This window comes from Aythya fuligula, chromosome Z (genome assembly GCF_009819795.1).
Source record: "Aythya fuligula isolate bAytFul2 chromosome Z, bAytFul2.pri, whole genome shotgun sequence".
NCBI lineage: Eukaryota > Metazoa > Chordata > Aves > Anseriformes > Anatidae > Aythya > Aythya fuligula.
In genome coordinates this window covers 9,820,647-9,888,741 of record NC_045593.1, presented here as the reverse complement: position 1 = coordinate 9,888,741, position 68,095 = coordinate 9,820,647, and the positions used below count along the sequence as shown (strand labels likewise).

General features: G+C 58.0%; 3 protein-coding genes across 3 annotated transcripts; 2 read left to right on the top strand and 1 right to left on the bottom strand.

Annotated features, from left to right (window-relative positions):
* Positions 1 to 19,878: 19,878 nt before the first annotated feature.
* On the top strand, positions 19,879 to 21,219 carry LOC116500889 (C-C motif chemokine 26-like). The gene is made up of 4 exons (XM_032206219.1): positions 19,879 to 19,945; positions 20,559 to 20,679; positions 20,798 to 20,960; positions 21,160 to 21,219. The coding sequence occupies exons 1-3, from the start codon at positions 19,879 to 19,881 to the stop codon at positions 20,943 to 20,945; spliced, it is 336 nt and encodes a 111-aa protein (XP_032062110.1). The 3' UTR covers positions 20,946 to 20,960; positions 21,160 to 21,219.
* Positions 21,220 to 26,623: 5,404 nt separating this feature from the next.
* LOC116500890 (C-C motif chemokine 19-like) lies at positions 26,624 to 28,332 on the top strand. The gene is made up of 4 exons (XM_032206220.1): positions 26,624 to 26,681; positions 27,494 to 27,617; positions 27,935 to 28,031; positions 28,312 to 28,332. The coding sequence occupies exons 1-4, from the start codon at positions 26,624 to 26,626 to the stop codon at positions 28,330 to 28,332; spliced, it is 300 nt and encodes a 99-aa protein (XP_032062111.1).
* A 16,956-nt stretch (positions 28,333 to 45,288) lies between these two features.
* IL11RA (interleukin 11 receptor subunit alpha) lies at positions 45,289 to 67,219 on the bottom strand. The gene is made up of 13 exons (XM_032206053.1): positions 67,141 to 67,219; positions 49,730 to 49,829; positions 49,381 to 49,441; positions 49,032 to 49,198; positions 48,799 to 48,913; positions 47,816 to 47,848; positions 47,314 to 47,477; positions 47,061 to 47,224; positions 46,817 to 46,958; positions 46,314 to 46,409; positions 46,097 to 46,196; positions 45,831 to 45,913; positions 45,289 to 45,749 (listed from the first exon to the last, which is right to left on the bottom strand). Exons 2-13 carry the CDS (start codon positions 49,827 to 49,829, stop codon positions 45,730 to 45,732), a joined length of 1,245 nt encoding a protein of 414 aa, XP_032061944.1. The 5' UTR covers positions 67,141 to 67,219; the 3' UTR covers positions 45,289 to 45,729.
* Between the last annotated feature and the right edge of the window lie 876 nt (positions 67,220 to 68,095).

Below are 68,095 nucleotides of genomic sequence, written 5' to 3'. Positions count from 1 at the left end.
CTGCAGCAAGCAAGCGTTTCCTCGCTCTCTGTCTCCAGTATTGGAATCATAAAAACCACATCTTACAGGTCTACTGTGTCCATCTCCCCGTTAATCCCAGCCCAGCTGCCTGGGGGGATCCCTGGTTCCGGGTGATGCTCGATATCTTTGTAGGTGTGCAGGACATGATGGGCAGGGTGATGGTCCCTGGAGCTGCACACAGACCTCTTGCTGTGAAAGTGCAGCTCCAGGGGCTAGCGAGGCACAGATGCCGTGATCACCCTGCCTCAGCACTGCAGCTTGTCCTGCTGCCAGCCCCGCAGCCACTTGGGCCATTCCAGGCACACCCCGGCCACCAGCAGCAGGAGGCAGAAGGAAAGCTGCCGCTGCCAATGCCAGCACTGCTCCCGCCTGTGAGGCAGCCCCCTGTCTGTGTGCGTGACGCTGTCATGGGCAGTGCAGCCTGCCCCAATTGACTGGTACTGCTGCTTGCTGCCTGCCAAGCCGGGAGGGTGACCCATGTTGGCTGGGCTGTGAAGTGCTGTGGACCAGCTGTGAGTGCACTGGAAGAGCTCCTCCAGCACTGTCGTCCCTCATCTGGGCAAAGGAGAATCTTGTGCACAATCATCCCCATTTTTGGTGGCTGGATGGAGGAGCAGACCTCAGCCGGTGGCTCTTGAGCTCCACTGCCTGGCTTGGAGACGTGCTTCCGAGGCACCTGTCAGCACTGGCTCCCCCAGGCTCCTCGCTCGGGGCCATGGTCAGAGCCCACGGCCCAGCTCCAGCTGTGTCCGACAGCAGCTCCCGTCCCCCACCCCAAGCTGCTTAGTCTGCCACATTACACGGATACGCTATTAAAGCAGATCCAAACTGAAAGACGAATGCAGCCAGGGAATGGACTGCAGGCCATGAAGAAGCCCCAGAGCTGTTCAAGGAAAGCAGAGTTCTGTGTGAAGCACCTGGAGCCATCCACCCAGCCCTGGCCCTCTCTCTTCATACCAAGGCACGAGAGAAGGACTGCTGGTGGGGGCTGTGCAAAGAGGCCGCAGGAACTCCCCCTTCCTCTCAGGCAGCAATTTCTCTGGGCAGAGAATGCCCTCACGCACAATGCTGCCCATTGCTTGTGCCTGGCCGGAGGAGCTCACCTCAGAGCGCAGCTCTTCAGTCCTGTTTCCTGCCCTATGATACTGAATCTCGGTTATTGAAAGTTAGAGGTCTGTCAGGCCTTGTGGCTGCTCATTCTTTCTGGAGAGCCCACGTGGTTTTTCCACACTTTCGCTGGTGTTGGTAGAAGAGAGCAATTTGCCACAATCATCCTTCCTTGGCTTTGCAACTCGTCCTGCTGCTTGTCCTGCAGCCACTTTAGACGTATCAGGAACAGCTGATCGGGCCATGGGAAAACTGAAAGGGCGACTGAGCTGCACCTCTCCGTGAGGCAGCCCCCCATGTGGGTGAAGGATGGAGTCCTGTACAATGTGGTCCAGACTACTTGACCAGTAAGACCTCTTGCCGCCTGCCCAACACAGAGGGACTCTGAGCTGCAGTGGGAGAGAGGCACCAGGGCCACCTCGGGCCCATCAGCATGGGCTGCTCAGTGCTGAGGCTGACCCACGGGGCCTCACCTGGCTTCACCCCCACCCCAGGATTGTGTGTGGCTGACAGCAAGGACAGGAGCCAGCCCCACGTTGCAGCCTGTCAGCAGGCAGCTGAGGCAAGAGCAGCACAGCAAGCTCTGCATGCACACAGCAAGAAAGTGCCTAGAAGGTAAGCTGCAACAGTTCCCTGGGCCAGTGCAGCTTTCTGTGAAACAGCTGCATCAAGTGATGTCTGAAAATCCCTGTGCTGTGTCTGCTCCCCTACCACCACAAAGTCCCTGTGTCCGCTTCCTCGAGCCCAAACCCCTCATCCATATGGACCAAGTGAAGCAGAAGAAGCGTGGGGCATCCATTGCGTGCCCTGAGGCCTCCAGGACAGCACACTCCCAGCCTGTGCCTGTCTATTTTCACAGCCCTGAGGCCACGTTTATGCCTGAGGAGCAGCGTGAGGCCCTGGAGCAGCACATTCGTGCCAAGAAGCTTCAGATCCTTGAGAGACGTCTGCGCATGAAGCGTCCATCTGAATCAGCTGTGCCCCAGGAGGAGGGTGGCAGGGCAGCCCTAAGGAGCAGCGCCCTGCCCAGCACACCCTGCAAAGCTACAAAGAAATTGAGCACCTCCCGGAACCACGGATCCCAGCAGCCAGACTCCGCTGAGGCAGTGCCTAAGAGCAAGTGGCAGAACCTGTGGGAACTCTACTCTGCCCTGCAGGACAAGGCCCACGGTCACAAGTGTCAAGCGAGGAAAGGAGTGACAGAGGATGAGGGGCCAGGCAGCTCACTCCTCCAGTCCAAATAAATCCTCATCCTAGCCCCGGGGTGGGAGTCATGCCCTGTTTGTGAAGCACCATCAGACTTCTGTTGGGCTGTGCCTGCAGGCTGGAGGGGGGTGGCAGGGAAGGGGTGTCCCTGGGCAGGGGGCTTGCCCAATAATCCAGCGTGAATTCACCCATTCCTCTCTTAATTCAGGGGTATTCTGACACTGGCCGATGGAATGGCTGCTAGCGATCTTGGGAGCAGATTGAGCAAATCCAAGGTTACCGCTGCGTCCCAGTATTGGAAGTCAGAACGGACGTGCTGATGAGTGTATAAGAAGCAGGAGAAGGGTAAGAGGGCCTCTCAGAATTTTGACAAGGTTCCCTGGGTAACATCTGCAGCTGCTGGAGGGATATTAATGGGAGTGTTAAGAATTGTATGTCTTATTTGTAGATGGCTGGGTATCTCATGTTGAAAGCATTTGTGTAAGTGTATGTGTTTGAGACAAAGTCTTGTTGTGAAGTGAGTTAATCCACGAGGAACACGAATCCACGAGAGATGATACAGACAAGTTTGGTTATTGTTTTAAGTGATATATTCTTGTGGTATGATTGAGAAGTGTAAGGGGCCTCTCTGTGTGATTGCATGATTGTGCAATTGTCTTGGGCACATCTGAAAAGAGACAGGCTCCATCCTCTCGGCATCCTCCCCTTAGAAATTTAAACACATTGATAAGGTTTCTCCTCAGTCTTCTATTTTCCAGTATAATGAGGCCCAGCTCTACCAGCCTATCCTTGTACAACAGGTGCTGCTGTCATTTAATCATCTTTGTAGCTCTCCTCTGGACTCACTCCAGTAGTTCTATGTCCCTGTTGTACTGGGGGCACCGGAATAGGGTCCTCATTGATGGTGGTTGCAGCACTGAACTTTTCAGAGTTCATGCAGTGTTTAGACAATGCTCTCAGACATTCGGTTTGGTTGTTTGGTCCTCTCTGGAGCCAGGAATCAGACTCAATGTTCCAGGTGGGTCCCCTCCAACTTGGGATATTCTGTGAATCTATGGAAGTGTGAAGTTCTGTATGGAGAGTGTTACTGGTTTCCCCATGCTTCTGGTGGTGCTACTGGAAGACTGTAATTTGTGGTCTCTCACAGACATGCCACGATCAGCCTTTGTCTGGACTGTTGTTTGTTCTGCTGCTGTTCCTGCAGCCACTTTGGCCTTGCCAGGAACAGCTGAAGAGGCCATGGACAATGCATAAGGCCATAGTAATTCCTTTTCTCTGCTTGCCTGCCCCTCACCCTTCCAAAAGAAGCTGTGGCTGTTGTCTTCTCAGGGCTGAAAAGGGCTGTTTCTGTATTTTGAAGTACAGGAGGTTTCTGTAACAACCCACTCCTGTCAGGCAGCCCTCTATCTGCTAGGAGAATGCGCTCATGCACAATTCAGTCTGTTTGTGGAGGCCGGCTGGAGGAGCTGACCCCAGAGTGTGGCCCCCTTGATTCCTCTTTCCTTTCTTGTAATCCTGAATCTCCATCTTGAATGTTTTGGGTGCCTCAGGCCCTGCGGTTCTGTGTGGAGAGTCCTATTGGTTTCATCAAGCCCAAGCTCTCCTCCTCCCTGTGCTATGATTATGTGCATAAAATGGCAGCAGGCCATCACTCAGCAGAGGTAAAGCTGATGAAAATGGCCAAGAGAGAAAGACTAGAATGAAAGAGAACTTTCAAAAGGAGAAGAGCCACTCTTTAGTGTACAAAGGCAGCCTGCAGAGTGAGGAAAAGCTGCAGTCTTGCCTGAAGTGCAGGCTTTGGAAAGGAAGCAGCAAGAAGGGGCTGCCTGAGTGTGTGGGTCGGTCCCGCCAGGCCTGCAGAGATGGCATTACTGGCCCATGACACCAGCCCTTAATGAAGCCCTTCGTTAAGTGCTCATTTTAGCAGAAGTCGAGCAGTTGTGCTGAGGATTGTGCCATCAAGTGGGACCAAAAGTAATAAAGAGCTCCTTCCCAGCTTAGGGGGGGCTGAGAGGAGGCCTCATGGCGGCCTGCAGCTCCCTCACGAGGGGAGCGGAGGGGCAGGCGCTGAACTCTGCTCTCTGGGGACAGCAACAGGACCCGAGGGAACAGCTTGGAGTTGTGACAGGGTTGTATAGGACAACAGGTTGTACAGGGTTGTGACAGTTGTGTGGTCAGGCTGTCTGTTTGGAAATTGGGGTTGGGAAGCAGGCTCCGTGGTTAGCAGTGGAATCCCTTCCTTATCACTGCAAGATGTGCACATCTTATTCTACTTCTTTCCAAAGGCAGAGTCCAAATGTCTGATTCTTGTGTGATTCACTGGGGCCTCATAATTGCCAGCTGTATAGGGACTACACTGTAATGGTTTCTGGTTTATGAGGGTTTCTCAAAAACAGCAGTTCAGCCTGAGACACCAGGACAAGCAGTGGGCTCAGGTGGTCTCACCAGAACGAGTGTCACTGTGCAAGGGACAGCTCCATCACTGAAAACAGGGTCTGGTGATAAGCAAAGTGGTTGGGGACAAAAAAAGTGCCTGAAAGCATGTGCTTTAGAAAGGTGTTAGAGGATGAATCCCAAACTGGTCCACGGAGAATTGGACACCACTGGTGGTTCAGCAGAGTATCCAGATGCAAGTGAGAAGGTGGGATGTATATAAAATTTTGGACTCTTGTGGGATATATGCATGGCTGACCACAGAAACGATGAGGAAGAAGACATACTTTATTACCAAAACAGATCCTTTTAAGTCTTTTTTTTTTTTTTTCCAGAAATGAATGAAAATCCTGTTGTGCAAAATACAGAAAGGGAGGCAATATCTGTATCCACTGCTTGGGAAGATGCAAGGAAGGCTGTAAAATGTTTTCCAGTTTATCAGGCATGAGAGAGGATGACATACGCTCAGGGCAAATATTTTAAAAGTAGCAGCCCAGATAAATTGTACCCAAGAGCCCTGAAAGAATGGGTTGAGGGATCTTAGCAGCAGTGGTATTTATTTCTTATACAACTGGAATTTCCCTGGATGGAGATGCTGTGGCAGACAAGCATCTGCTGGGTATCTCCCTGCTCAGGCATCCGTGTCCCCCTGAGCACGGAACATCCTTCATGAGAGTCAGGCACAGAGGGATAGCATGGCTCTCACTACAAGTGTCTTACAAGAAGAGTGCAAAAGCACTGCTTGTGCTTTCTAGGAAAAGCCAAAGCAAAGCAAAGCCTGTGCAACTCCCACATGAGGTTTTTAAGGAGGATTGGGAGCACAATCCATGCAAAGGGGCCCCTCTCTGCTGTGCTCCCCACCTCTGCCTCCTCCTCCAACCCCAGGTTGGCAAATAAATGTGAGCTGCTGTGGAGAGAGATCACTTCTCCCCAGACAAAGGGTAGCCCTGGAGCTTGCTGCTGGAAGAGAGCATCTCCTTGTGGTGTGTATATGGACCTGACATTACACGGGTACAGTTCTCCTCTTGTTTGAGGCCATTCAGAGGGCACGTGCCAATCACCAGCCATCTAAACTGCCCTCCACAAAGAGGACATTCTAATATTACTTACCTTCATTCTAATATTGATTAGCTGCTGTTTCTTGACAATCTATCTCACAAAACCACGTGCTTTGTACAGCATAGCTTCCAAGTTGCTTCTCCCAGCCAGCAGCTTTTTGCATGTTCTTTGACATTTGCATAATCTAAACTCTGAGATCTCTCGTAATCTTGTTTGCAAACTGTGCTTCTATTACTTGTTCTTCCCTTTGCTATGGGGAGGGTATTATGGATGCCCTAGGAAGTGTACCAGTGGCAGGGATCCCTGTGGCAGTTTGGGGATTCCAAGTTGTCCTGGCTTGAATCATGGCAGGGGGTGATTTGAGGAGGGCATGTGTACCCTGGGCATCATCATCAACACCCATCAGCCTGTTCCTCTGGAACCAGTTCTGGGCATGATAACATTCAACATAATGGAAAATGAGTATTAAAGGGGTGAAGATGAAATCTGTAGGCACAAAGAGGCAAGGAAGGAGTTATACCGTTTAAAGGACGGGGCTGTCACACAGCTGCCAGCAAAGCTCCAGTCTGCGGTTATGCAGGAGGTGTGAAAAGCTGATCTGATGGCTCCCTCTGGCTGTAGGCTACGGGAATCTGTGGAAAATGCATCCTGGAGCTGCTCCATTCCTACAGACATCAAAGGAGCTGGGGAATCTCTTTGTTTTCTGGAGCTGTGGTCTGCAAAAGGCCTCCTCCACCTCTTCGTCCTAGCAGTTTTGGGGCAAAGCGCAATCAAGGGGGTGGTGCTGATCTGGGCATCATCCAGAAACTGAGGGCGCACAGGAGCTGTTGGATCCTCATTTCACACTGGTCTGAGCAATAGCCTCGGCAATGTGTTTGGCTTGCTAAAAGGCAGAAAGTCTCAGCTCTTTCCTTTCAACCCTAGGGGGTAATCATCCTCCTTTTCCCAGCTCTCATTATACCACAGCTTGGTGCTGCACCAAAGTTTGGGCTCCCACAGGAGAGACATTGAATAAGCAGGAGAGAGTTCAGTGGAGCCCACTGAGATGGTGGGTTCTGGAGCTAATGCCTTGTATGTGAGGAGCTGGGCTTGTCCTGCCTTGAGAAGGGATGGCTTTGAGGGGACCTGGGAGCAGACCCCAACACTTATGGGGAGATTATTGAGAAGGTGGAGCCAGGCTGTAAACGGAGGTGCACAAGAGGGGGAGGAGAAAGTGGTCTAGCTTAAAACCTGGGGAGGTTTTTCACCACAAAAACAGTCAGCCGCCAGGAGAGGGACTCAGAGAGTTTATGTGATCTCTGACCTTGGAGGTTTTCAAGACCTAGATACACAAAGTCCTGAGCAGCCTGGTTTGATGCCACTGCTGCTTTGGGTAGGAGACAGGGCTAGAGACCTCTGTGCTGGATAGATATGTAATACTGTGAAAGGAGTGTGAGGAAGCCGGGGAAACCAGTAGCTGAAAATGGTTTTGGCCAAATGGAGCCTGAAAGAGGGATGGGGGAAGGCTGGAGAAAATGACTGCTGGTGCCTGGTGTGAGCCTGGAGGCAAGCTGGTCGTGGCAAGGGCCTGCCTGAGGCACAGGGCTGGTGAAGGAGAGCAGGACCAAATAGCCTGGGGAGACAAACACAGTCATACAAGACATAAAGTTAGATCTGAGCATTTCCATCTAGATTCAAACTCATCCCAACCTGCGCTTCTGCTAGCTCCAAAGGAAAGGGGAAATTAACGGAGCTGTTTGGAAAGCATTTGTAAATGATTTGGGCTGGTGTGGCCACGAGCCCACGGGGAGGGCAGTGAGGAGGGGGTAGCTGCTGAGTTTGGATGAACTGACAAACATGCACAGGAAGGCCACCGAGTGCCTTGGCCCTCTGGCAGAGAGGAGCACTCTCACCCTTAGCCAGCACCACGATATCCTCTGGCCCTCAGGGACAGTCCCTGCCTCTCACCCCACCCCTGTGCATCTAGTTTGCCTCAGGCTGGTCTATCTCAAAAGCACACGAGGGAGTGTCTGTGTTATTTATCAGCCCATGCGGTGATGTTCCAGCAATGTCACTGCAGCCCAAGTGGTGCTCCAGGAGGATGCAGCCACTCCAGTGTCTCTGGTAATAAATCAGGAGATGCCAATGGGAGAGACCTTTCTGAAGCAATACACAGCCCCTGGTTTTGTGGTGGAGGTGGCAGGAGACCCGTGGCTGCAGCTTGGGAGAAACCAGAAGGAAAGGAACAAGCTGGAACTTGACTGCAGTTTCCCTCTGCTCAGCAGCGGCTGCTGCTGTCTCACAAAATTGAGAAATTGGCTGTGTGTGCTTTCCCCTTGCTCCTTTTATCTTCCCTTCCCGCTCATCCATCGACAGTCACCCAAAAAGTTTCTCTATCTGGTTATGTCCCTGTGATTTTCTGGGATGCTTTTCTCCTCATGACTAATGAGAAATACTCCCCCTCTCGTCAAGGTTGATGGCAAGGACATTGTCGGTGCTGCAGGTTCCTGGGGTCCCCTGCTCTGTGCTGGGCTCCCAGTGCTCCCCTGGCAGCTCCTCTGGCTGGAAAGCCCCTGCTTATCTCCCACCTGCTTTTCAGTAACATGCTCATTCCCCACTTCCCCCCTCAATCATCCATTCCTCCCCCCCCCCAAAAAAAAAAAAAGGAAAATTGAAAATACTTTTCCTATTTCTTCCTCCACTTGTGCTCCTCCGTAAAATTAATTGCGCTGTTTATTTGTTTCAAAATCTCCTCTCTGTAAGTCTGAGCAATCGTTCTGCTTTAACTGTCCTCGGATTTTGAGGACAAGCTGTCCTGTTTGTGTTATCGGCAAAAGCTCGAGGCTGTCGTGCCTGGAAGGCTTCGCCCTGGGAATGGCCCGCCGTGCCGAGAAAGGGATGGATGGGATCTTCTCTAGCGGGATGCCACAGACGGGACAGACAGCAGGCCCCCGCATCCAGGTCGTTCAGATCCCTGCTCCCACAGCTATCGCTGGCCCTCCTCACCCTGCGCCCTGCCAAAATCCAGGCGTGTTTAGCCTGAGCTTTTTGCTTTGCAGCAGTGCAAGCGTTGCCTGTTGCCTTCAAAATTGTGTGCTGGCAGGGGATGAGGTTCTGGTGTGGCTGCCGGTGTTGCCAAATGCCTGCAGCCATTTGAGCCTGCTGGTAAATCTCCCCAGCTTGTGTTGTGCTGGCTGTGGGGAGAATGAGGGAGCTGCTGGCAGGGAAGGGAAGGAGAGGGGGACAGACCACCCCATACAATTCACCTGGGGTGAATTCACCTGCCCAGGCTTGGTGGGTCTGTGCATGGCCAGGGAAATGGGCTGTGTGCTCTGCTCTGCTCCTGTCCCCATGCTGGTACATCTGGTGGGAGCCACCCTGTTTCCTCAGATCACACGAGCATCACAGCAGTGTGTTTTAGCCCCCTGCCATGCTCTTGCAGGTATAGTGTCTGAGAAAATCTCTTCCCTGCCTCAAAAGCAGTAATACTGGGGGACCTTCCCCACCACCAAACAGCACATTTCGGCCACGAGCCCCTTTTAGGGGAGCATTTGGCTTCTCTCTCAGCTCCCATCCCCTGGGACTCGGTGCTGAACTGCTGGGAAGGGTCATGTTTGTCAACTGCCCATCACTCACTGCAGTCAGCCAGGGCCTCCTTCTTTCCTAGTGCAGCCAGCTGCAAGCTGCTTGCTTTGTACGGGGCTGCAAATGGGCTGGGGGTTCAAAGCGATCCCTCAAGCTTGTTCGCCGAGGGAGGACGACCTGTTTACTTTGACAGGGACAGCGGCTTGCTCAGTGGGTGGCTGCAGAAACCTCAGCACACAGCTGGACAGACACAGGGTGGCTTATCTGGCTTATTTGTCATGTTGGCCTGGAGTCTCCCGGCCATGAGAGATCGAAGGATACAAAATCTGGAGTCAATCTGCTCGTGTACAGCTCCAGCCAGCATCTACTGCCTGCGGCTGTAGGGTTGGGAGGGACAACACGAGGACACAGGGCTCTGATGGGGCTCCTCTCTGCCCAGGCTGGCCTCTCAGCCTGGCTCTGCAGGCTTCTTGTGGACACAGGAGACAATGAAATCCAGGCTCTGTGCTGGGAAGCATCACAGATGTCAGTCTCCTCTCCAGCAGCTCCAGGTTTCTTTTTCCCACCCTCACTGCCCCCCTTAGTTTCCCCCTTGAGGGACCTGTACCCAGTGGCCCTGGGGCTTGCAGCATCCCTAAGCTGGTGGCTAGAAACATCTGGGTTAGCACTGAGCCCTTCCTGGGAATTCCCTGCATGGATGCCACAGGTTTGCTAGCTCGTGTGTTTTTGTGCCGGAGTGCTGACAAGAGCTGCTTGCAGAAACAGGCTGGAACTGTTTGCAAACCTTCCAGGCTGGGTCTTTGCCTTAATCTCTGTGATTAGCTCAAATGGAAAGGAACAGCTGGGCAGCTGGGGAGCCTGGGAAGTGGGACAAACACATGTGAAATCCAAAGCTTCCCAGAAATTGCTCTATATTGAATTTAGTGCTGAGAGACTGGAAGGTCAGCTTTTTAGGGGGATATCCTCGGAGTGGGAGAGAGGTGCAGACCTGGGTAGCAGCTCACGGGGTGCATATCCTGGCTATGCCATGAGGATGGAAGAAGGCATGGGTGCTGCATCTTCCCTCGTTTCTTCTTCCTCTGGGCCTCTGCTTACGCTGTTTGGAGTTCAGGGCTGGAGAAACCACTGGGCAGTTCAGTCTTAGCCCTGTGCAGACTACAGAGATTGTGAGATGGCTCTGGTGGCAGGGAGGCATTGGTGCCTGTGTGGAGACCCACGAGGGATGCTGCTGATCCACCCAGTCCTCCCAGGCTCACTGTGGCCCAGGCTGCAGGTCCCCAGAGGTAGCTTTCTGCACCCAGCTCTTCCCGGGCAGCTTGGGGCCAGCTTGCTGGGACCTCTCATGGACAAGGAACCGTGTGTGTCCAGGGCTTGCACCTCTTCAGGGTTCTTCAAGATGCATCTCCCGTTGTACCTGTGAGGGCACCAGGGAGCTCCTGATGGGTTTGGGAATAGCGACAACCATGCAGAGGAAGACAAGCTGGAAACCTTTGCTGCAGGGTGGCCAGTGGCCACAGATCCTCCTGAGCACACAGATGAAGCCAGTGGGCAGCAGAGAGTGGGTGGATGCTGCATGTTGTTACAGGGAAGTCCTCGGAGGGAGCTCTGGGTCTACAATCTCCTAATCTGCACCCACCCCAGGAGAGCTCTTCTGATGTCCTGCTTGGTTCGCTTTAGTATATTTTAAATGCCTATTCCAGCAAAATGTGCTGAACCCAGGCGGCAGCCAAGTCTCAGGACAGCGGGAATTTCCAAAAGATTTAGAAGAAAATGTTATGCCAATATTTGACAGGGGTATAGGGGCGGACCAGAAAGATGGTGCACGTGTCTGGGGGAACACTTAGTCACTAGCACATCCTCAAGCTGGAGGACATCTCTAGTAATAGAAAGTTTTTAAACGGGATAGTATTTTTTCCCGAAATCTTTATTAGACTAAGGAGCTCCCAAGGCAGATAACATCAAGTGGGAATGAAGGGCAGCTTGACCTCCAAGAGCTGCTTGGATGTTTGGAGAGTTATCCTTATCTCTGCAGCGTTGTAGCCAAAGTGGCTGTGTGTGATACTGGCTGGACGCAGAGCTCGGGCTCAGCAGCCCCGAGTTAATCTCTTCATTCCCAGTGACACACGAGCGACTGCAAACTTCAGCAGGTTCCAGAAGATCTATTAAATCACCCTGCATAACACGGCCAAAGCTTATGATGGGGCGGGGGGTGTTCCCCGAGCTGAGATGACTTGCATGAGAAGCTGCAGCCACGCAGACACCAGGTCGGCCGTCCACCCCGGCCGTTCCGGCCTCCCCTTTCAGAGAGGAGAACATTTTGTGTGCGCTTTCAGTTGTAAACACATTTCCCAGCCTTTGTGTTGATCTCCAGACTCTCATCCCAAGCCTGCTCAGCCTGCTCTGCGTGCCTGCTCGTGCTGCCACGGCACAGGGTGTGCCAGCCGGTTGGGGGGACACAACCTCGGGGTCACCGCGGAGGGAGCAGGGGCAGGCGGGGGGCACTGACACCCCCCTGGCAGGGGCAGCGGTGGGGCTGGCAGGGTCCTATTGCTTGGAAGAGAAAATAGAGACGGTGCTTGCAGCCCCCCGTGGCCCTGCTCCCCTCAGGGGTGGGAGCAGACGGCAAAGACGAAGAGAGCAGGAGCATCTGCAGAGGTTTTGGCACTGGAATGGCACACAGTCCTCCGCTGCTGGCTCGAACGTCTTCCCCCTCTCCCTCCAGCAAGGCTGTTGTTTTGCAATACTGGCAACTCTCACAGAGACCTTCGGGACTGGAGCAGAGCCCTGGACAGATGGGAATTAGGGCCATGGCCCTTGTGGTCTTCCTGGGGGTGCAAAATCCCCTTCCTGATTGCAACCACAGTTGATTACTGCTGGGCTACAGGGGGCACAATCTGGTCTGAATCTCTTCTTGGCAGCCCCGAGCTCCTCCAGACGTCTGTGACATGCGGGGTCTGCTCTGCTGCAGGGTGCTGGGACAGGACCAAAGAGGGAGGCAGGGATGGGACCCCTGGACCCTACAGCACAGAGCTGTACAGAGTGCACACACTGCAAGGCTTCCTGGTGTGTGCAGAGACATCCAGCAGCACAAACACCAGAGGCAGATCTGCTTTGAGTGCTCATGGATGCTGCTCTATCTGGTGTCTACATGCTGCAACAACCCTGGCTGTCCTAGGACCATCTTGCTGTCTCCTTCGCTCCCTTCAAAGGAGAAAGGGCCTCCTGAGCTACCATGAACTGGTCTCTAAGGGAAGAGAAGTGGGAAGGGACAGCCACCAGAGCACAGGGAACATAATATTTGGAAGTGGGGCTCTGCTTGAGATGCTCCAGCCGGCCGGCAAGCGTCGGAGCGCCTTGGTTCAGCGGGTGGCTGCAGGCGGTGTCCGGTGGGCTGGGAGCAGCGAGGGGTTGGAAATTCCCTTTGGGGCTGGGGATCAGGCGAGGCGGCTGCTTGCAGCGTGGGAGCAGCGGGGAAAAGCAGCAGGGGCAGAGCCGGGAGATCTCCCGGCAGCATCTGCCTGCCAAAGCTTTGGAGATTCATCACAAGGATGGAGATGAGGCACACCAGCCCGTCGGGACAGAGCAACTCTGGGCTGTGGGAAGTGCCAGGTGTGCCAAGGCAAATTGCTCGTTCACCTCCCCAGGTCAGGGAGGAAGGATTCAGCCCTTCTCCAGAAGAGATGTCAGCTTCAACGCTGCTTTCTGGCTGACATCCTTCTTCCAGGACAACTCAGTTTCGTGATGAACCTCACACAGTTTGGAAGCACAGAGGGAGCATGGGTATTTGGGTCCATGGCATCACCAGAGCAGCCTGGGGTTTGCTACAGACTTTGGAAATGCTCCACAGTCTCCCCAGCACCTCCAGCTCTGTGTAGCTGGAAAGACTGGGGGTTCCTTCTGCCCACTGTGGGATTGCCCTGTGGTGTATTGGGTGGAATTGTTGTTTCATGAGGTGTTCTTCATGGAAACTGGATGCTCTTTAGACACAGGAGAGCTCATCACTGCTGTCACTGTGGGGAACAGACTGTGGGCCGTGTCCAGACACAGTGGTGGAGGACTGCTTGCTGGTTTCTGGTCTTTTTCTGGCCCTGCAACTTGTGCTGGACAAGCACAGCTGTAGGGCAAATTTGGTGGGACACAAAGTGCTTGGGTGCTTGTGCAGGCTGCACACCAGCCTCCTGCTCCATTACAGACACCTACTAACACTTCCCCAGTGCCATAAAGGAAGGCTCTGTCTAGGTTACTCCATATCAGGCTCTTTTAAAAACTCTGTAACTCCTCATCTTTTCCTTAAAACCTTGTCATTTTTCTTCTGAAAGGCTGACTCCAGAACAGGCGGTGTGTAAGCAGCGGTCTGCTGATGGGTGTATAGACAGGCATCACCTCCAGTCTGTGATTCCCTGATGTTTGTGCCAGCCATGCATTTTGTAAGTACAGGGTATTTTGGCAGCTGAAACTACTGAGATTAGATGTTTTGATAGACAGCGGGGCTATCTGAGCTGTGCTTACAGAAGGATGCTTGCCTTGATTGATCACGACCGTGGATTCAATGACAGCTCCTGGCCTGTGGTCAGACAGGACGAACATACCCATTGCTCCTGTCCTCCAAGTCCATTAAAACAAAACTCCCTAACTACTGCCTTTCAGCCTGGGGGACAGCCTGGCTCTTCCCAGGTGCAAGGCAGGGGGTGATTTTCCCAGTGTGGAGCCAGGTGCTCCAGCTGCAAGGTCTGAGGGGTTTTGGCAGGCGGATGCTGCCAGGAGGTCTCCCAGCGCTGCCCCTGCAGCTCTTCCCTGCTGCTCCCACGCTGCAAGCAGCCGCCTCGCCTGATCCCCAGCCCCAAAGGGAATTTCCAGCCCCTCGCTGCTCCCAGCCCCTCGGACACCACCTGCAGCCACCCGCTGAACCAAAGGGCTCCGACGCTTGCCGGCCGGCTGGAGCATCTCAAGCAGAACCCCGGCTCCAAACACTGCTCACCCTATGAACCAAAGGGCTCGGATGCTTGCCGGCCGGCTGGAGCATCTCAAGCAGAACCCCAGCTCCAAACACTGCTCACCCTATGCTTACCCCCGGCCTCCTTTGGAGACCAGTTTGGGGCCCAGGCCAAACGTCCCATCCCATCTCCCAAGGTCTTTGGTGTGCCTGGGTTAACCACGGCTCTGCGTGTGCCTGCAGGGAGATTGCTCTGCCTCATGCAGGACATTTTGGTGGAGCAGAGCATCCCTCCTGTGTTGCTCCTGGCTGCCAGAACCACTCTCGGGCCACCCCTCGTGCCTTCAAGCATTGCCCTCACTGCAGAGTCAGCTACGGCGGGCCTCCGACAGCTCCAGCGCTCTGCCCCGTACCGCTGCTAACGACCGGTCGAGTTTGGAGATGGAGCTCATAACTTCTTCCTATTGTTTAATTGTATCCGGGCTGGGCGAGGCCTGTGCATTGTGGAGCGGGGCTCCCTGAGCCCCCCCTGACCATTTCCTCCCCGTCCAGCAGCTGTTTCCTCTCCATACAGCTGCTGGGAAGTGCTCGGCCACTCCTCAGCCCCCTCGGCTGCAGGCTCCGGCTGGTGGCCCGCGGAGCTGCCCCTCCACCAGCCTGTGCCTGGCGCCAGTGCCTGGCAGCTCCTCACCCTGCGGGGCTTCACCTCCTGTCTCCTGGCTCTCTCTCCATCCCCAGGCACTTGTGTTTTGCACCGCTGCCAGGGCGTTGGGTTGCTTCTTCCCTGTTCGGGGCTGAAATGGGGGCAGAGCATTTTCCACTCCTGGCTGAAGCACATCGAGTTCCCAGCTCACACGCTGCTCTAACACACTCTGCGAACCCTCCTGAGCCTTCCCAATGTTGTGCTTCATTTCCCTTTGGCTGTCTTCAGTTTCTCTGTCTCCGTCTCTCCCCTCCTGCCGAGCTTGCCACGGGTGCCAGCTCCTGTCTGCTGCGGGCGCTGGATCCGGCCCCTCCGGGCGAGATCTTTGGGGCCGGGCGGGTGCCAGGGGCGCGGGGCAGAGCGGAGCTGCCTGGCGGATGCTTGGGCGTCTGCAGCACGGCTCTGCCTGTTTTCAAGCACCGAGTCCCACGTCCCTGGGCACGGAGCCGTGAAATGGAGAAGGAGCGGTTTCCTTTCCGACAACACTCAGCCGCCTCATTTCCCAGCAGCTTCCTAAATCTCGCTGAATTCACACGCTAGGCGGGCCGGGCTGGGGCTGTGCCTTTGAGCCGAGTGTGCCCCTACCAGCGTCCCTGCTCGGACAGAGCCCAACTCAAACCTGGAGGCAGCCTTGCTGACTGCCTGGCTTGGCTGGCAGATACCTGGTGCCTTGCCTGGGGGATTTATGACTTGTTACCTCTCCATTTTCAACAAGAGGCTGGGCTGGCGCCAGCAGTTTCCACTCTGTTTTTACTCTGCTGCAGGGAGAACTGTGGGGTTTCTGGATGGAGGATCGCCGTGCTCCTTGCTGGGAGAGGAGCTGGGCCAGAGCTCGGTGGAAGGGGTGGGGACCAGCTGAGAGGGGCCCTGATTTTGGAGGGTTATGCAGACTCCAACTGGCACGCTCTTCCCTGCAGCACCCACTTCCTTCTGGCCTAGCATCTCTGCCGAGAGGAGGAGATGAACTGTGCCCCTTTACAGCGGGAACCTCGGCCACTGCATGAAGGTTTTCACCCTGCCACGGAGGGACCAGCAGCTCCCCTTCCAGCAGGCACCAAATTTTCTGGTCCAGTGGTGACAAACATGCAAGCTCACAACAGCCTGAGCCCAGAGGGTGAGAGCTGAGCACCCCAGCCCACCAGCTTCCCCTGTGGAGGGGGGAAAAAAGGCAGAGCCAGCCCAGCCCCTTGCTTTTGGGTTTCGGGGAGTGCTACGAGCAGCGCTGCACACCATGCAGGCAGAGCTGGAGAAAGAGGGCATCGTGCTGCGCTGCGGGACTGCTCAGCTCCCTCTCAGCATTTCACTCCTGGCAGATTTCTCAGCAGAGAGCCAGCGCTGCCCCAAAAGCCTCCCAGCATCTCTGTGGGTGTGCAGGCAACTGAAGAGTTAACCCCTTGCTGGGAAGAGTTAACCCCTTGCTGGGAAGAGTTAACACCCAGCTGGGAAAACACTTTTCCTTGGGGTCAGAGTGCTTGGGGTGCAGGGGGGCCAAACCTGAGGATGTCAAAGCTCTGGTGTGCGGGGAGGGGGGTCCTGGGGTGCCCTTCCCAGCACCAAGTGCTCACCCTCTCTTCCCATCAGCCCTGCCACACGCTGGGGACAGGGAGGCAGCCGGCGTGTGTGCCGCGGGCTTCCAGCAATTCTTTCCCATTTCCTGAGGACCGCCGCCGCGCTGCATGGCATTTCTGCACCGTGTGGCTGACAGGCAGCCCGCTCCCCTTCCCAGCGGCGGGGGCTTTCCAGGCTGCGGGCTCGGCGAGGTGTCTCAGTGGCTCGGTCCTGGGAATCGGGGGCCTCTGCAGGAAGGAATTTGCTGGTCAGCGGGCTGAGCGCAGCCGAGCGACCCCGTTCCTGTTAGCAGTGACTTTAACTTGGACGCGGCGTCCAGGAGGATTTGGAAATTCCCACCCCCGGGATGGATCCCCTGGATGCCCTCTGCCTGTGTGTGCACCCGAGGAGCCTCTGCTGCCGGCCCCGAGCACGCCGAGGAGCAGACCCTGCTGCAAGCCAGGGAAGCAATTCATAAGCAAACTCCAGGCTCTGGTGCTGGGGTGTGGGGTGCCAACACGGGAAGTGTTTGGGATGGAGGCTTGAGCGAGGCTCTGCAAGCTTCTGGGGTGATTTCAGTGCCTGGGAAAGTGCCAGAAGCAGGGTGGCTCTCACCACGGTCCCACTGCTTCTGCACACAGGGTGTGAGGGTCCCTGCCTAGGACCCTCTCCCCTCTTTCTGCAGTTTGAGACACGTGAAGGGGGGGAGCTGCCTGAGCTCGGGGGGAATGGAGAGCCTGGGTGGGGGGGCTCCAGTGCCTGGGACACCAGAGAGGGGCACCCTGCCTGCGTGCAGCCCCCTCATCCTGCACCTCTGAGCTCTGGTGGCTGCGGGAGCCCAAGCTGGTGAGAAATGGGTGTAAGTGGGCACATGCCCGAAATTGTGCCTGGCCAGGGCAGAGCAGAGAGGCTGCTGGAGGCTGCTGGTGTTGGAGAGCCCTTTTTAGGGCTTTGCCTCTGTCCTCACACCCCTGGCAGCTCCTCTGTTCCCCGAAGGTGAGGTCTGCCCGCAGACGGATGCTTATCCCACTCTCACTGCCAGAAGCTCCCTGCTTTCTCCCTTGGCTGGGGGGAAAGGTGGCAGAGCAGGGCACCTGGGGAGGACGGGGTGAACTGCGGGCTCTGGGAGGATGGGTGCAGGAGGGGAGATGTGCACAGACCCTCCATGGGCCCTGCAGGTACCTGTGGCCTCCCTGGGCTTGCCCAGCCCATGAGCATGCTGCTGGGTACCCCTGCCCTGAGCTTGTGTCCCTCCAAACCTCCTTCCCTGCAGGGACCGGAGCGAGGGTCCGCTCAGCTGGCTGTTTTCTTTGGGATGCAAATTGCAGTGACCAGAAACTTGTCAAAACTGATGCCTGCAAAAGGGGACACGTGCCCTGACCTTCCTCAGCAGCTTGGACCTCGTTTGGGGCTGGCCTCCAGCCAGAGGATGCTGCTGCAGTGTCTTCAAAACACGCAGAAAGCCAGGGACTTTCCAGGAGTCTGCTGCTGCAGCCGGGGCTGAGACTGGGCAAAGAAGGCAGCGGGGCTCTGTGCTGGGCTGCAGAGCTCTCCTGGGTCTGACTGGTTTGTGCTGGGGGCCACTGGTGGCATCTCTCCCCTCTCCACATCACTTGCCTTTGTACCTTGTGCGCTCCAGGACTGGGTTGGCCAGGGTGGGTGGCCAGGGCTGGGGTTAAGGGCGCAGCGATGCCCTGGTTTCTCCAGCACACTCCTGTCCCTGCAGTGGGACAGGAGATGCTGTTGGTGTCCCAGCCGTGCCAAGGCTGTGGGGTTCACCTGGGTGCTCGGTGCCTGGGCACTGCTGCCTGCAGAGGTTACAGGATGAGGGCTGGGAATGCTGTAAGAGCTCTTTTTTCTCACCCTGTCCTGATGCCACCAACGCTTTGGGGTTGGAGGGATGCACGTGGAGACCCACACCCCCAGGGGATGCATCCACAGGCAACTTGCTGCTGCCCACAGCCCGCTGCCTCCTCCCCAGTGAGGGGGCGAAAGCCAAGGCTCATTGCTCTGCTTTCTGCAGAAGTTGGGACTTCTCCCCTAGCTTACTCATTTTCCTCAATAGCTGCTTCTGAGGGTCCTTATCAGCAACTGGTGAAGAGTCCTGGGGCTGCAGGAGCAGCAGCCCAAAACGAGGGCAGTGGGGTGCTGCAGCCAGGGCTGGGGAGATGAAGGGGACTTCTTGCTGGTGGGGGCTGCCTGGGGAGAGCTGGGCAGATGCCAGGACTCAACTTTTCTCAGAGAGACCCTGGGACAGGGCATGATGCAGCAGCACAGGATGCACACAGGGAAATTCCGATTAAATAGGGGGGAAAATGCTTTCAACATGAGAACATTTCGAGCGTTGGAACAGGTTGCCCATAGTGGTTGTGAAATCTCCATCCCTGGCCGTGAAATCTTCATCTTTGGTCTCTTCCAGTCCATGGCCTGAAGCTGTGGAGGTCTCTGGCCATCCCCTGCTGACAGCAGGAGATGCTCTTAGGGTTGCCTTTGCCCTTGCAGCTCAGCTCCCCCAGACCCAGACCCAGCCAGCTGTGCCCAGCCTGGGGCTTTGCATTTCCTCATTTGTGTTGGACCTCAGGAGGAGCCCAGCAGCCCCTCCTCAGCTGGTTGTGGTCCCTGCTCATCCTCAGCTCCCCACAATCTGGTATCAGTAACAGGGAACATGCAGACACCTGGGGTTTTCACACTTACAAAAGGGGAGCGGGCTGTGCTGTCACCCCCAGCCCCATTTGCAGCTCAGCCCCGGCACACCCCAGCCCTACAGACGTGCTCAGAAATCTGAGGAGCCCCTGGGGGCTCGGGGGCAGGAATGCAGGGTCACCTTCTCACCCGCATGGGTGACTTGGCTCAGGAGCAGAGCGCAGGGTGGGGAAGTAGCAAAATTCACTCCTTGCTTTCCTGGATGGCTTGGCCACCCGCCAGGGTCCCTGCCGGGGGAGCAAACAGGCAAACAGCAGCGGCTGGGAGCTTGTAGAGGCAGGTTGTGGGGCCGGGGAGGAAACAGGAGCCCGCAAACACATCTGGACGTGGTGGGGGCCGCGTCTCGGGCATGCCCCCCGCCTGGCACCCCGCTCCGTGCTGGGCAGCTGAGGACAAGACAAGACACATCCGCAAAGCGGGGCTCGCTGCTTACAGGAAACATCCCCCCTCCCTCCCCTCCATCACCCAGCCTCCGGCCGGCTGGTGGGCGGCCTGCCAGGGGGGGGCCGAAAATGAAAGCAAAGTGTCCGGAGATAAATAGGAGCAGCCGAGGAGCGGGACAGCAGCGTGCACCCTGCTCCCAAACCCCCTGCAGCTCGCCATGGCTCTGCGCATCCTCCTGCCGCTGCTCCTGCTGGCCGCTGCCCTCCTGCTCCTCCCGGCTGAAGGTGAGGGGGGCGCAGGGGTCCGAGCCCCCCCCTGGGCTCCGTGCAGGGTGCTGGACCCACGGGTGGTGCAGCCTGGGGTGGGTGTTTGGGTGTTGGAGCCGGCTGGTGGGGTGGCAGCACCCTGAGATTTAGGGCATGGGCAGGAGGTTGAGGAGCAGCCCCTTGCAAGAGCTCCCACCCTCGCTTTGCTGCCCTGTGCTGGTCGGGAGGAGGAGGTAGAAGAGAGTGACTGGAGGGACTGTTTTATTTTGCTTATTTTGCTTTTATTTCTCACTGCTCTGTATAGCAACAGGCGATAAACTACATTAATCTACTGCATGCTGAGACTGTTTTCCCTCTAATGGTACCTGGGAGGGATCTCCCTGTCCTTATCGCAGCCCACGAGCTTTCTTTCATCCTGTTCTCTCCCCCTGTTCTTCTGAGGAGGGGAAGTGAGAGAGCGGCGTGGTGGAGCTCAGCTGCCTGTCCGCATGAAACCACCACAGCATCCTTCCCCAAAACGACATCGAGCAATCCCATGCCCTCAGCCCGTCGTGCTGCGCTCCCCCAGGCTGGGAAGGTGCCGAAAAGAGCTTGGAAGGGTCCGAAATCCCACATCTCCTCCTTTCTGCAGGTGTTGACAATGTGGCCTCAGACTGCTGCCTGAAGACCAGCAGGAAGACCATCCCCAGCGCCTGGGTGAAGTCCTACAGGATCCAGGGCCCCGAGTCGGGATGCCTGCTGCGTGCCGTCGTGTGAGTACCCTGGTGCAACCGGGGCCACCCGGCGTGGTTTGGCTTCACCCCAGCCCTCCCTGTGTGCTCCCCACATCCCTGCACACCCCCGCAGCAAACCTCTCTGCCCACCCCACAGGTTCACCACTAAGAAGGAGAAGAAAATCTGCTCCTCTCTCACCAGTCCAGCCGTCCAGAAGCTGATCCGCAGCCTGGAGGAGAAGCAGAAGACCCCCCCTCAGAAGCCCCAGGGCAGATCCAAGCGGCAGAAGCGGAAGCAGGCCTAAGCCAGGCCTGGAGAGGTAGGCGAGGAGCCAGGGGGACACGGGGCGGTGGGGCCACCATGCTGTCCCCCACCCCAACCCATCCCCTTGAGCAGCTCGGGGGCTGTCAGAGACATGCTTGGGGATGTGCAGGGCACGTCACGTCGTGCATGGCCCCCCAGCCACTTTGCTCCCGCTGAGACCCTCACCACCCCTTCCTTGCCATCCTCTCCCCCAGGACGGATGCTTTCCCCACCAACGACCGACCGCCTGGCAATGGACATCCACAGCACGCCTGCCTGCCGGCCCTAGGGGGGTGAGGAGGGGGTCTCTGGGGGGGTTTTGCCCTTCCCCACAGCCCCCTCCCCACCGCAGGCACCCCCACACCGGCTGGATGCTGCCGGTGGTGGGGGGCACTGGCTGCTTGCTCGCCCACGGCCACCCCAGCCGAGTGTGGCCCATGGAGGTGGGCAGCTTTGCCACGGTTCCGGGGCTTTCTGCGGGGCACCCGGTGGGATGGCAGCTTTGTTTTGGGGTTTTGTACATTTGTATTTATATTAAAGACTCTGCTTTCATTCAGTCTCACCCAGAGGGCCCTAATTCTGGCTCCTCATGCTTCACAGAGCACCCTTTATGCTGCAGGCTGGCTTGTCTGGAAGGTCGCTTTTATTTTTCTTACTGAATAAGCGGTGGCTACGGTTCACTCCCTTCCGGCCCCTTTTGCTCCTTTCCAGCTTGCAGGGCTGCGGGGCGCCAGGCGGGTCCCACGTCCCACTGCTCACGGGCTGCTGGCTGGGAGCTGCCTCCACGGCCTCTCGTGGGGCTGAGCAGCAGAGGGGGGCTGCACGGTGCCACGGCCCCACTTTTACAGCTGTTGCAGTGTAGTTTGCAGGAAGACAGGCTTTTTCAAAACACGTTTTGATTTTATTAAATCCTTTCTTTTCCCTTTTTTATTTTATTTTTTTTTTTGGCATAAAATTGCAATGAAATCAGAGCAAGCTTTTCATTTCAGTGCAATTTTACCCCTTTATCCGCACATGGTTTTGCTGTATTCAGAGATTCAGAGATTAGTAAGCCAGGCGCTTTGCTTTCAGGAAGAAACTCTCTTACACTTTATTCTCCCAGATGAAAAGCTTGCATGGTGAAAATTGCGCGCAGGTGGGGGAATAGAAGAGTTTGCAAGATTCATTACAGACACGCTGCAGTTGCTTGTGAGCAGCTCTATCTCAAATCCTTAGTAAAATGAGAAATCTCTGCCCTGCGTGCGCTGGCAGGTGAGGCTGAAAGGGTGGGCATGGAAAGGTCCCAGGGAAACATCAGTTCCCTGTGCTTGCAGACCCCTCTATTGTGCCGAGGAGCGATGGAAGGGCTCTGCCACAGCTGCAGTGTTATTTGCTTGCAGAGATCTCAGACACGGACTTTGGTCAGTAAAGCTCTATTAAGCTGTATAATTGCAATAATTGGATTTGTGGGGCTTAGCAATATCAGCAAAGGCAGCGTTCTGGCTGGGGATAGCTTGTGGCTTAGTGCTTCTATTAAGCACGATTATCTGGCTTGATTGCTTTATCGGGCAGGCATCGAGGTGTATTCTTTTTAAGACTGTGTAAAGAAACTGTGAAGAACTCGACACCGGCCCCGGGCACCAAGCTGTCTCTGTGTCGCGACGGTGCGCGGCTGTCCGGGCTTCAGGCAGGATATAAAGCAATAAAATATATCCTTTAAACCCAAACCCAGTCCTTCTGCCTCTCTTGATGTCCTTTGGGAAGCGCTGCAGGGGTCGGGTGGGGGTGTCCTCGGTAGAGGGACTGCTCTCCTGCCCCACAGATCGCCCCACTGGTCTTGGCTTTTGGTCTGAGCAGTTCTAGTAAAGGAGGTACTGGTGAGGCTCTGCTCTGGCCTGGGAGCTGCGGGACTGGCCCGGGCTTCTGCAGGGGTGGCTGTTGTGCTGGTGGCGTCAAGGGATTGTGAAATTGTGGTAAAAACCCCTGGAAAGGACGCTCAGCCAAATAGGTCTGCAACCACAAAGGGCAAAGCGTGAGGAAACAGCTGGAGCGAGCCAGCACGTGAAGCGCTGCCTGTTTTCTCTGAGGCTGCAAATATAAGCACTGCAGGGGATTTTCTTCCCTCAAGTGCGAGATGGCTTTTGGGCTAAGACGGGTTAAAAGCTCTGGCCTTGCGTGTGCTCTGTAGCAATTTACCCTAAAAGTAGTGCTTGTAGGGGAGCCGTGCTTGGGCACGGATACCCAGGCATCAAGGCACACGTGAGCACAGAAGACACAGATGCACAAACGCAGCCCCCATGTGCCACCTGCCTGCACGCACACGGGCATCAGCCCACCAGCCTCACTGCAGAGCTCTGCTTTTAGGGAAAATAAGGTGCAAGAGGTGGTGGGGCCCTGTGATGGGTGAGGAGGGTGGTGGAGGCACTGCTGTGATGCACGGTGGGGTGTGATGGCACCGGGGAGCGTCTCCGAGGGTGCTCCGTGAAAAAGGAATGATGGCCTGGGTGGGCTTTCAGGGAACGCGGCCACCCCAGAGCAGAAAGGATTAGGTGACAGGCAGAAAGTAGCCAAGCAAGAGAGAAACCACACGCCGCAGCCAAAAGAAGGGAAGTCCTGAACCCGGGCCAGATAATGAGCTCAGCACTTACCGGTGCAGACGGAGCTCCGCGCTCGCCCTGGCAGCGCAGCGGCGTGCTGGGCTGGGATGCTGGGCTGAGCTCCAGCGATGCTCAGCTGGGGACACGGGCACAGGATCTGTCCCTCCACACCCAAGAAACAGGAGCAGCATGCTAAAGGGGCTGTGGTCTCCCAAAACATCATCATCAGAACATGCAACGTGTGGGACAGTGATTGCATCTGGACCTTGTGCCCCTCTTAGATAGGGATGGGAGAGGGCTATGGGTATGAGTTATTAAATGGGACATGCAGGCATGGAGAGCCAGCATCTCCAGCCAAGCTGCTCTCCTGGGCTCTGCCAGGGTCTTGAGAGCAGCACAGAGGTGGAGGAGCAGCTGGTGAGTGATGGGGACTCCCACACTCCCTGGTCCATCCAGGTCCTGCAGGTCCCCAGCCCAGAGCCTCCTCCCAAACCTTTTTTCCCCTGAGAGATGGGTGCTGCCCTGTGGAGGTTGAGCAGCACCCAGCTGAGGGGGCCTCCTCTGCATCAGCGATGCACCTCATGCACTTGACCTCAGCATCCATGATGTTTTAGGGACAGACAGGCTCCAGCAGTGCAGGAGTGGCACCTTGGGCATCCCTCTTAACCAAGCCCTCAGGCCTATCTTTGCTGTCTTCTAGCCAAAGGCATGGCTTGTTCATTGTTTTTTCCTTAATTCCGCTTGATCACCTTGGCAAGGTTCCCTCGGCTGGAGGAGATCCAGCAGGGCCCTGTGTGCTGGCTGTGGCCGCAGTCCCTGTGCCACTGCAGGACTGGAATGCGATGGAAGTAGCGTGGGGGCCTCTCCCATGCTGGGCTGCCGTAGCAGAGACAGAGAAATTGAAACAGCTGTGATTCTGGCCCAGTATTTCCCAATGTGGTAAATGCAGCCAGGCCAGATCCTGCCCCAGGGACTGTCTGTGCCTGGAATACGCTGGAATTCCCCCTTTGCCCTTCCCAGCTCCACGTCTTGGAGGTGGGAAACGGAGCACCACAAGGCACCTCAGGGAGAGCCCAGGGGGGCTCGGGGAGGGTTGCAGCGGGGTCAGCGCTGCCTGAGCAGAGCCCAGGGATGCAGGCGATGCTCACACGGCCTGTTGGCATGTCAATGGGTTGGATTTCCCGTGAGGAGCCCCCTTCGCCTCCTGCACAGTTTATACTTAAATTAACAACTGCTTTACCCAGCCTTCTGCAGGGGTGAGCTCTGGGGGATGCTCGTGCTGCCTGCGGTGCCTGGTGCTGGAGGAGGCCTGGGTGGCCCAGCACACGCTGTGCCCTCCCCTCTTCCCAAGTTGCACCACAGGGGAATGGGGTGACCACCCTGCCTGTCACAGGGACGCGTTTGGTAGATGACCACGCTCTTCTTAGAAATCCCACTGACCCCAATGGAGGTCATGTCCCCCTTTCACAACGCGGAAAGCCCCTTTCCTCACTGTCCCATGCACCTCCTGGGGAGCGGGGGTGACTCAAGCCCAGCCATGCTTTCACCCCCTTGGCACCCGCACAGCTCGTGGGGAGAGGCAGAGCCTCTGTGTCCCTCAAGGCCTGGGGGCTGCCAGGGACAGTGCAGGACTTAACCCATATGTGTTCCTGGATCTCACATCCTCCTTTCTATCCATGGCCAGCCCTTCACCACGGGCCCCCCGCAGTGCCTCCCCACAGGAGGGGACCCCCAACACCCCTCGCTTCTCCTGCAGGCCTGGCTGTCAGCATCCTGGCCAGGGGCCATCGTTCTCCCTGCTGTGGGGTCTCTTTGGGGATCAAGTGGAGACTTTGTCCTGGCACCAGCCTGCAGCCTCATGCCACCCGAATCTTTCTTCCGCCAGCCAAGATTTCTCTGTGATAAAGAGGGTTTGTAAGTGCTGAAAGCAGGCAGAACCACAGCTAAGCTGGCACATCCTGTTTGCACTGCTCTTCCTGCCTGCCTGTCCCCTCCAGCACGGAGCTGGGTGTGGGCACAGCCCGAGGCAGTGCTCTCCTGATGGAGGACATCAGCCCGAGGTGCAGGCATGAGAAACCTTGGCTGGAGGCACAGCAGGAGTTGAGGCATCCCCCTTGCCACATGCCAGGGCTGGAGCAGGCTGGCTGAAGGACAACCACACGGTGGTGGCACTGGCCCAGTGGTGACCTCGAGGAGGAACAGCCCCTGTCCCTGCTCTGCTGTGAAGGTTTGCAGCATGAGCGCGATCTTTGCCCACGCATCCTTCCAGTGAGCTGCTGGCACCTCGAGCAGCACACACAATCTCCCTGGGGGATTTCTGCTCATGTACCAGTATAAGACATGTTCCCAGAAAGCTTGATTGCTGTTTTTGGCCATAAACCTGTTTGCTGGGTTGCCTGGAAGCCGTGCTGTCCTTCGGCATCTCAGCTCAGCCTCAGGGCAGAGCATGCCGGCTTGGCTGCCCTCCATCTGCCAGCACTGCACAGGGGCACCAAGGTTTTGGATGTGCCTGGTATTCTGGCAGTGGAGAGGGGAAAGGGGAAAGCCAGACTCCTGCAACCAGGTTGGGGGGCTTAGGGGGAGTCAGGCATCACCCTATTACTGACAAACACCCCAAGAATGGAGTGGAGGCAAGTTGTCCCCCTCTGCATCACCAGCTTGAGACTATGTGGTATCTCTGGATGTCCCAGAGAGGCTGTGGAGGATGAACTGGTAAATGCAGAGGATGAAACCCCACAAGTGCTTTCCCAGGGCTGCAGGGTGTTTTTGCAGGGTGAGGGTCCTGACTGGCAGCCCCCATGCCCTGGGAGCCAGCAGTGGGGAGGACAGAAGGGTGTTTGGCTCTGGGGATGCAGAGCAGCTGGCTTCAGGGAAAGCTGACAGTATATTCGGGAACTGCTCAAAGATCAAATCCTGCCTGTGGCAAGGCTTGTTATGACTTCCCACCCCTCTTCTCCAAAAGAAAGTGAAAGCCACGGGCCAGAAGGATAAATAGGCAGCGAGGAGCCCCAGCACCAGAGCTCAGGGAAGCAGTACAGAGCTCACCTCTCCTGCCCAGAGCCCCGCTGCCTCCAGCCCATCCTCTGCCAGACTCAGCGACACAATGCAGCAGCTGCATCTTCTCTGCCTCGGTCTCCTGGTGCTGGGATGTATCCTGCACGGTAAGAGGGAATCTCTCAGGGTGCATTGCTTGTGGAAGGGCTGGGATCTGGTTTCTTGCCTGCTTTTGCATTTCCAGCAGACTTTTAGAGGGACCCATTGCTGGGGTTCAATAGCAGCCCTCCTGAGTCCTCTGCTTGTAACACGTCCCAGAGGGACTCTGTCCTGACCAAAGTCCAGGAAGGAACCCGCAGGGGCTGGAAATCTGCACTGGGGACAGGCTGTGGAGCACTCCTGCCTCCCAGTGCCCTAGCCCAGCCTGTGCACACCAGGCTGGGATCAGCTTTTCTCCACTTCCATCTTCCCCTGCCCGAGCAGCCCTCACCACACCAGGGGAGCATCCCTGGCACCGGAGTGGAAGGCAGCGCTTTGGTGCATCTGCTTGCAGGGTGGCAGCAAGGTGCAGCTCAGTGTGGGATGGGCTGGGGCACGTGTAGCTGCCAAAACAATAGTTTTTTCAGCAAATACAGCCAAAGTCATGCCCAGACCCTTGGGAATGGTGTCTCCAGTGCCTGGACGGCAGCACAATGAATCCACCAGGTGTCCCCTGGCCAGCGCTCACCCCAGGGATGCGGGAGGGAACCCGGGTGTGCAGAAGGGTTGCCCACTCCCCATCCTACTGCTCTTCTCCTCTTTGCTGAGATGTGAAAGAGGCAAAGGGCTGCCAGCACCTGGGAGCTGGGCCAGCCAAGCGTGTGCCTGCCTGTACGGGCTGGACTGTGTGCCAGGGCACGGCTCGGCACGCTGCCAGCGCGGGCACCATCCCGTGGAGCCCGGGAGTGACCTCAAGCCACGTGTTCCTTTCCTCCTCCAGTGCACGGCGGCAACAACGTCCTGGACTGCTGCCTGAGGACGAGCGATAATCCCATCCCACGGCGGATCGTGCAGAGATATCAGATACAGCTGGTGCAGGATGGCTGTGAAATCCCTGCCAACGTGTAAGGGCCATGGTGACGGGCAAGGGATGGAGCACGCAGCAGGGCAAGGAGGGAGGCAGGGCAGGGATGGCAAGCTGCATTTGGGAAATAGGGGGAGAGGTGGAAGGGGAGGGAAGGTGGAGGAGATCTGAGGCTCAGACAGAGCAGGACAGACCCGCTGGGAGGTGAAAACCTGGGGAAAACAGGGCTGAAAGTCATGGCAAGGAGCAGGTGGAGGAGGAGGGTGAGGGAGACAGTGTGAGAGCTGGGGCTGTACTGAAGCATCCCCAGGACATCCTGCTCAGCAGCTCCTGTCTTTCCCCCTGTGGGCCCAACAGGTTCATCACCGTGAGGGGCAAGCGCCTCTGCGCCCCGCTCGAATCCCCATGGGCGGTTCGCCTCCGGGAGAAGCTGGACTCTGGCTCTGCCAGGAAGGTAGGAGCTGGGCCGTGCTCGGTGTGGGTTCTGGGGAATGGGGGCGGCCTGGGGATGGCTCAAACCTGCCACCAAAAGGGATGTTCCCAGCCCGAATGGGACCGATGGATGCCACAGAAAAGGGTGCCCCTGCTTCTGCTCTGTGAGCTCGGGGTTGGCAACATCCACATGTGGCTCTGCTCAGACGGTCCAGGTGACCACCTTGACATCAGGGAAGGGGCCCCAGAGAGCTCCTTCCCCAGGACCATGCTCATTCCAGTTGTGTTTTTCATTTCCCCAGGTCCCAAATAAAGGCAATTAGGCCCTGAAGAAGCCCGTGGCTGGCCCCAGCACCCGGATCGGGGCCAGCTCTCAGCTGTGAATCTGAAGCTCATGAAGCCGACTTGCTTCCACCTCCTACTACAGGGCACGGGGCCAACCCTCCTCGGGACTCGTGTCAGTGCATGGGGCTCGTCACAGCCCTGCAGCTCTCTCTTCTCCCTTCTGCCACCAGTGTGACTCAAAAACCTGCGTCAGGCTGAGCCGGGGGCTGCTGGACCAGAGTCTCCGCTCCAAGGGTGCTTGGCATCTCCAGCACCCTTGCAGCCAGGAGGCTGGTTTGATGGACTGATCTGTGAGATGAGTTTTGGGGATCCCAGCCTTCCTCTGAGCGCCAGTCTGTTCCCTCGGGTTTCCATCATCAGCCTTGAGCCTGAGCGCCTTCTGCATCCCTGGGAAGGGCAGCGGGAATGGGACTGTGCAGGGATGGAGGGGAAGGGGTAGGGATGTTCGTCACCATCATGTCGGTCCCGTGAGGTCCTCCAGCTTTCCCCCTCCTGCCCTTCCCTGCCCAGGTGGAAATGGAGCCAGTGCCAGTATCCATGGTTTGTCCCAGCCTGGCACCACTGGCTGCTGTGGCATAACTCTGGTGTCCGCTTGGCCAGGGCCTTACTCACAGGATGGGAATGGTGGAGGGTCCCTGCCCTTGTCAGGGTCATCGCCCTCCTTCTCGGTCCCCAAGCCTGCCACCGTGGTCAAAGCCTGCCTGGTGCTGCTGCCTGGGCAGGGATGCAAGAGCAGCGCTCGCGCTGTGCTCAGGTATTTGCTGCTAGATCTGCTCAGTGCAAAAATTACGGGTGTTAGCTGCTTCTTTCTTTTCTTTTTTTTTTTTTTTTATATATTTTTTATTTTTTTTTTCTCTGGATTTGTTAAATAAAAATAAAAGCCTATGAGTTGATGACCTGCCTCGTTTTTGATCCTGAAGCTCAGTGTGGAGGGTGGGGGTGCTGTAGCACAAGGCAAGGGGCTGTGCTGGGTGCAGGGGGAGGAAAAGGGCTTTAGGGGGATGAAGGGTACAAGGGAGCATGCAAGTATTGCAGCATCCAGACCAAGCCATTTCAGTTCCACCAGCACCTTTGCTGGGAACGGGAGCTTTGCTTTTGCAGAAAAGGGAAACCGAGGCACAGTGAGGCTTGGGCTGCCCTAGCAGCTCAGTGCAAAAGCACAGCTGGGCTGCAGAACAGGAGAAAGAGCTCTGGGGGAAACACAGGCAGGTGAAGAACCCAGTGTCCCTGCTCCTAAATGCATCCTTGGGTAAAACACAGGGTGGCACATCGGCTCCTGCCCATCGTCACCCATGATCTGTGAGTCCCTGGACGCTTTGTTCCCAGCTTTGTGCACCAGGGCTGTGGATGATCAGGTCCCTAAAACCGAGCCAGTCTGCCCTAAGGCTTGCTGGCCCAAAATGACCTCATGGAAACTTTCCCTTCACCCTGGCGACACGATGTTTGAATAAACCTGCTCCCTTCTGCCGAAGCATGGGAGAAACATGCAGAAGCAAGGCTTGGTGCAGCCAGCAGCCAGGCACAGCCAGCAGCAAGGCACTATGCTCCGGCATGCACCTGTACACAGGGTTAAATAATTTGCACTGGGCACAGGCTGGGAGTGGGATGGCCCAGAGACCCTTCCTGAGGATAGGAACATCATCCGTGGTGGTGCAGTGGCTGGGGATGCCCAGGCACTTGGTGGCTGTTGCTGAAACCTGTTGAAAGCAAGATGAGCTCCAGCCCTTTTCCTCTGCTGGTCTGCTTCTCCCTTGGTTGGTGGCTTCAGGTGTTCCCCCCAGGGTCCTCCTCCTGCTCTGTGTGCACTTACCGTGCCCTGAGCTCGGCTGCCTCTTGCTGTGATTTTCCCAGAGCCCTCGCACCGCCTCTGTCTGCCCCAGCTCATTAAGCACAGTGACAGCTCCAGCAATATAATCCCGGGGAGGGGGAGGAAGAGGACGAAGGCTGGTATGAGAAGAGAGGCCAAGACAAACAATGTGAGTGGGAAGGGAGCTTAACCAGTGCTTGCTTTGGCAGAGCTTCGCTGCTGCTCGTTTGGTGACCTGCGAGGGGCCGCACCAAGGAGGAGGAGGAGGAGGAGGATGCTCGGCGCGGATCCGTGCCCAGGCTGAGCTGCTGTAGCTGGTGGGCAGGGGCTGCAAGAGGGACTTGGCCTCAGATGGACCAGGTCTGTCCTTAGCTAAAGGCTATCTTGCCAAGGAGCATGGTGCCTGGGCTCCCACCCCTTCCACCTCAAGGGAAGGGCAGGAGATGCCAGGCACTGTGTGTGCGTGGTCCTGGCAAGGAGGAGCCAGCCTGTCTGCACCCCCGAAGCAGCTCTCCCTGCTCCGCAGCCCGTCTCTCGGGAATCTGTCCAAACCAGCAGGGCTCAGATCTTAGTAAACAGTACATAGAGTTTTTCTGATATAAAAGTCAATGACCTTTCTGGAGGGAAGTGGCCACTATCCTTGGAGAAAGCAGCAAATCATGGACGTGTCAGAACCTTGGGTCCCAGCCGAGAGCCAGTTTCAGTAAAAGTGCTCCAAGCCCTCTTGTTTGTCTCTCTCTCTCCAACTGTGTTTTTCCTGCCTACCCTTGCTGCATCCTCAAGTGTCAGCGTGGAAGATCAGGACCCAAAGCACAACAATGCAGACATAGCCTCAGCAGGACCAGGTTTTGGTGTGAGGTATTCTGTAGCATCAATTGAATCAGCCATGGTCCTTTATCAATGCCTAGGATCTGTATTTCTCATGTCATCGCAACTGAAAAGCTTTCCTAGGTATCTGGCAAAAGAGCCCTTCTTCTGGTGACTGTGCACAAGGCAAGGCTGTACCTATGCCAGCAAATTGAACGTGGGTTGTTCTCTGGCCCCAGGTCTCACAGCTGGCATTTTGAGATCTCTCCTGTTCCTTCCAGGCTTGGTGGAGGCTTTCTCTGATACCTTCCAAGTGGATGTAAGACAGAGCAGGCATGACCTTAGAGTCCAAGTGCAAGGACCAGTTGTCCCCTGTTCTGGTGGTCTCCTCTGCTTGGTGCCAAGGCAAGGGGCTGCTCTCCACAGGCACAGCTCCCTTGGCACCAGCTCTGGACGTGGCTGGTAGGGGCTCAAGGACCTGCCTGGGCTATTTGGAGGAGATAGGATGTGGATGGATGGGCAGGGTGGGAAGCCAGGCAGGGAAAAGCCCCACTGCTCTCTTCCTGCTGTGCTCTAAACTCTTGCCTAACCAGTAACATGTGTGGGTGATGGAGAGGATCCAGGCCTGGCATCTCTCCTCCACAAGCCCCTCCTGGTTTTTCATTCATTCCCAGCATGTCATCTCCGGTACTGCTTGTCCAGACACTTTCTGCTAAAGTTTGTCCTGTGGGAGGATGCCAGCACTCTTGGCCAGGCTGTGGGGCTCTGAGCAGAACTGCTCCTTCTGCAGCTACATCCCAGGAGCCTTCTCCTGCAGCTGGATGGTCCCTGGTGGCCTCACCCAGCCGAGCATCTGGGTACACAAGAGGAGCTCCCATCCTCCGGGCTGTGCTGGGTCCTTGGGGACCTGCTCAGATCATTGCACAAAGGCCACCCCCAGAGCACCCAATAAGCTGGTTTAGATACAGTTTTCTTGAGGGCCAGGGGGAATCTACTGCCCAGGCTCTATACCTTCTTTTCAGGTCCCCTTTGGGCTGATCTGCCCCAATAAGTGGGAGATTGCTTGTGGGGGCACAAGAGAGAGTGCATAGAGAAGGATGTGCCACGAGGGATATTAGGAGCTGAGTGATTCCACCACCAATGACCACAGTCTGCTTTTAGACACCCAGAGTCCTAGGAGCTCACACCATCAGCAAATACAGAAATGTGGCTGAGTATCCCCCAACTCCTCCTGTGAGCAGATCTGGCTCTAATTACTCAGGATGGGTGCTACTTGGCTAAATCCCACTCACATTCTCTGAAATGCTGGGGCTTCCCTCCAGCCTCCTACCTTTCCTGCCCAGCATTTTCAGTTTTGTTTCTCCACTTTTTTGAGTTTTTCTCTGACATTCAGTGCCTGAATATTCAGTCAGACCTCTAAAATATATATATATACTACTTGAGCAAAGCGGGGAGGTGGGTTTCCAACAACCCTGGGGTCTGAGCTTTGTCGTCCATGTTTTGCTGGTGGGATTTGGGGTTATCACCCCAAACCATTTCACAGGGGTTTTCTGAGACTAGGAAGATGTGGGGTGAACTTTGCCCATAGGAGAGGGAATGCAGGAGTTTTGGGGTGCCTGAAAGCTGATCTCTATTCCCCTAAAGGTTGACTCTAGGAGTCAGTCATGCTCAGAGAGAACAGGGTAAAGGAGCATTTACCAGAGGGCAGGAGCAGCAACAAAGCCCTGCAACCAAACCCCAAAAACCCCACAGAAGGGAACAAGCCGGGATGTCCCCTATTGTCCCATGCACCTGATGGCTTTGCTCCTTGCCTAGTGCCCTGGAGCCTCTCCCTGCCCCTCCGTGGTCTGTCTTCTTGGCTCTGATCCCTGGGACTGGAGCAGTGGGCCTGGAAACTGTTCCTAATGCAGGTGAGAGGAATGAAACAGAGTCCAGAAGCTTTCTGACATGGGTACCTCATGACACAGGGACCTCATGCCCATGCTGGGCTTGACTTTTACACACAGTGGATGATGTGGCTCACGGCACTGTAGGCTCAGCCACCAGCCAGAAGCACCCTTGCCCTGCTCCCAGAGCACCCTTTGGAAAGGGAGGGGGGACCCATCCTCTCTGCCCTCAGGAGCACCCATCTTCTCTTCGTGCACAGTAGCAGTAAAAACTGGAGATAAAAGAGAAAACTGGGAGGACAAGCAAACAGACTTGTCCTGCTGCAAGAAGTCTCTGGAAAGTACCTTCCTCATTACCCATCCCTCCCTACAACCTGCTAGGCATCAACAGGAGGCTTAGTGACGTTTTCTGTGGCACTCCTCACCTCTCCCTCATGTTCTAGGAAAGGTGCTGGCTGGTATGTCCTCCCAGCGAGGGCTGGGGAAGGGAAAGAAGAGAAGGTTTTGGAGCTCCTTATGAATTTAGGAGAATAAATTAAACCTGTATGCGTGCACCCCTTTCTACATTTTACATTTTCCACCCCTTTCTACATCTGGGGTGGAAAGGGAGTTGGAAGATTTTCTCACAGTATGGCATGCTTGAGAGCTCTTGCTGCAATCCTGGCTTATCCCTAGCAAGAGAAAACATCTCATGCTGGGGTCTTCCTCTCTCAGCCCACCCGGCTCTGTGCTGCCCAGCTTCTGCCCCGCTCCCTCGGTCCCCTCTAACCCAGGTTTGCCCATGTGCTGGCTGTTTTGTGCCTGTCCAGAGGGATGTGGCAGCTGTGTTGTGTCAGCGGGAGGTTCACCCTCTGCAGCCCTCAGTCTTCAGCCTCTACTAAACGCATCTCTCTCTTCTCTGTTTTCCCACAGAAAGCGAAATTTTCTTTCTTGCAGATGTGTTGGCTGGGAAAATCCCTCCTCTGCTAGGCTGCGCACTGTCCCCACGCTGCAAACACACAACTGTGTTTACATGTGTGTTCCTTAATCTTGTTTAAACCACCAAGCCATGGCTTTCCACGGAAGATTCTGCTCCAAACAAGCAGCACTCGGCGGAGTCTCCTGAGCCTCTGAGGTGGTCTTTGGTGAAAAACTCAAGACTTTTCACTGAATTCCTCCACAGGTTGTAATTTCCCACCTTCCGTTTACTTGTTGTGGCTTTTGGAAAGCCACCAGTCAGCATTTAGACGGCAGCCGCCGCGTTGCAAAGAACAGAAGCAGAAGTGTCCCAGATGCAGCGACGGACTCGCCCTCCACCCGCAGCGCCTGGTTTCATTTCCCAGCTGCGGCGCAGCGCTCCAGCATCCTCCTCTGCCCCTGCCAAGGCCAGCTGCCTCCAGGGAATTCCCAGCGCTGGAGCCCATGGGGTTTCATTGCCTGCCTGGAGGGGGAAAGGCCGAAGGGCTGAAGTCCGCTGGGTTGAGCCCTGCTGTTTTTGAAGGCTGTGTCCATGCTGCGCCGTGGTTCTTGGCTGGGTTTGGCTGGCCCAGGCAAGGCAGCAGGGCCTGGAGCTCTGCAGTTCTCACCTGGGGTGGAGAAGCATTGCAGTGGAAGCAGGAGGCATGGGGAAATGGGGGATTGCGTTGTGGGTGCTGTGGTGAGGAAGGCCTGTGATGGCTGTGTGGTGTGGTTGGCATGCTGGAGGCATCCAGGGGGACCTGGGCAAGTTGAGAGGTGGGCCTGTGTGAACCTCATGGGGCTCAACAAGGCCAAGGGCAAGGTCCTGCACCTCAGTCGGGGCAATCCCAAATGGCAGTACAGACTGGGTACAGATGGATGGGGAAAAACCCTGTGGAGGACTTGATGTACAGGAGGACAAAAAACTGAACATGAGATGGCAACGTGCACCTGCAGCCCAGCAAGCCAACTGTACCCTGGGGTACACCAACACAGCGTAGGCAGCAGGGCAGGGAGGGGATTGTCCCCCTCTGCTCTGCTCTCGTGAGACCCCACCTGGAGCCCTGCACCCAGCTCTGGGGCCCCCAGCACAAGATTAGAACAAGTCCAGAGGAGTCCACAAGGATGCTCAGAGGGCTGGAGCAGCTCTGCTGTGGAGACAGGCTGAGGGAGCTGGGGGTGTTCAGCCTGGAGGAGAGAAGGCTCCAGGGAGACCTTACAGCGGCCTGCCAGTGCCTAAAGGGGCCTACAGGCGGGGGAGAGGCTCTTTTTTAGCAGGTGGAGTGATAGGACAAGGAGATATGGCTTTAAAGTAAATGAAGGTGGGTTTAGATTAGATATTTGGAAGAAATTCTTCACCCAGAGGGTGGTGAGGCCCTGTCCCCGGCTGCCCAGAGGAGCTGTGGCTGCCCCATCCCTGGCAGTGCTCAAGGCCAGGCTGGATGGGGCTTGGGCACTGCCAAAGTACTGGCTGAAGGAACCTGGGTTTACCCTCCTTCCAGGAACAGAAGAGATGGCCTCCAAATGTACAGGAGGCTGCTGTTTCAAAGAGAAAGTGAAGAAACTGTTCCCTTAGTTCACTTCTGGTAGGACAAGAAGCCACAGAAAACCTTGGGGTCAGTTATTGAAGGGAAATTCCACTTATCAAGAATGGTCAGTTGAGGAAATGCTGCCTCTCCACTGCTGCAGATTTTACGGTTAGACCATGGCCTGTTGGAAAGCTCTGAGTTGTGCTGGCCCTGGCTTGGCACAGGAGGGACTGGAAGACCTGTGACAGCCCTACCAAATCCTTTGTTTCCCATTATTCTGGTCTATCTGTGCCCCACTGGGTGAGGTGGGTTTTCTCTGCTTTATGTTATTTTTCTGAGGGCTGCATGAAGTCATGGGAACTGCGATTTGGTGTTCGTGCAAAATCTGAAGCATCTGAAGCAAGAGAAATTTAACCAAAATGGGCTCCAAAGTGTCCGTGCTCAGTGTTTTTGCTGAATGAGGAAGGTCTCAAGCAGAAAACATCTGGAATCGGACCAAGAGCCACACACACTCCTAAACAAAGGAGATACATGGACTTGGAAGAGAAAGCAGACATGTAAATGGAGATGGAGGGGGCCAGCAGCAGGTTGGGTTTCTCTGGGTCTCATTTGTCTTCCTTGTGCTTCAGCTGTCTCGAGTGAGAGCTGTGAGGCCGTGGTGTGCCAGGACATGCTGAGCCATCCATCACGGGCTGTGCTGGCTGCTGGGGCAAGCCCGTGCCGAGCAGAAGCTCCCAGCTGTCCAGAGGGGCTCTGCCTCATTTGCTTTATCAGTTCGGAGGCTGCAGCCTTTCCCATACTGCATGCAGGCACAGAACAACTTCTTCCAGCAGGGCATTGACCCCCTACAAATGTGACCCCAGGGGGCTTTTCTACAAGAGCTCTGGCTGGGTTTCAGGAGGGTCATTGCTCTCCTGCTACTAGAACCTCTTCATTTCTGCCTGGGAAGCATTCCTCCTGCGCTGGATCTTGGCCCTTGTAAGGTATGGCTGGTGGCACTCACACAAGGTTTCTGGGTTTCAGCCAGCTCATTCTGCTTTCTGGGCCAGTGCTTGAATGGTCTCAACCTGCTCAGTATTGCTTCTTCTCTTCCAACAGAGTGCCAGACTGAGTGGGGAGATGAAGTAATTCTTCACCTTCACCAGTCCTGGCAATTCTGCAATGCTTTGATATGGATCTGCTACAAAGGGCTTTCTCTGAAAGTCAGGAGTGTGACAGTGGGTACCAGAGCTGGTCTGAAGAGTCTGCAGCTCTGTGTCCCTAATACATGGGTCACCAGGGACAGCACAGAGTACAACACAAAAATTCCCAAGCGAGCATTTTTCTCAGCTGCATGCAAAGGAGGAAGCCATGGTGGCTGGAACTGTGGGGGCTTCCCATGGGGCAAAAGGGTCTGCATCTTCCTTCCCAGCCTTCCTGTGGGATATTTGTGTCCAAGGATTTCCAGGCAGAGGGTGACAGGGCCAGCAAAATGTCATCAGAGAGAGCAGAGCTGCCAAGTGTGCAAAGGGAGCAGAGGACAGGGGAGCTGGGGAACTCTTCAAAGACAATCCGATGTACCAGGCTGGTAGTCCTATTTGGGCACAGCAGCAAAGAGTGGAAAGTCCCTGGCTGGCTCTTTTGTGCCTGATAAGGCAGACTGGCCCCATGCCCTGCTGAGGAGGGACATGCTTGCAGATCCCTTCCTTCCAGGAAAAGGAGGGGAGAGGAATCAGGGCATCAGAGTGATGGAAAACAAAGGCAGACAGGTCCTTCCTCCAGGCAGCCCCGAGCTGCATGAGTAGGGAACTGCTGGGAGGGCTGGGCAGCAGGTCCAGGGCTGCTGCTCACCTGCAGGCTGAAAGTATCACATCAGAGCCTGCCGGGCACCTGAGCTGCCCTCCTCTGTCCTTACAGTGCTGCAGTCCCCTTAGAAGTGCTCTGGACCCCTGGAAGACATGGAGGTCTTTTAAAGCGCCCTTCACTGCTGTTAGAAACATTTCTCCCTGTGTGCTGCTGCAGCGCTGCCAGAGCTCCAACCCAGCAGCTCCACAGCTCCTGTTGTCCCCAGGTCTGACATGAGCTATGTCCATCCCTGCGGTGACCAAGTGGCAAGCTTAAAGCAAGTGGAAGTGCCTCACCTGGGCAGAAAGCACCCGACTGAGAATGGGGAGCATTTAGGTGCAGATGGACACATTGCAGAGGGTAAGGCTGGGATGAGGGGTACTGGCAGCAGAGGTTTTTCCCTTCCCTTCATTCCTGGGAGACTGTCACCTACCAAGCCTTTGTCACGTCCCAAGGAAGTGGTTGCAGATGGGGATATACACACTGTCCGGGAGGGAGCGTGTCATGCCGATCCTTTGACCTTGTGTCCTGCGGGGCGAGAACTCTCCTGGCTCCTTGCCCTGCCCTAACAATGCTTAACCCAAGGTCCCTGCCTCCCTGAAAAATCCTGGCCAGCAGAAAAAGCCGGCCACCCACCGGGAAGGAGCAGGAAGGCACCACCGAGCCTCTTCTTGCCTTTGTTTGTGCAGAGTCCAAGGCCGGCCAGCACTCAGCACTGTCCCTGGCCACGTGTGTGCCAGCACATCCCAGAGACACGGGGGGACAGGCAGCAGATGAGGACAAGCTGGGAAGGGCTTTGTGTGAGGGTTTTTGGGCTGTGTGTGGGTGAACAGCAAGCCTCAGAGGTGTGCACAGAGCAGTGGGGTGCTCTGGGAGGTGTCTGCCCTCTACCCATAAAGATTGTCTTTGCAGGAGACTCTATCTCAAGCACTCTGTGAAGTGCTGGGATGGGTTCACAAGCCTTGCTACCTGCAGCTCCAGAGCTTTTCTTTTCCCTTCTCACACACAGGGCAAGACGAAAACACCTCCAAAACCTCCACCAGCACAAGAAGAACACAGGAGACCTCATGTGTGCACTGGTGCTCACAGTAAAAGAGCCTGCACCGCTCACAAAGAGCATGGAGGGAAGACACAAATTAACATCTGCTGGGGCTTTGCTGCTTTCTAACCTCCCAAGCTGGTACAATCCTGACAGCCCCAAGCCTTGCACAGATCTGTTGCTCTTCACGGATCCCTTCCCCTGCCACTCAGTGCCTCATCCTATCCCGTGCTGCAGCACGGTGGCAGCAAGGACCAGGACAGCGGGTGGCATCACACCAGTGCTCCATCCACATTTCCCAGTGCCATTCCCTGAAAACACCCTGCAAGCACCCACGCAGGCTGTGCAAGGCCCATTGAGCCCCTGTGAGGACAGGAAAGCCACCAGGTTTGCAGCCGCATGGGACAAGGCTGGCCGGCCTAGCCCGCCGCTTGTGCATGAACTGAATACAGCCCAAGGAAGTTTTTTAGCGAGCTCCGAGCCACTCACAGCAAACTTCTCACACCAATGCCATTTACCTCCGTGGCAAAATAAGCTGCTGATTGTGCAGCGGCAGATTAAAGGGCTCTTAATATCTTTATTGGGTACAAGATACACAAACTCGGCCTAGTAACTGTTCTCAAGTGGGAAAAAAAATGTGAAGGCAAAACTAAATGATCGAGAGAGAGCTCAGCACTTTATCAGCCTTTTTACAATGTGCTCAGGCTTGCAGATTACAGAGCCTTGCGTGCGTTTGTGTAAATATTCACAGCACTATGATATCCTTAAAGGGACACTTGCAGCCCTCCTCCCTCCCCATATTCCCCCCTCTGTTCTGGCACTGCACCAGCCAGGCTGTAACTCCGTGCCTGCATTTTGCAGAAAGGTGGCTTCCTCTTCTCCTCTGGAAGACCCTGAAATGTCACCCAAGCTTTTTCTGTTCTATGGGGAATGTCACCGGAGCTGGAGCTGGCAGCGCGAAGGTCGAGGCGAGGTGAACCTCACCCTTTGCGGAGGCTGATGATAATTTATCCTTTGCCACTGATGGATTGTTAGCATTTTATCACTCTGCGTCCTGCCTCCAGCATCAGGGGCATCAGGGGCATCAGGGCAGTGGGTGCTGGTCTTCTTGATACTCTCATAGGAGCAGAGGAGTACAGGGGAGGTGGGTGACACCAAAAGCCCAGATCCTAAAGACACCGAAGCCATACTGTTGGCTGGGCAGCATCCCCTTTGCGCACCGCTTTGGGTTTCTGCTGCCTCCCTCCACCACAATACCCATCCTCCTTGTGTGTAGCTGTCTTTCTGGCTTTTTCCTTATTTTCTGGCTTGCAGCTGTGTACTCTTCTTTGAGGAAGAGTACAGAGGTTGCTACTCTGGGGAATCACAGCTGCGGTTGCGGTGTGCTGGAGCCTGTGCTGGGAGCTTTCACTTCCCTTCATAGACATTACCCTGGTGAAGGCAGCAGGTCTTCATTTTTTTATTTATTTTTTTTTGTTTTGTTTTCTTTTCTTTTGTTTTCTTCACATTTCTTGTCTTCAGGAGGAAATGAAAGCACGGCCCTTCTGGCACTGGTAGCTTTTCCTTTGGTCTCCAGACCTCGGTCAGCTCTTAGGTCTCCTGCAGGCTTCCAGGCAGCCCCACAGGGCAGGAAGCACTGCAGGGGTGAAGCAGGTCTGGAGGTCACCCATCAAATCTTTACCACAGCTTAAGAACTTCTGCATTTGTAGGATCGTGATGAAAAAGTACAGACAGAAAGGGCATCTACTGCAGAGCTTCATCCTGGAGCAGTGCCAAGCTGCTTATGAAGGGGAAGAAGCAGACACAGCTGAAATCCCACAGTCCCCACTTAGCTGGAGCAGCTTGGTGCAGCCCCGTGGGTATTTCTGAAGCTGCTTCATGCTGGAGGATGCTGGTCCAGATGACCTGAGAGGTCCCTTCCAACTTGAACCATTCCCTGATTGTATGTTCTCACCTGGCAGCAGCAAGTAAGGGACGTAGACGGTGTCACTGCTGCAGGCAGGAGGGGACTTGGGTGGGCTAAGATGTGGGGACCTAAGATGTGGTCCAAGCAAGGCCCACGGCAGCCCGTCACCTCTCACGGGTGCCATGCAGAGGCAGGTTGCATTTTCTTGGTGAAAACCACCCAGGAAGAAAATCCCAGAACCTTGAGCCCACAGGGAAGGGCCAGAGCTGCTCCCAGGACCTGGGTTGGAAGCTGAGGTCAGGAAAATGTCATGGCAGTGGGGGACATCCTCAGGCAAGGGGAATTGCCCATCCCTTGGTGCCCTCAGCTCGGAGGTCAACAGTCGGAGGTGATGGGGATGGGTTAGCAGAGCAGGGTAATAGTTAGCCTGGGGACACTGGGGAGTCTCTGATGCTGTGGCCCTGCAGGCACAGAGCCCACACAGCCAAACATTTCCCCCCTGGGCCAAACCCTCCTGGATCTGTAAACCTCACCATCCAGAGCGGCGCAGCCACGTCTGTGCCGAATTGCTGCTCCGCCGCCTTCGGGGACACTGACACCCAGGGCAAAGGGACGGGGAAGCCTCTGGCTACTCTTGTCACCGCCTCTGCCCCGATCCCAAAGCCCCAGGCACGTCCCCGGCCGTCAGCACGTGCCAACACAAGCACTGGCCAGGAGCCCAGCCCCGCTGCAGCGAGCCAGAAGGGCTTCTCGCCCGCCCCGCTTGTGGTCCAGTGGCCGCGGCGGCGGGTCAGCGGGTTTGGCCGAGGCGTGCTGCCCCGAGCTGCATGCTGCTCACCAGCTCCCGACAGCTCCCTCGGTTTCTGTTCCCCAGCCACCCTTCTTTCATTTTCTGTGTGTGCTTTTTTTTTTTTTTTTTTTAACTATAAATAGCCCCAAGAGGGACTTCCCATCCTCAAGGAGGAAGAGGCAATTAATCCTTCCCAAAGGAAGTCTCCAGGAAGCCTGGAGGACCCTTCTCACCCAAGAATAAACCGTGCCCAACAACAGCCCCGGACAGGAAACATCAGAGGCAGCAAATGGAGCTGATGCTGGCAGGAGCAAGGCTTTCAAGCACTTCATGGAGGAAAAGCAGCTGCTGTTAGTTCATTAACATGCCTGGCGGCTCCTTGCACAGCCCTGTTCTGGCTGTTTGCACACTTGGGCACATGCCTGGGGCTCTGGAGGGCTGGGTTTGCCCCAAGAGCAAGGTGGCAGGCCGCTGATGGGCTGCAGAGGTGCCAGAGCTGGTAGAAAACTCAGAAAACTTCTGCACAAGGTTAGTATAGAGACCGCGAGGTACTCTGGGGCTGAATTCAAGCAAGCACACACAAGCCTGGAAACACATCTGAGCTGGCAGAATACCTTAGCCGAGCGCACACATCCACCTGCACAGCCTCCATCCCTTCCTCCTTTACTCACACCCAGCACAAGGGCTTGCACGTGGAGCTGGGGGCTTGCCCTCCTGCTAGCAGGCACGAGGACACATCTGGCTCACACACACAGCGTGATTAATCCCCAGCAAAGCTTCTGGCTTTGGCTTCGTGGCCGCCCGCAGTTCAAGGTGCTTTGTGGGGTTATCCAGATGCCTCTCTCGCATTTATAGGGCGAGGGATGGGTCTCCTAGGATTGGGGCAAAACCAGACGGGTGGTAAAGAAGGGAAACCCAAAAAATGGCAAAAAAAAAAAAAAAAGCAAGATGTCTGTGGCATGGAGGACCACTGTAGGCTGTCCACTGAGCAGGTTTGGCCAAGCTCCAACCCTCAGCCCCACAGCAGGCAGCCCCAGGCCCTCAGCCCCCAGGCTTTCCTCTGAGGAAGGATTTTCGTTTCTTAGCCTCCTCTACTGGAGGAAGGCATGTAACTCCTCGGAAGGCTATTTTAAAGGCGTTGTTTGCCATCTAGTGGGAAAATAGTGTCTGGGCCTCCTTCTTGACTGCTCTGAGACAGGGGGAGGATGAAGTTTGGGGCCTTGGCCCCTGCAGGAGCTCTGGGGAGAAGGAAATGAGGAGAGGTGCTGCAGGCTCAGCTTCCTGCACAGCTTTGCCTCCCCCAGGCACTTTACTAGCCCTTTGCAGCCAGATGTAGATGCACAAATGCAGACCAACAGCGCAACCCCTTGGGGTTGCTCCTGGCTGTGCTGGTGCCCTGCATATCTGGGGAGCAAAAGAAAGGCACCATGACCTGTTGCCTTCCAGCCCAGCATCCTCCTGCAGCACAAGATGCAGCTGGTGGGAGGTGAGCAGGTCAGGATGCTCCCTGTCCCTCCCCAAAGGCTGCTCCCAGAAGTGTTTCCTGCTCTGCTTCAGTCCCCATAGCTCAAGAAGCAGCTGGAGGAGAGATGTGAACTCTTGCTTGGACACCGGGCCTGCTTTCAGTGAAAAGAAAAAAGAAAAAAAAAAAAAAAAGCTGGCAGGGAAACCCACTGCTTGGCGAGCTCGTCCAAAGTGCTGCTGCTGGGCTGAGGAGGGAACAGGCATTTGCGGAGAGCATCACGAAGCAGCACTGCTTGGGTACAGCTAAGCTGCTGGTTTAGCCTCCCAGCACCTCTGTGTCCCTGCATTTGGAATTTTTTGTCTTTCCATGAAAGACAAAAAGTGTCCTGGAGGCAGTTTGGGGGGCACCACAGCAAACAGGGAGAGAAACAAGCCTTTTGTGCAGGGAGAAGCCTATAACAGGGCAGCAAGAAGAGGCATGGCTCAGGCCTCTCCTCGCCCCACGTTTGGGTGCCAGCACATCTGGCCTGCCAGGTGATGCCCAGCCTTCTCCTTCAGGAAAGAGAGCTGGTGCTGGGCACAGAGTTTGCAGCTAAAGAGAAGCAATTTAAGAAAAAGCAGCATGGGTGACCTACAGGGTCTTGAGTGTGCTGGGGGCTTGGACCCTCTTGCAAGATCCCAGGCAGAGATATCCCACTGAGTTCAGATTTACTGCCAAGGTGAACGCCCAGCACTGGGTATTTAAATCATTTGTATCTGGATTCATTGTGCCCCTGGGGCAGGATCCCTGCCCTGCTCCCCTGCCTGGACAGCATGAGACCAGGAGGGTGGAGATGCCCCTCTCTGCCCGGCACAGGGGCTGACTTTCTGTTGATCCAGGCTCTGTCTCCTCATGCCAGCCGTGTTACCACTTTTTTGGGGACTGGGCACGTGGGTCACAAGGAGGAGCTGTGCCCAAATACTGTCCTCGCTCTGCCAACGGGCCTCCCACTGCCAGCCTTAAGCACTTGGCTTCCCAGCTGTCCTCACAAACCAGTCTCTGCACGAGCATCTTTGATGCTTAGGATAGTATTTGGGTGTCCCAATGGTTCACCTGCCTATCCATTCATACGTCCATCCATCTGTCTGTTCCTCTGTCTGCCCAGTCCTTGCATCCCTCTATATATCAAGCTCCCTCCCCCAACCCATGCATCCTTCCCTCCTCACTGATTCCCTCTGTGTATGTGTTCCTTCCTTTTTCCCTTGCCCCAGGATTCATTCCCTTGTATTTCCTAGGACCTACCAGGGCTGCTTCTTTCTCTTTCCTGGAGGAAAAGGGAAGAGAGCAGCAGAAGAGTGAAGGGATGGCTCTTTTGCAGACAACCTGCCTCCTGTGTGCACAGCACAGCCTGTCCTGGCAGCGATAGGGGAGAAAAGTCAGGGCTCGAGGGCCAGCCCAGACATTTGGGGCAGGATCCCTGCCACCCCAGTGACCTGGGCATCGCTGCACAGCCCGTGACCCATCACGGTGGCTGCAGCAAGGCAGGATTGGCAGCACCACTGCCTGCCCTGGGTGCATCCCGGCAGGGCTCCAGCCTCCTACAAGCTCAGCCGCGAGCCAGAGCCACCGAAGAGCCCGAGCCCTGAAGGAAGTGCCCTGGCCCGGCGGTGGGACAGGGAGGTGCCGGCACTGGGACTGCTCTCATGGTCCCTTCCTGTTTTTCTCCTCCGCAGCTTGGAGGCAAAGTTGACTTTGGCATCTGGAGGCCTCTCCTTTATCCCAGATCGCTGCTCACCCCAGCCTCACGCCTCGCTGCTCCGGAGGAGCTCTGCGCTCCCCGCGTCCAGCGCCAGCTCGAGCTCTCCGGGCACGCAGCCCCCAGCAGTATAGCTATGCCCTATGCCTTCAGACCCCCAAACACTTTGCTTGATGCTTCCCTGGGCTCCCAGGCTGCCCGTGTGTCACATTTATGGGCTGCTGGGGGACGTGGGCATGGCTCTGGGCACCAGCAAGGTTCCTGTGGTCCCTGCCAGCTCCCCTGCTCCCCTCGCCAGCAGCAATTCCCTTTTATTTGGAGCAAGCCTGGACTCTCTGGAGGAGCTTTTAAGCAGGGCAGGATGTGGGGGCCAGAGCTGTTGGCTCACACTTTCCCATTTTCTGGCCATTGAGCTCCTGAGGCACAAGCAGGCGTCCGCCTCTAAACCAGCACCAGGTGCTGGCAACACGCAGCTCGCTTTGCAAACACTATGGGATGGGTGTTGTACGTGTTCAGCAGCATCCTATGGACAACCACAGCCCTGATTCCCTCCCCAGGGGTATTCAAAGTGGGATCCGGTGGCGGCAAGAGCTGTTTTCAAGGCAGGGAGGGCTGTCCATGGGGTGCCAGGGACCAAGAGGAGATGAAGGTGGCTGTGGCACGTCAGGAAGAGGGGCACAGCTGGGCTGGGTGCTGCAGGCTTGGCTCCCAGCCCAGGATGGCACCATCCCAGCAGCGTACCAGAGATGGAGGTAGGCACATGTCTGGTGCTGCCACCAGCCCTTGCAAAGGGCACAGAGCTGCCCCCCACTCCCTTACCCCAGGATGCTGGGGTAAGATCCGAGCAGAGCCACCTCCCAGCCCTGCCTCGCATGGGGACCACGGTGGTGGGATGGATCCTGCCTCGGGCAGCCCCGGGTAACACAAGAGCCCCCAGACCCACCCCACGCTGCTGCTGGTTGCGTTTCCCCATCTGGATCTGGTTGGGCACGGAGCCGCTGGCGCCAAGCACCGGGGCTGGGAGGTGCCAACACATGGAAGCGATTATGGGGGCCGGGTCGAGGTGTGAGGAGGGGCCCGAGCAGCACTTGCCAAGCAGGGGGCTCTGCTCAGGGTTGTGTCCCCACTGCGGGACAGTGGAGATGCCCCAGCCACCAGCCTGCAGCCTCTGCTGGCACTCAGCAAGGGCTGAGCAGGGCAGGGGGGCTCTGGCAGCAAGGTGCAAAGGGGTCTTGCCTGGGCAGCGCCAACGCTACCCCATTTATTGGGATCACAGAAAGGTGTGGGGGTCCCTTCTGCCTTCAGACGGCTGGTGGAGGGGGCTCAGCGACGCGCAGCACCCTTGGGAGCCTGTGCCCATGGTCCCCCTCGAGGTGGCACGGCGCAGTGGCGCGGGGCTGGCTCGGTGCCCCGTCCCCACGTTCTCAGCATGGCTCGTCGCCCTGAGTCCGAGGTGTCTCCAGCCGGCTCCTGGCGGGCACGGGCAGCCCAAAGCTCCTGGAAGCACAGCCTCCATCCTTAGGGTCCATCCTGCACCCAAAGGGTGCTGGGGGCAGTGTCCGAGGCTGTGCAGCGTGGGGCCCTTGGGGCCAACAGTGGTGGCACGGCCCCTACGTGGTGAGCGGGTGCACGGAGCGGGGTCGGACGGGGCTCATGGCAGGATTTGGGTCCCTGCAGAGAAAGAGGGAAGGGGGTCAGTCAGTGGCACTGCCTTGCCTCAGCCCTTCCCTGTGCCCCTGCCCCGGCACTCACTTGGCAGAGCCTTCAAGTGGGTGGCAGCAACCAAGAAGTTGTGGGGTTTGGTCTCGTCCTTGCTGTGCTTCCTCACTCGGAGCCTGGGGACGGAGAGGTGGTGGCTGAGGACCCCGAGCAGCCCTCCCTGGGCGCAGGGACTGCTCTGCACCCTTATCCAGCTGGGACCCCAGCACAGGGCCTGGGGGACATGGGGTGCCCGTGCTAGGGTATCAGGGGCCAGAGCGGGATGGGGACAGCATTCATGCAGCCAGAACCCTGCCTACCAGATGAGGATGGTGATGACGAGAACAGCAGCCAGGATGAAGAAGGCGAAGATCCCAAGGGAGACCAGGATGGCCATCTTCTCCAGAGGGTCGCTGCGGTCTGGGACAGGAAACTGTCACGGCCGAGGGACACCACGGACCCTGGCACTTGGCGAGGTCTTGGGACCTGCTCCCACCCCAGTCCCCAGCCTCGCCCGTGACCCCCAGCTCTACTCACTGATGGGCTCAGGGTTGGGAGCCTGCGAGGGCTCCTCTGCCAGGCTCTCCAGGCTGGCATCTGTAGTGGTTCCTTCACTCGCCGTGGTGGCCGGGTCTAGGAGGGCAGCAGGGTTGGGAATCAGTCACCCAGAAGTGGAAGTTCAGTCACCCAAAATCAGGGGTAGCATTGCAGGGAAGAGTAAAGAAGGTTGCCTTTGGGGTCCGGGAACCCAAGGATGTCCTTGGGGTGCTCCTGGCAGCTCCAGTTTGCCCTGAGAGCCTTGGGGGACAGTTCCCAAAGTGCACCCTGCCATGGGGCAGCAGGAGATGGGAGCTGCTTTGCCCCCTTGCAGCTCTACCTCCCAACAGGGGGCCAGTTTTTGGGTGGTGCAGGGCAACGTGAAGGGACCCCAGGAGCTGGGTCTTGCCCCGGTGACACTCGAGGGAGGGAGGTGACACGGGGAAGGGGCTGGGGGGGCTGTGGGAGGGACGGTGCAAGCCGTGAGGACCCCTGCCCCGCACCTCTGACCGGCGTGGCCCGTGCCTCCGCGCTCCACTCGCTCCAGTTCCCCGCGTCCAGGAAATCCTTCGCGCTCACTTGCACCACGTGCTCCAGCCCCGCGAAGGCGTCCGTGATCACCTCGGACAGGTTCACCGTCTCCACCTGGGCAGCGGGAGACGTCGGGCACGTGGGCACCCCCAAAACCTGAAGCCAGCATCCCAACCCCGGCACCCCTCGCCGTGCGCCCCCGCGGCTGCCGCTTACCACGGACCAGGAGCGGTGGATGACGGGGCGGTACTGGAGCCGAAAGCGGAGCTGGAAGTGGGGCTCCTTGGGCCAGGAGGCGGGGTACTTCCAGCTCACGTAGAGCCGCCGCGGGGCCAGGGGGACGGGCTCCACCACCAAGCCCTCCGGAGGGTCCGGCTTAACTGAGCGGGAGGGGACAGGGACACCCCATCAGGCCGTGTCCCCACGCCACGAGTGGACGAATGGATGGACAAAGGGGATGGGCACTCACTGATGGCCTGCATGGTGATGTCCAGGAGGCGGAAGCTGGAGCCCAGCGGGTTCACCTCGGTGATGTTCAGCCGGTAGGAGCTCCAGAACTCCGAGCGGTGCACGGTGCAGGTCCCGGCGCGGGATGGGTCCTGCAGGCACGGCCCCACGTGCCCGCTCTTGTTCCTGCAGGATGGGGAGGAGGGGTGGTGATATGTCCCCCCATCCCTGTTGTACACAGCTCCCTGGTGCTGCTAAGGTGGGGGGCACATGGGGAGAACGCCACACCAGGAGCCCGATGGAGGAGGCAACCCCTGTTACAGCTCTGGAAGAGTCCAGGCTGCTCCTGTCACCCCCAGATCCCCAACACAGCCAAAGGGATCCCCCCATCCCAGCTCCATGGCTTGGGGAGCCTGTTTCTCCATGGGGTTATCGCCTCAGGGACCCTACTGAGGACAGGAGCAGAGCCTTTTGGATGGGGACCGATCCCCAGGGCACGGGACTAGGGTGGGAGTGAGCCCTACCTCCGCTTCTCTTCTCCCGTCAGCGATTTCTTCCTGCCAAGGAGAGACAGAAAAGCAAACGGTGAGGACTGGGGGGCAGGGGGCAGCATGAAGACAACCCCACCGTAACCCAGCGTGAGGACACACCAGCCCTGGGGGGCTGCTCTGCTGCACCCCACTGCCCCCTTGCACCCCACTGCCCCCTTGCACCCCTTGGGCACCATGGCACAGGGGCTGGAGCTAACACCATACCCAGCACAGCCAGCAAGGAGCAGGGGCTGGGGGTCCCAGCCTAACCAGGATGTGCAGGAGGGTCCCCAGCACTGGAGGACACCCCCTGCCCGCTGCTCTTCAGTGCACAGCGGCAGCAAGCACGCTAATAAAAGCAGCCCTGGAGGGACGTGGTGTTATTTTCCACTCCCCAGCAGCTGGCTTGCTCTTGCCCTGCGCTCCAGCCCCAGAACCCGCTGCTTTCTGCTGCCAGCTCCACGTAGCTCCGGTTCTGACCGCCCTTTCCCCACTGTGCCCACGCACTCGGGGGTGCCCGGGGCAGGGGGGGGATCGAGGAGAGCCCTGCTCCCCTCCTGCGCCTGCACGGCTGGCAGCGGGGCCCCGCTGCAGGTTTTACAGGCTCCGGCTGACTTCAAAGCAGCCCTGTAATTTGGCCTGCCGTGATAATTAGAAGCAGCGGCAGCGCCGTTTCACCAGCTCCTTTCATCCTGGAGCACGATGAAGTGCTTGGAGGCTTGCAGATAACCCGCTTCTCTTGCCCACCCCCTCCGGCACCAGCAGGGAGGGAGGGAGCCTGTGCTGGACCCCAACGCTGCTCTGGAAAGCTGCTTGTGCATGTGCCCTAAAGCACGCTCTGCTCCAAGGAACAGCCCGGTCCTGGGACGTGATGCTCTGGGGCAGGTGGTGAACACAGGGTGCAGGCTGGGAGGTTGGGGTGCAGGCAGGATTTGGGGGTTACGCTTAGGAGGGCTCCCCCAAAACCCTGCCCTCACCTATAGGTGGTGATGTATCTGGTGGGGAGGAAGGTCTCCAGGCTGGATGTCCAGGAGCAGGAGAAGTTCTCATAGTCGGACGCTCTGCAGGACACAAAGGGGACCCCCGGCAGGTCTGGAGCCCGCGGGGAGGCGACGGTCAGCGAGGGGTCCCCTGCCCTGCAGCACAGCCAGCACGCGGGGACCTGCGCACATCCCCTCTCGGCACCCCAGCCCACAGACACACTACTCACGCCCCAGCCGCAGGGACACGGTGTGCAGGAGGCTGCCATCCTCCCCGTGGCAGCTGTAGGTCCCCGCAGCAGCCAGGCTGGCGTGTGGCAGCACCAGGGCTCCCTGATGGACGGCCGAACCCTCTGGCAGCGCCGTGGCCCCCTCTCGTCTCCATTGCACCGGCGAGCTGGGGAGGAGAGAGATGGGGCGTTAGGGGATGGGGACAGCAGGGACACCCCGCAGGCTTTGGGGAGACAGGCACAGCTGGAGATGGAGACGTTGACTTTGCTCCCATGCTGTTGTTTTTTCTTTTTTTATTTTGGAGCCCTCCCGTTAAACCACCCCGTGGTGTGCACACGAAACACCTACCCGGCGCGGGCACCGGCGCACGACAGGGTCACGTCCGTCCCCACCTGGCCGTACTGCACACCTGGAGGGACACACAGAGGGGTGTCAGCCCCGCGTGCCACCCCTGGGGTCCTGCTGCACGCGGGGAACTGGGAAGGACTGGTCCCAACTGGGGCTGGGCGATGGGCAGCTTTAGGAGCAGGCTGAGCCAGGGGACACCCAATGCTGTGGGGTTGCATTTCGGGAAGGGAAGGCGTCTGTAGGGTAGGCACTGGTGTTGTTTGGTCTGTGCCCTTTTTGGGGGTGCCCCCGTGTCCCCATGCTGGGAGGGCTGTGCCTTGCTGTGACCGAGGGGACCGGGGGTGCTCACCTTCCTCTCCCCAGCCCTCGGGGACGGCGAGGGAAGCTGATGCCAGGGCTGCCGCGAGGAACACCATCACCCTGCCCAGGCCTCGGGTGGGACTGTGCATCTGGGGGGGCAGAGAGGGAAAGGAGAGTGAGTTATCCCAGCGCTGGGATCTGCATCCCTGCGGGACCATGCGCCCTGCCCCAGCACCTCACCCCCTCCTGTTGGGGACAGTAGGGTGACCGTGACACCATCACTCCTGTCCCCACTGAGGGCTGCTGAGGAATCCCCATGCCTGGAGTGGGGACACGATGTGAAAACACTGTCCAGGAGCTCAGAGCTGCGTGGGCTGGAGGGATTGAGGGCTCTTTGCTGTTGCAGCCCTGTGCTGGGAGCCCTGGCTGGCTCCCAAGCCCTGCAAGCAAAGCAGGGTGGTCCAGAGCCCTGCACTGGTGCAGCTGGAGCAAAAAGAGATCAGTTCTGGCCTGGCTTTATGCAGCTGGAGGCAGCGTTTGGCTCTGAACAGGCTGATGCAGCAGGAGGAGCAGCTCCGTGAGAGCTCAGACTGCACCGAGAGCGGGGATGGCTGCGGGTCCCTTTCACTCCCCGTCCCTGCATGGCATCAGGGCTGGTCCATGCAGCCTGTGCCCTTCTGTGTCAGGGGCAGTAAACTTCCTGCAGACCCCAGGCACAGGGGCAGGTGCATGCTGCAGCCCCGTGGGTGTAAATCCCTGTCCTGCTGAGTCACCTGGACTTGAGAGCTCTGAGGGAAATATCCCAGCCCTGGAAAGCTGCCACGGAGCAGCTGGTGGTGTCCGTCCCGCAGGCAGGCGGCTGGTCTCCAGCCCGGCGAGCTGGGGCTGATGCTGCTCCCCCTGTGCTCAGCTGGTGCCCATGGTCCACACACCAAACCACAAGGATTGCAGGAAATGAGAGAAACGGGGTGATGTGCTAAAACCCAGAGAGGTGGGGAGCTGGGCTCTGGCTTCCCCTGTGCAAGGGGGAAAAGGAACGTGTCGCTCCTGCATCACACCACGGTGCTCCAGATACCTGCAGGAGCTGCTCTCCGCCCTCCTGCGCACGCCAGCCAGGCTCAACTGCAAGCCCCACACATAAATAATTTCATGAGACTGTCATAAGCTTTTCCTACTAAACCACACAGAGAAATGTTCCCAAGAAACATCAGTGAAAAGAGCCCTGCCAAAACTATGCTGGTAACTGATACTAACTGGGAATACTAGGCCTGAAAGTAAAATATTTCAGTGATGGAAAAAAAGACTTAAAATACACTCTAAAAGCAGACACCAAAAATAACTCCAAGCACCACACTGGCCAAAGTTAAGGGATGGTGCTCGGGGGGATCAGGGAGAAGGAGAGTGTGCTAGCGTGGACATAGTTTGAAAATCAAATAATTTCTTCTCCCGTCTGTCCTGCTCTGTGAAGTGTGGGCTGTGCAAACGCGAAAGCAGAGCTGCCTTGCTGCAGTCCCAGCCCAGCCACGGCGTTTTGCCCCCTGGATCTCCTCATTTTTTTCCCCAAAACTCAGGAGGGAGGGGGTGCTCCCGGTGACCTGCCCAACCGCTGCCAAAGCCCAGCTGCAGCAAAATATCACAGGACGGGACACGGGGTGATCCCTTCTGTGCCATCCCGACGGCCACAGACAGAAGCCCACGGGAGGGGTGGCAGCCACGGCACCGTCCCACCGGGCAGGAGCCGCAGGCCGGGGGAAGACCCGGGGACTTTGTGCTCCAGCAGTGCTGTGGCGTGGCCGGCGGCCAGCCGCTCGGGGCCAGGCAGCCGCTCGGTGCAGGAAGGATGCCCTGGCTTTCTGCGCCCAAAATCCCTCACGGAGGGTAAAATACTTGTGAAAATGAATGCCCACACACGTGTATGGTTAGGATGTCTTCCTTAGCAGTGCTGCTTGCTCCCAAACCCCACACAGGCGGAGCCTGGCCCCGCTATGTCTGCACCGGCGGTGACGCACCCGGGGACAGGGAGTCCCGGCAGAGTGGCCTGGAGCCGAGCCGGGGCAGAGGGAACAATCAGAGCCTTTCTTCCTCCCCGCATGGCTGCTCCCTGCCTGGACGGGGTGACCTCCCCAGCCACGGCTGGGTCAGTGGGGACAGCCCGGGGCAAGTGGCTCAGCCCCAGGATGGTGGCAATGTCGGGCACGCCTGCCCTGGTGCGGGGTGCTCTCGTTGCACCCAGGCACCGGGTGAAAATGCAAGGTGCCGTCTTCCACCCCACACCACCCGGCCGTCCCTCTGTCCTGGTGTGGGATGGTGGGGACATGGCTAGCAGCTGCTGCTTTCCCCTCCAGGGCTGCACAGCACCAGTTCCCAGAGCCACGTTGGGAAAGGACAAGGGCTGGGATTGCACAGCAGCGAGCAGCGCGCTTCGTGACTCTTTAGCCCATCCAAAGATTTTCTGATTGAGGCTTTTGGGGAGCTGCGGGACGAGTCCTGCTGCGAGCCCCATCCTGCAGAAACCATCAGCATCAGCATCTTAAAACGCTACAAATCAAATTGTCCTGCCTCCCCCCCGCCCCCCAATCACAGCCACGTGCACCAGCACCGATGCACATGTGGGATGTGACAGTCCCCTCGGCATGGCCGTGCTGTGCCATGCCCCGCAGTGGCCTGGCAGAGCTCAGCGCAGATTCCTGGGGGAGGCCAACTTTCCATTGCACTCGCTGCTTTGAAAGACAGTGGTTTTGGTTTTTGTTTTTTTGCTTTGCTTCATTTGAAGTCACTCTTCAAAGAGGAAGAGACGCACACAGAGCCAGGGGTGGGGCGGGTGAGGGGGACACACGCAGACGATGCCGCATTGGCACGGGGGAAACAAGAGCTGGGGGCACACACGAGTTGCTCCCCACCGAGTGCACAAAAGCCGTGGTGCCTCCCAACCCCTCCACAGGGTGGTCTGGGGCAGCATCACTGAAATGGAGATGTAGGGGGAGAAAAAAAAAAAACAAAAAAACAAAAAGCACACCACGAGCACTTGGCAGCCCTGCCCACCATGTGCTGGGTGCTTCTGGAGTCACCCACCTGCAGAATGCCACCCTGCAGCAGGCAAAGGGTGACACTGGCCAGCTCTGGCACCCTGGCCGTGCCATCGTGCTGTGCCCCTGTGCTCGAGCATCCCTGGCCCCGCTGCCCAGTCCCTGCTCTCTGCCAGTGCCCGCTGTGGGAAACTGCTCCCGTGGCCAAGGGCGGTGGCGTTTTGAAGCAGCAGGAATGTCCCTCTTCAGCTCATTTTCCTTCGGGGTCGGGCGGGGAGTGCCCTGCTAAGCCCCCCTCCTCCTGGCCGCCCTGCAGGAGTGCTGTGCCCTGCTCTGAGGAGCCGCAGCGTGGCCTGAACCCCTGCCCGTGCTGCTGCCCTGCCCAGAAAGCTGGCAGCATCCCGGTCCCACAGCAAAGCTGGGGCAGGCAGGAGGAGGAATGGTGACCCCCAACCCTGCACGCCCTGACAGCGTCCCCTCTCCAGATGCGAGTGAAAGGCTGGAGGATTTTGTACCTGACAGCACGGCTCAGCGCGGAGGGGGCACAAACCTGCGGCACCCGCATGGCCCCCGCTGCCTCTTGCGTTGCCTTACCAAGCTGGAAGGGGCCGTATCCTGCACCAGGGCTCGCCCTCTGGGAAGCAGCTGCCGTGCCCTCATTTTCAGCGCTTTTTATTCGCATTCATCCTTTGCTTGCTTTTCGCCAAATCTGAGGACAAGGGGAGGCGGGGGAGAGGAGGAACCCGAGGCCCCCAGGGAGCGTGCCTCTGGCACCCACCAAGCTGCGGCATGCCTGGTGAAAGCCAAACAATGGGTGCCAATGGAGAGGGAGGGAGGGACGTTCCCCCTCCCTCCCCTCTTTTTGGAGCCACCAGGGCCATACTCAGCCCCCAGGACTGCTGGCAGTGCCCACAGCACCTCCTCACCCACAGCTCTCCGAGTCCAATGGGTAACCACTGCTTGCTGTCCCCTGCCTGTGCAGTGCCTTGGGGACCCCAAAAAGCGCTGCTTCCCTTTGCACCTCTTTGTGCACACAGGCAGCACAGCACCCGCTGCGGGAATAACCCCGAAAAGACCAGCAAAACCAGCTGCAGACTCTCCCTGGGGGGCTGGTGCAGTCCAGTAACCCCTATTTTAGCTCAAATGCGGGGTTCGAGCCAGCACAACCCAAAGGTGGGTTACGCAGCCCAAATGCGGGGCTAACCCCAGCACACCCCAAACGCGGGGTTAAACCCATCGCCGCCCAGGGAAGGGCTCTGCTCCACTCCCACCCCAAACACCCGTCCCCATCCAACCCATCACCACCACCCCAAACCCAGCCATGCCCCGCTGCCCACAGCCCCACGGTTACCCAAACCCAAGCCCCCCCGTGCCCCGGGGGCCACCCCTCGCACCTCGCTCCTCCGTGGGGCCAGCAGCTGCTAACGGGACCCGGTGCTGGGGGACCAGGGGGCCACCCCGTGCCTCAGCATCGCGGCGGCTTCGTTGCGGGACGGTTTCTGCTCTGACCCTGGGAAACTCCCACCCCAGCGCTGCGATTTCCGCCCGGCCCCTCGCCCGCGCCCTCCCCTGCCCCAGCCCGCGGAAGGAGAAGTCTCTGGCTCCCGGCTTGTAACCTGAAGCATCGGCAGGGGCCAAACAGCAAGGGCTCTGTTAGCAGCCAGCAGCCCCCGAGCCCTGCCAGCTGGCAGCCTTTTATTCGGGGGAGGGTTGGGGTGGAGGGGGGGGAGTGAGAGGAGCCCCCAGCATCAGGCTCCCCGCCTCGCCCTAAGTCGCACGCTGGAGAAATTCCTAAAAATAATCTGCTGGCCCTAAAGACAGCTGGCCGGCGGAGGGCAAGGGATGGAGAGGGGTCCCGTGGGAGGTGGCCGAGGGGCCCCATCCTTACTGTGCCTGCAGAGCCTGTGCCAGACCCAAGGGCAGGGGTGGGACCCGCTGGGCTTTTGCTCGCAGGGACCTTGGTGAGCTTGGGATAAACTCAGGGCAGGAAAGAATAAAACTCTCTGTCCCAGGAGAGTTTTGTATTTGGGGTGTTTTCCTGATCCCGAATGAAGCTGGGTGCTGGAGGCTGCATACAGGCTTGGTTTTGCCAAATCTGCTCTGCTTTTGGATGCTGAAGGGCTTCACCACGCAGTCCAGCCCTCGTGCTGCCCGGCTCTCCTGGGGCAGTGCAAGGCACCCACAACGGACCCAGAGGCAAGCGGTGCCTGGCCCTAATTAAAAACCCCCAGAGAGCATGCCGGAGGGGCAGAAGCTGAAGCTGTGATGAAGAGCATGCGCATCCACGTATGAACATCTACACGCATATGTGAGCATCCCATGCAAGCCCAGCACCCGGCTGCTCCCGATGAATTTGAGCCTGGAGCCAGGTGAGAGGGGCCCCGCAGCGCATCCCTGCCCGGAGCAGCAGGCAGCACGGCCCCATCCCGCCCCGTGCCCGGGGGCTCGCTGGTGTCTGGGAGCAATCGGGCACAGCTCCATTTCCAAGGCACGAAGGCGCTCGGGTCAGCCAAAACGCTGCGGGGCGGCAGGTCCAAAATAAACATTTCGCCGTTACTGCCTGCTTTCAGGAGCTGGTAACGTTTCATTTCAACGGCACACATGCTCCCGCAGCTAGCAATTTGCTGTCACTCTTCTGCAAAACAAAATCCCTTTTGGGCTGGGGGAGGATTTCAGGTGTCACCGGGAGCCACCCGGGCAGCCAAATAAAGCCACCACCAAAGGACCATGAACTCTGCATGCTGTGGCACCTGCATGGGGGGGGGACAGCAGCTGCAGACCCTCGTGCCCACAAGCTCTTTTTTTTTGCCCCTTTGCTCACGCTGCCACAGCAAAGGTTCCCCAATTCATTGCCACCTCCACCTGGAGCATGCAGCCACGGCATAGGGCTTACACCAGGAGGTGTAAGAAGGGGAGGCCACCGCCACGTTCAGGGGACGGGGGCAGTGAGTTGAGAAGGTTGGAAAAACACCGGCTGGATCGTTTTGTGCTGGGGGAAAAGAAAAAAAAAAAAAAAAAGAAAAAAAAAAAAAGAAAGTGCTCCTGAAAGATTAAGTGTGAGCGTATCCGAGCAGGGGGGAAAGCAGGGCAAAGTTGTGAGCGTGCTGACACATCTCCTTCCACGATGCTGGAGGGACGCCCCGGCCCTGCTCGGGGACAGCTCTGTTTACAAGCTCCCATTGTCTCCTTTTTTCCTTTTCTTCCCCCCCACCCCGCCCCTCCGATGTTATAGTTCAGAGTAAACAAAAGCAAGCAGCCTCTCTCTCCAAACATTTCAACCATCCCAAACTTTCTCTGGAGGGGGGCTGCCCGTGGAATTTTCCTCATCCAAAAGAATTTCGAAATGTTCCCGTTTCAGCCTGCTTTGAATCGAGGCCAGGGCGGCTCTGAAATCCTTCGCGAAATGCTCGAGCTGCCCTCTGCGCAGCCCTGGCTCCGGCTGGGGGACCGAGGTCCCATCAGCAGCCACAGCACCCCAAAAATCCCCACTTGGAGGGGGAATGTTGGCATGTCCCAGCCTGTGCAAACTCCTCATGCCCAGCCCATCACCTGCAGGGAGCCAGCAAGCTCCTGGTGGGGATGGATCTGGGTTTTTATAGTTTACTGATGGAGCACCTCGATTCCCCCAGCAGTTTGCAGCCCGCTCCGTGCCTGCTTGGGCAGGGTGAACAGGAGGGGATGACACGCTGTGGTCGGGGCCAGCGTCCTTCCCTGTGGATGGAGCAGGGACCCGGCCTCGTGCCCTGCACATCCCTGGGAGATAGCACCTGGAGAGGACGAGGAAAGCTCCTCCAGGATGAGCCGTGGTGGGTGCCACCCAGCGCACAGTCAGGGTGGGCACCCCAGGTGCTTGGCACCAAGTTTTAACACCACGAAGAAGAGGTGGGAACCCGGGGTGGGCAAGCAAAGACCCCCACGAGCTGCCCTTGGCTCTGGCTAGCACAGACGTGCTGTGGGACCTGGCTGCGCTGCTCAGCCCCTGGGCAATGGGGGCACCGGGGTGGCCCCTGCACCAACAGCAGCGAGGAAAGCTGAGCTGGAAAGCCCACCCAAGAAAGGCAACGAAGCGGGGAATTGAAGCGCTAAACAAACACCCGACCTTCAGCCGGGCTGGGATTTGGCTGTCAATGCAAGCCATTGTGGTGGCCTGGCACGTTAATGTCCCCTGCTCGCTTTCCCGAACGGTCCCTGGATGGGTGTCACCGGGTAGGTGGCCCCGCAGCCCGACACACACCGGGGCACATCGGGGAGCCCTTAAACCCTCACCCTGCTGCCATAATCCCCCCGCAGTGGGACACACAGGGGGCTGGGGGGGGCTGCAACCCCTCGAAGCACACACGTGGAGGGTTGGCACCCGCTCCGTCCTCCCCACGGGTGGGCACAGACCCCAGGTGGGGGGTACCTCGGCTCCAGGTGGGGTGGGGGTCATGCTGTGAAAGGGGGGTCCCCTGCCAGCTCTGCACCATCTCCTAAGGCAGCCTCACCAGTGCAACGCCGTGCTGCCTTCTCCTCCTGTGCGGGGGCTTCTCCATGGTCCCCCCCCAAACCCAGCCCAGCAGCCCCCTCCCCTATAAAGGGGCCAGGCAGCGGCTGCATGGGGAGCAGAGCCTCTGGCACAGCAGATGGGGGCTGCAAGGCAAGACTCCCTCAGGTGTGTTTGCCTTGGCCAGCGCTCAAGCCTGTCCAATTAGAGCTACAGAAAACATATATTAAAAAGGAGGGGGAAAAAATAATACTCTCTCCCGCGCTGGGGCCCTGGGCTTGGCCGGGGTTTCTCGGTCGGCCAAGCGCAGGCGATGCAGGCTCTGCTGGCAGCCGCCCGGGGAGGGAGGGGTGTTTGTGGATATTAAAACGCAGTCGTAAAGAAGAATAAAAGGGCAGCCTTGTTTCGGAACGAGTCTCCGAGGCTTTCCCCTCTCCCGGCATGCTCGGCACCTGGCCGGCTCCGCAGTGCTGCTCGCGAGCGGCTCGGGGGCAGCCAGCGTGCGGTCACAGCCCCAGCGTGTCCTGGGGAGGGCAGGGGCAGCAACCTGCCCTTGGCATCCACCTATCCACCCTATGGCCACCCTATGGCCACCATCAGCTGCCCCACGGACCGGCGGTGCCTTGGCACAAGCCCCTGTGCTGATGCTCGAGGAGCGCAGCCAGCCCAGCACCTTTGGGCGGACACAGGTTTCGAAGCAAACCCCTGTGTGGGGTTAAAACTGCAGCTTGCCCTTGTGGTTAAACCACTCCTGCACATCCCAGCCCGCTGCTCACCGCCTGCCTTTTCTCCTGCCCCAAAGTCCCGCTCTGCCCACGGGAAAACTCTTGGTATCGGGTCCCCAGGGGTGAAGGAGAGGCCGGTCAGAGTTTCTGCTTGCACTGCCTGGCATCGGGCCGGGCTCCAGCATTTACCAGCAGGCAGGTCGGGAAGGAGGAGAGATATGGATGGGGGGTGGCAAGGTGTTACTGCCCCCACACAGCTCCCTTGGTGCAGAGCTGGGAGAGCAGCGGTGGCTGCCAGAGCACTGCAAGGGGCAGCTTCAACCCCACATCCATCCCCAATGGATGGATGCAGCTTCCCTGCAGCATCTCCTCCCCTGTGTGCTGACCTCCCCACCACCACTGCAAAAAGCAGCAGCCAGGCGGTGAAGGAGCAGCCCCAGCCAGGAAGGTGCCCCCATCCCATCCCATCCCGTCCCATTCCGTCCCGTCCCGTCCCGTCCCGTCCCGTCCCCTCCCCACCTGCTCGCCGGGCGCACACCTGGCTTCTTGGCACAGCCGCTGCCCCTCTGCCCCCTCCCCGAGCGGCTCCCGGCCACGTGGCAGCGAGGAGGGGGACGATGGGCTGCAAGCCCAGCAGCCTCCCCCATCCCTCCCTCCTCCCCTCCGCCTTTTCCCTGGCAGCTCCCCAGAACCGCAGGGCTCACCGGGCCTCCCGTCCCCTCGCCGTGCCGCGGGGACCCCAGGCACACCCCGTCCCCCTCGCCACGGCTCGGCCCCAATGACTAACACCCCGGGTGCCGCCGGGGCGAGCGGGGCCCGTCCCTTGGCCGTGCTCCCTCCCTGCGGCGGTGAAATCACGTCTGGAGAAAGCACGCGCGGTGCCGGCGGGTCCCCCCCCGCCTCCCCTTTGCTGCTCCCCGCGAGGCTCCCTCGCTCCCTGCCCGCTGGCTGCCTGCCCCGGCTCTGCAGAACCCCGCTCCCCACGGGACCCCGCCGGCCCCGCACGCAGCCCGGCGTTGCGGATGGACAGAGGGACGCTCCAGACGCACGGCCTGCGAGGGAGCTGGCGGCAGCCCCGGCGGCCTCCTCCGTAGGCGCGTGGGAGGGCGGCGGGGCCAGCAGGCTTCCTGAGCTCGTAAAAATGCTCCCAGGGAGCGGGCAGCAACCTCTGGCCTCCCTCTAACCTTCCTAACAGCAGCACAGCCCCTCTGGAGCCGGGGAGGGGGGGGGGGACGGCGAGGGACGAGCCACCTCCGCTAGCCACCGGCCCCAGCCGGCACGTGGCACGCGGGTGACTAATTTGGCTCTTTAAACGCCTCCGCAGCACGGGAGCGTGGCTCCGGGTTAGGGTTTAATTATCTTCCTCTGCTGCCCGCGCGCTCTGCCTGCTGTAGCGCCGCAGGGACCACGGGGACGGTGTCCCTGCCACCGGCACGGCTGGCACCGACCAGGTCCCCCTTGGTGCCGGGGATCTGGTTGGGAACGCGGCGAGGCTGCAGCTCGGGGCTATAAAAAGCACCGCTGTGGTATGCAGCACGCCGCTTCGGGGAGGGGAGGGAAAAAATAAAAATAAAATCAGGTGCCGGATGAGTCAGGGAGTGACAGCGCGCACTTCTGGGTCAGGACTGGCCGCGGCGCAGCGCGCCTTCTTCCCTTCCACCCCGCTTCCCAGCCAGGAGCCTGGAGACGTCCCAGGGCAGCCGGGGAGCGCAGAGCTGAGATTTGGCGAGGCCCCGAGGGTGGAGGACGGCAGCGAGGCTGGGACAGCAGAGGAAGGACAGGGGACGATTGGCACCTCCTGCCAGCACCACAGCCTCCCCTCGCCCGGCCCAAAGGCGCTGGATCCGGGCACCCAGCCTCCTGGCAGCTCTCCTCCAGCAGCTGGCTTTGGGCAGTGCTCAGTGTTTGTCCGGAGGATTAACCGTGCCCTGCTTTACAGCCAGAGGCTCCCATCCCCGTGTGATGGCAGGGCTGGTGCCGCCACGGCAAGAGCGGGCACCCCGCTGTGACCCCAGCACCCATGGGCACCCCAAGGGGGACCTCACCTGGAGACAGCAAAAGCCAGGGGAAAACACATCCGAAGGGAGCTCCCCGCCCCGGGACATGCAATGTTTGCACAAGCCTGAGCGGGGGAAGGTCAGATTAATTTTAAACCTGAATAAACAAGGGGAGAAGGCAATGCCAGAGCTCACCCTTCCCTGCGGCTCCCTGCATCCCTGCCAGCGGGGATGCATCCAAGCACGGCTGCATCCAGCCCGGGGCTCAGCCCCAGGACTCTGCCCAGCCCCAGGGACCGCGGGGACAGCCCCACGCTGTCCCAAATCCTCCCCTGCCGCGGGGCCTCCCCGACTTCGAGGAGCTCCCGGCTGAGTCAGTGCTGGCAACGGGACGGCTGACAGCGCAGCGGCTCCCGCTCCCCATCCAAAAACCCCTCCAGCCGCAGCACCGGGTGCCCAACCCGGCTCCCACAGGGATGCCCCCACGCCGTGCCACCCCATCCTGCTGGGGATGGCTGCAGGGCTGAGCTGCCCCCCCCCCCAAATGCCCCAGCTCTGCCTCTTGGGAAATAACCAGGAGAGGAAAAAAATAAAATATTGTTTGTGGGTCAAGAGGAGAACGGAAAAAAAAAAAAAAAAAAGTTTGCATTTTTCGTGCCAAAAGGAAAATGAAAACCAAAACATTTTGTTCTAAATGATAGGCCTTGTTTAGTTTTCAGTGGTTTTACTTTTTTAAAATGGTTCAAATTAAATCGAGCTAAAATTGGCTTCCAAACATTACCTTGGGGTGGGGAATCAAATCAAATCAAAATCAAAACGTCTCATTTGGAAAATGTCAGAGCGAAACGCCGCGGCTTTTCCAGCCCGGCGAGAGCCGAAGCCAGGCGCTGAACCCAGCCTCAATTCACAACGTGTGCCGGCCTCCAAAAAACTGTCTTTATTTTTTTATTTATTTATTTTTTTTTCTCCAGCAAATGAAGCAGCTGCCCCCCGTAACCCCTGCCGGCTGTGCCAGTGGGCGGCCGCCAGCACCGGCGCTCCCGGTGCGTGGCTCCCAGCGGGGACGTCCCCGCGCCCTGCCGCTGCACGGACAGAGCACACTGCAGCCTTGCGCTCGAGTCTGACCCAAGCTGCTCTTTAAAACTTCTGTTTAAATGTCTTTTCTATTAGGTCAGCATTCCTCCTTCGCGCAAGGAAGGTGGTTACGGGCTGCAGCCCGGCACACAGGCTCCTCAGTGCCGGCTGCTGGCGCTCTGTCAGCGAGCAGCCTGCCCACGCGATTAAATTACCGAGAAAAATGGATCGTTTCTCCAAGCATTAGGTGCGTTAACCTCTCTCGCGGTGGCGAGGCCCGCTACAGGCGAGCTGTTAATTGGAAATTCATAGAGCTGGCCGCAAAAGTTTCCTTCGGCTCTGCTCCGCCCTGCCCTTGTTGAGGCGAGAGGGGTGGTGGGGAGGCGGTTGCTGCCCTCCCTGAAACACCGGGGAAAATAAGTGAGGAAAAACCCTCAGGGACCTTTCCGGGCAAATACACAGCTGGCACGGTCCAGCTCCAGACCTGCTCACTGCTAACCCCAGGTCCAGCGTGTGCCACCCCCCAGGTGGGGACATCACCTGGGGACACTGCCCCAGCACCTCTTCCAGCTACACCCCAGGGGACAAAAATAGATGCTACCTGCCCCTCAGACCTCGCTTACATCCTTTGCCCATCCCAGACACAGAGTGAGCACCACCAGTTATTTAAAAAGCTCCATCCCAGCCCAACCTGCATCTCAGCATCTTCCTCCTGGGCTGCTTTGAGACCAAACCTCTGCGCCTTGCTGGCTGAGCAGAGTCCCTGGAGGCATTTTCAGAGCAAAGTGCCCCCACGGTTGGAGTTGCAGGGATCCCATAGCTTGTCTGCAGCCTCCGGGGAGGGGGCAAAGGGGGGTTTGCAGCAGCCCAAGAGCTTTGTCAACAGGATGCTCCGGGAGCCTGTCCCCTCCTGGGTTCACACTCGGCGCCGCTGCGAGGGGCTCCATCCTGTTCCCGGTGTGCACCCTGCACTGCGGGGAGCTCCAAGGGGGGAAAAATGCAGCAGCCAGGGAGCCCCACGCTGCCAGGTTGCTTTTGGGTGCTGTGGGTGCAAGGACAACGGGCACGGCTCAGGCTGGAGATGGGGAAGAGAGCAGGGCATGGCATCAGGGATGGCCGAGGGAAAAGGGACGCTTCTCTGGTGCTGTCACGCTCCAGCCGTAATGCTGCAAAACTCAGACCCGGGATGGGGCCAAGCAGTCTCGGTGGAGCTGCAAAACAGCCTCCTGGGAGCCTCGCAGGAGCTACAAATCAAAAGCAGCCCACGGGCAGCCGAGTCCCCCAGGGTTGCGTGTTGGCCCTCGCGAGCCGAGGATGGAGCAACAGCTGGTCCAGCCCACCAGCTCCTCCTAACACTTCGCCTGGGGCAAAACTCATGGAAAGCGAAGGAAAGACTCCCGTGGACTTCCCCAGGGGTTCAGGGCCGGTCCCAGCTCTGCACGAAAGTCTGGGGAGATGCCAGCTGGCCCGGGCACCGTGCGTGACAGTGGCTTTCGCAAAGCGAAGCAGGGACACCGCAGCTGAGCCAGCCCCGGGGGACCTTTGCGGGGCCGTTTCGGCACAGCTGTCGGGAGCTGCAGCCCCTCTGTCGCAACCCTGGCACAGCGCTGTGCGATGCTCTGGCACAGCCACCCACCACCACCCCTTGCAGCAGCCCCCCGTGTCTCTCTCAACGTCACCGAGGCCCTTTTGTGTTTTGTTTTGTTTTGTTTTGTTTTTCTTTTCCTTTTTCCAGTTAATTTTGCAGGAAGGAGCGGTCTGAATCACGCCTTTCATGGCATTATTGAATTCAGGAGGCATTGGTGCCCGCACCGACTTTCATCAAAGAGGGGCTGGCGAGATCCCGGCTCCAGCTATCGGTCTGGCCAGGATGAAGCGTGCGGGGTTTTGGTCCCAAAGGAAAGGGCTGGTGAAAGCACAGGAAGGGCGAAGGAAACAGCTGACCCGGCACCACCGTGCCAGCCCCACGGGGCACAGGGACTTGCTCTGCACGGAGCCACCGCCTCTCACGTGCTCTGCGAGCAAATCCAAACCCGCGTGCCAAAACCAGGCACTCACCCCTAGGGCTGCCCACAGGATGCTAAGTGGCATCCCTACACGGGACGGGACCCGGGGGCAATCCCTTGCTCTGGGCCCCCAGGAAGACCCCCCATGATGGCTGCAGAGCCGATGCCACCTGGCCATGCTCCCAAAAACGGTGCCAAGCCAGCACTGGGCCCCTCTGTGCCCCTGGCGTGGCGGGGAGCTCTGCTGGCTCATGGCTTCTGTCACTTGGTGCAGCTCCAGCATCATTGTTTTAACCAAGCTCACCATCCCTTGTTTTCACTTTAGGAGCTCGGGTAAAATAGAAAATGCCCAAATGACCTTCTTTCCACCATCAGGATTTCATTAGACGAAGGAGCCCTAAACTTTTCCACCCCTCCCTATAAGGAAATCTCTGCAGGGCCATAACCATTTTTATTATGCTGTTTCTATTTCTGCCCTCTCCGTATTGAGAGGAGGGGACCAGAGCCCAGCAGCCTCTGGGGAGCCCTGGAGTGATTTCCAAAACCCCACTAAATGCTTTCAGCATCAGCCCCTCTCCCCACGGCCAAGCATTTCGCTCGCACTTTTGCACAGCGCAGCAAACGCTTCCACCGAGTTGTCCGCAGCGAGGTCTGCATGGTCTTCCCGAGTGGCTACAGACCAACAAAAACCCGAGGACTTGCACGATTTTCCTAATCCCTGCTTACAGCGGGTGTTTTCTCACGCTGCTCAATGCACGATCTTACCTGAGGTTCCCCCAGCTGTCGCCACCCGCACAGTTCAGCCCCGCGTCCGACCACACCAGCTCCCACCCGAGGTCCATCCAGCCCAGCTGCCATCTCCAAAAGCATCTTCAGAAAACGTGTGCGAGCAGATGTGGCCTCCCCCCAGCCAGACCCTCCAGCAAACCCTTCCGAAATCCCTCGTAAGCTTTTTCAGCAATGACTGATCCCTTCTGGCCCGAGTCCAGGCTCCGCTGGTCAGATGTGACCACAGCACAAATCCCGCTAAGACAGAGGTGAATCAGGTCCTGCAGTGCCGTTCGCCTTCTTGCTCCTCTTCTCCCAGACCCCAAACACCAGATGCAGCAGAGAGGAGGAGACATTTGTCCCTTTTTTTCCCCATGTCTGAGACTCGTGCCCTGGAGGGGAGGCAGGATCTCACCCCTCAGCCCCGCTCACTCATCCATCCTCCCTCCAGCCGGTGCCTGTGAGCAGTGCCAACCGCATCAGAGCCCGATGCACACTTTAGGGGCTGCGAGTGCTGGGACAGCACGGCAGAGCCCAAAGCTCACCCCATTCCGTGGCCATGCCAGGGCTGCCTAAGTGACAGGGTGACTCAGAGACTTGGGGAGCAGCCAGTTTTGAGAGATAATTCCTATTAACATGCTGATCTCTGAGACGACAAACCTGCTTCTAATTTCTAGAGGAATTTTTCTTTTTTTTTTTCCACGGAGACAGCCCATGGGAATGTGACTGTTGGAGATGACGAGCAAGCCATGACTCTAATAAGACATCACCTCCCTTTCCCACCTTCGCAGCCTGGAAGGGAGGATGTGCTGGAGAACAACATCACTGGGAGGCGTGGAGATTTGCTGCTAAGAACTCGGGCCACGGGGTCACTAAATCCCCGTCCGGGGAGACTTGGTGATTTTCACACATGAGATGCTTTTGTAACCACAGGAACACTTAGAAAAACCAAAAACTCTCTAAACATCCCAGCGAGTCACCCCAGATATCCCAGGGCTAATTCCTGATGCTGGGTTTGCATCAGCATCCCGAATGCCAGCGAGGCCCCATCGCAGTGCCTGGGGGAAGAGCGCCCAGCCGAGCCAAGATCCATCCTCGGCTGCGGCTTCGGCATGGGCAGAGCCACCCTGTGCCACGACTGAACAAGAGGAGAGGAAATGAGAGGGGGGGAAAGTGCCCAAAGAAGCATCTTGCAAGGGGTTTTCCTTTCCGTTTTCCTTCACAGCAAAACCCACAGGGAAAGCATGAAAGCACTGTACATGCGCAGGCACATCGCCAGGCTGGGCTCCATGCATGATCTGCCCAAACCCCCAGCACACATCCCCAGTGAGATATTTACAGCCCACTGGTCCCTGCACTCAGGCCAGCTGCCCTCCCGAATCCTGAGGCTCTGACGTGATGCTGGATGTAAAAAAAAATAAGCACCTTGCATCACCAGCCTCACCAAGGGACTGTGGCTGTCACCCGGCCAAGGGCGGATGGAGTGAGCTGGAGATGGAGAGAGAGGAAGATCAAGGCAGCCCACATCTGATCCGACACAAGGAGACAAGAATCTCTTGGCTTGCTCAGCCTAACAAAACAACGAAGATGCTATAAATACAGCGGGGTAAACACCGGAGAGGGAGAAGAGGTCTTGAACTAAAAGCACAATGTTGGCACAAAGCCATGTGGGAATAAACTATCCAGGAATATACTCGGGCAGGAAATCAGAAGAGGTTTAGCCCTGTGTGAGCAGGAAGAGCCTGGAGTCGCCTTTGAACATGACCGGAGCAGGAAGAAAGGGCTTGAACCGAGAGCTTGTGACAGGTGAGGATGTCACACTCCGTCCCTGGCTCCCTGTGGTTCCCCGCTAATGCTCGGGATGGTCCAGGTGAGGTGGGGGAGAAGGGGAGAGAACAGGGCTGGGTGGCACTTGGGTGCCTGTAGATGTGGGGACGCAGCAGCTTCTGATAAACCCTGCAGCCACAAAAGGGAACCGGCGCTGCCTCCAAGCTGAAGACGGCGGGGAGACTCGCGGCGCTGTGAGTCATTCATTCATCCTTCACAAACAGGGCCTGCGCCCGGCCAAGCATCCTCCTCCCCCCCTGCTGCCGTGACAGCCAGCCCGGAGACTTCTCTGGGACGGGGAAAAAATGGCTTATCAGACATGATGAAGTTTTCCCTTCCCCGTGAGGCTCCCAAAAGACCGAAGCAGCTCGCAGAGCAGGAGGCAGGGCGAACCCTGAGCCGTTCTTCTCCATGGAGCAGAGGGCACATGGGTGCTACAGGGTGGGGGACACGGTGGCTGCATCCCACCCCATTCCCATCCCAAGGAGGAGCCCTGCTGACCCGGCTTCCACCAGCAAGAAGCCCCACACAGGGCTGGGATGCCATGGGCTCCGTGCAGCCCTGAGCGTAACCCAGACGGTGACCTGCCCTCGCATAAATGCTGGCGGAGAGCAAACACCCCACCTCCTCCGGCAAACACCGCCGCCAGACGTGGCTGCAGCTGAGCAGAAGCAGGCAACTCCTGGCACCCCCTTGGCCACTGACACCGCAGGTTTCTCGCCGTGGAGATCGGATTAAAGAAAAATGAGGCTCTGGAAGTGGCCTCACGGAAGGGGCTGGGATTGCAGACAGCCAAATCCAAGCGAAACGCAGCCCCAAAGCCCCCTTTCACACACTTTGCCAACTTGCTGCCAGAACTCAGGGGGGACCCGAGGAGGGGACGTGGCTGGGTTTGGGGGTGACACGGCCAGCGTGTGAGGGTGGCACCAGGGCTGGGCACCCACAGGGGCTGCCAGGGGTCTGAGGAGCAGTGATTGGGACCAGCGGCCAAGGGCAAGGAGGGACAAGGCAGGCAGAGCCCTTGCGGTGCCTGCGCATGGGAAAGCGCCTCTCTCCGCGCCTCTCCTAATTGAGAGCAGCTTTTCCCTCCCCCGACCCCCCAGGAGAAGACAGGGCCCTGCCAGGGGGACCGGCGGCTTGCCTGGTATTGTTCGAGCCTTCCTCCAGAAAACTCTCCCCGGAGACGAGGAGAGCGGGGGTGGGGCTGAGGGGGGGAAGAGAAATCTGCGGATGATGGGGAAGGGGATCAAAGCTTGCGCCCCCCCGACCTCTTCCCACCCCCCGAGCATCTGAGGCTGGCTGAGCCGGGAAGGGCAGCAGCACCGGGTACCCCCGTAGGCAGGCTGGAGGAGGGTCGTGGGGGGTGCGCTACTTTTCCCCGTACCTCCGGGGCAAGCGGCAAACCACCGGGATACACCGGCGCCGGGAGCCTGCCCGCAGCCGGGCGCCCCTCACCGCGGCGTCGGGGCGGCGGCGACGAGCCGGGATATAAGGGGAGGGGAAAAAAGAGGGGGATGTGTGGGGAGGGGGTGAAACGAGGAGGGGGTGTCCTACCTTCCTGCGCTCCTCCGCGGCTATGTGTCCATGGTGCTCGGCGGACCGGGACCGGGACCGGGACCGGGACGAGTGGCACCGGCGGCGGGGAGCCCGCTGCGGGCTGCTCGGGGCGGCAGCGGGCGGTCCGGTCCCGCCGCCTTCGCTGCACAATTGGAGCAGGGCGCTGCCAATCCTCCACCGCCTCCCCGGGACGCTTCCTGTGCCTCCGATCCGCACCCGGCTCCCGCAGCGGCTCCCGCAGCTCCGCACCCCCCGGGCGCACCGCTCGACCCCCGGCCCCCGGTGCGCGGCTCGCCCCCGGGCACCTCCAAGGGGCAGCGCCCCCGGCATCCCGGCGGGGGTCGGGGCTGAGGGAAAGGGTTTTTTGCCTCCTCACGGCTTTCAGGGAGCGTTTGCATTCCCCTTTTTCATGAAGCCTTGTTTGTTTTCCCCTTGGATTAGTTTTTATTTTTTATTTTTATGGTTTCGTCAGAGTGAAAATTATCGTGAGGAAGGAACACATTGGAAGTCTGCAGTGGGAAGCAGCTGGTGAAAACCCATTGGGAATTTCCCTTCTCCTGGCCCCCGGGGGCCAAGTGTGGTCTGGGGTCCCCCTGGGATGGGATGGAGACCCCAGGTGAGGACACTGGGGCCGTAGGTTTCCGTCTGCCTGGGCACGGTGCCCGTGTTGAGATAAGGGCCACATGCCTGGGTGTGTGCAGCACCCATGTGGCGTGACGCCAGCAATCCTGCAATAACAGACCTCTCTGCAGCCCTTCAGGGATAAATGGGGTGCCTCCACATCGCAGCCCACCTCTGCAACCCTACAATAACAAACCGATCCTCGCCGGCATCCTCACATACCTCTGCAACCACACAACAGCACCCAGCTACCTGCTCGTGCTCTGCACCCCACAATAACAAACTCATGAGTCATCTCACCTCCTGTGTAACCCTGCAGTAACAAACTGGT

Bases quoted from the DNA above. Each gene is read 5' to 3' on its own strand.
- LOC116500889 (XM_032206219.1), top strand. From the start codon at position 19,879: ATGGCTCTGCGCATCCTCCTGCCGCTGCTCCTGCTGGCCGCTGCCCTC. The intron at 19,946-20,558 runs GTGAGGGGGGCG...TCCTTTCTGCAG, and splicing joins CCTGCTCCTCCCGGCTGAAG to GTGTTGACAATGTGGCCTCA. The intron at 20,680-20,797 runs GTGAGTACCCTG...CCCACCCCACAG, and splicing joins TGCCTGCTGCGTGCCGTCGT to GTTCACCACTAAGAAGGAGA.
- LOC116500890 (XM_032206220.1), top strand. From the start codon at position 26,624: ATGCAGCAGCTGCATCTTCTCTGCCTCGGTCTCCTGGTGCTGGGATGT. The intron at 27,618-27,934 runs GTAAGGGCCATG...TGGGCCCAACAG, and splicing joins TGTGAAATCCCTGCCAACGT to GTTCATCACCGTGAGGGGCA. The intron at 28,032-28,311 runs GTAGGAGCTGGG...TCATTTCCCCAG, and splicing joins ACTCTGGCTCTGCCAGGAAG to GTCCCAAATAAAGGCAATTA.
- IL11RA (XM_032206053.1), bottom strand. From the start codon at position 49,829: ATGCACAGTCCCACCCGAGGCCTGGGCAGGGTGATGGTGTTCCTCGCG. The intron at 48,914-49,031 runs GTGAGTAGTGTG...CGCGGGCTCCAG, and splicing joins CGTGTCCCTGCGGCTGGGGC to ACCTGCCGGGGGTCCCCTTT. The intron at 46,410-46,816 runs GTGCGGGGCAGG...CTGCCCTCCTAG, and splicing joins ACGGGCCACGCCGGTCAGAG to ACCCGGCCACCACGGCGAGT.